The following is a 72,089-nucleotide window of genomic DNA, read 5'->3' on the forward strand; positions in this document are numbered from 1 at the left end:
CGAGGATTCTCTCATCTCACTATTCTTTGCAAGTCTCGTTCTATGTGACTCAACATGAGACTGAAAATAGAATAATCAAATTACGGAAGTTTTCTTAGTTAGGAATGCTTCACAAATGCTGTCCTCGATCCGAGCTCTGTTCTTGACGGTGTGCTTGAATGAACCAATCATCCTCTCAAATGCGTATATCCACTGAAATTGGACTGACCCACATAGTATTGCTTCGTACGATAGGTGGACTACTAAATATTTCATAACATCAAAAACAAATGGAGGGAATATCCTCTTCAGCTTACAAAGTATGATGAGAATGTTCTTGTCCATGACTGTGAGATCATTAATACTAAGTTTCATAGAACATAACACCTTAAAGAACTCACTTAGTTCTGTGATCGGTTTCTAGATGTTGGTTAGAAGTTCTCAGAATGTAACCAAAAGCAAAGACTCCTTGAATACATGATAATTATGACTCTTCAACCCAGCAAACCTACCTTGTGACACGTTTTCACATCTGCTTATGTTAGAGGCGTAACCATCAGGAAACCTCAATCCTCTAATCCACTTACAAATATTTTGCCCCTACTCCCTCGTTAGAACGAAGGACGTCTTTGGTTTAGTCCATCGCTCATTATCAAGTCTCTTTAAGTGCAAATTTGGCCATCTGCAAATGTCCATCAAGTCTAACGTAGCCTTATCATTGTCCTTTGTTCGCACATCATCCATTACTGTGTGCGTGATGTTATCAAACACATTTCTTTCAATATGTATTACATCAAGACAATGTCGAACCAAGTTGTCTTTCCAATAAGGCAACTCCCAAAATATACTCTATTTAATCCAATTATGTCCCCTACCATATCCCAGAGGTCTCAGACCTACCGCATTATTGATGATTTGTGGGATTCTTCTGACACGCTGCCAAACTTACGTACCAACCAACTGATCAAGTGCCGCTTCTTCTTCAATTTTATTTTTTTAAACGAGTCCTTGTTGCACCGAAAAGGAGAATCCATGTCGAGAAATCTTCTATAGAAATCAAACCACAAATTCTTACCCCACATTCGTCAACCAAAATCCTTTTGTATCCTCCATAAAACTGGGACATGCCATTTTGCCTTGAGTCAACCAACCTGACAACATGCCGTATGCAGGAAATTCATTAATGGTCCATATTAACATAGTCTATAGTTGAAAGTTTGTCTTCGTTGAAATATCATACCTTTGTATAATATTCATCCACAACTTCTTTAACTCATCCACCAAGGACTGCAAGAAAACATCTATTTTGGCCTTTGGATTGATGGGACCAGGTATGATGCAAGTTAGGGAACATTTATAGGTCTTTATGCACATATCGGCACTCAGGTTATATGGTGTCACCACTACGGCCCAACAAGAGTACGCGTACCAAAATTGGAATTCAGTGCGAACCTGTCATAGCACAAAGTTAGTCTAACGTTTCTGGGCTCGCTCGCAAATGTAAAATGGATCCGATCAAACTGCTTCCAGGTTTCTCTGTTTAACGGGTGCGTCATGATTCCATTATCTGTCTTGTTGTTACTATGCCAAGTCATGTGAGGGGCCGAACTTATCGATGCATACAATCGTTTTAGCCTAGGGATCAAGGGCAAGTAGTATATTCGTTTTATTGGAACTCTCTTTAACCAGCGTTTACAAATCTGTTCTCTTTCGAATTGAAACCTTAGTGAATTACAGAATCTGCACTAAGTTAAGTCTGCATCTGTCTTGTAATACACCATACAACCATTCAAATAACAGTCAATTTTCAATGAATTTAGACCCTATTTTGAAACTAGCTTCTTTACTTCGTAGTGATTTCGGGGGATGCCAGTGGTCTCAGCAGCCACCAGTTCGTTGCATAGAGTGGCCTACTTATCAAAAGACTCTTGGATATGATTTGACTCCAACTTAATAGTCATCGTTCTAACACATGTAGACAACTCCGAATGAAGGCAACCCTCGAACAACGGTCTCGTAGCAGACAACTCCGAGTTAGGCTCTTATTTATCCTCTTCCAATTCCGTAACATCTGTTGCATCAAACACCATCTTGTTATATCTCTCTTGGTTATCCTCCCAAGTCATTTCTTCCATGTTTATGTCTCTCTCCACCCGAACCCTAGTTTATCGATAGTCGGACCTATTCAAATTTGAGGCAGAACTTTAACTCCTTATTCGTTCACTTTCCTGTGCTCTGTCCACATCCAATACCCATTCTTAAACCCATTACGGTATAGGTGGTGGTTATATCCGACGTTCTAATCACTTAGATAATAATGCACACAAACCTTTTATCCAATGATTGCTTCCTCTCACCAACAAGCTATAACTCAAATGGCATAGTCTTCCCATCTTTACCTAGAGGTCTCGAATTCGAGTCTCACTCCTAACTTAAAAAAAAATGATTGCTTCCTCTCACTAGAACGAAAAAGAAAATATCCTAAAAATCGGGGGGATAATTTATCTAAATCACTTGATGCCTGATCGTACTCGTTGCTAGATCTGAGCAAGAACCTCAGCTGAGCACCCAACACAGAATGTTAAGAAAAACATCACAATTTTCCGTCACTACAAGATTTATATATATTTGTGGGTATTTTTTAGAGGAGATTTTTAAAAATCTCTGCAATTTATTTTATATGTGGCATTTTAATAAACTCCCACCAAATACCTAACAATAAAATCCTACTATTATCAATTACCACAATTAAAATTTCTTCAAAATCCAAGAAACACTAGAAGAGAAAGAAGAGAAGGAAGAGAAGAATGAGAGCTCACCGAAGCCCTAAGCTCACGATAGACATCTCCACCGCCGTCTCCATCGCCGCCATCGCCGCCGCTAAAGTTAATCTCCTTTCTGCTTCTGCCATAAAGCTACTGAGATCAAGCCAAGGCGCTGCCTTCATCAACGCATTTTCAGATCTAATTGCAACGCCCAAGCCTATGAGATCGAGAGAAACCGCTTCTTCGGTTAACTCTCCTTGGGCAATAACGCTCGTGTTCTCCATCGATATTCTATCCTTTCTGTACGCTTTTCTTTTTACTCATTCTTAATTTCTGGTTCTCCTTCTCCTTTTCCTTTTTATTCGTTTTCTTTGTTTTTAATTCTCAGATTTTGAATGATTTGTTATGTGATATAACATTCGATGAGTTCTATTATCTATTGATTGATAACATTATTTCAAATTCTCAAGCACTCCAAGTGTTCGATGAATTGTTTATTCTCTTAATTGAAATCCTGATAAATTGATTTGCTAATTTTTGAATTTTGATTTCGCGACACTCTTTTTCTTTGATACTAATCTATATATTTGAAATCCTGATAAATTGATTTTATTTAGAAACAGCTATGTTGCTTGAACATTAGAATACAGTGAAAATCCATGTGAGCATGAATAACTTTACCTTAAATCCTCTTGTATTTGTCATGAAAAATAGGTACAACCGAGTAACTGAAACTTGTGATTTATCTGCAGGTTTTTTATAACTAGTATGATACTAAATTGCTTGAAATAATCAATTTAAAGTGTGTTCATGAATAGATTCAGTAATAATATTGTAAGAACTAATGAGAAGGTTCTTATTTATAACAATCATTCTTTTTCACCATTTTACATGTGACATTGCACTTATGTCATTTTTCAGGAGAGGAATGAGAGGCTATTTTATAAGCTTCTGATTGATAACATGGAGGAACTACTTCTTGTTGTTTACACTCACCTCCTCCTCTAGCCACGCCTCCTCACTCAGCTCCTATGCATATGGATTCCACCGATTCTTCGGCAGTTCAAGTAATCACTCCAAGCATCACTCTCTTCACTCTGCTGTTACTTAATTTTGCTTTTTTATTTCCACGTTAGTTAGGTGTTTTTAACTTTGAAAATTTGCATCGTTGGATTCTTTATTCTTTTTTTGTTGGTTTGATTTTGAAGGCAAAAGATAAAGAGAAAGAGCAGCTCACAGAGAATATGAACAAATTGCATATTGAAGGATCATCATCATTTGGGAATGGATCACCTAACTTCAGAAGAAAACCGGTCATTATCATAGTTGTAGGAATGACAGGTAAATATTTAATAGTTCTTGCTTAGTTTCTCTCTTGTGCTAAAGTAACAGAAAATGGTGTTAGAAGAACTGAACAATGATTGAGAATTAAAACTAAATTTGTGCTTAGATACTGGGAAAACAACATTTCTTCATACGTTGGTTTGCCACACACAAATGTCGAATATTCGGGGTTATGTGGTCAATCTTGACCCAGCTATCATGACCCTGCCGTTTGCTGCAAACATTGATATTAGAGATACTGTTGTTGATACACCCCGTTCAGAAAATCCCACCACTTTCATGAGCAACATGCTTTATGCTTGTAGTATCCTCTACAAGACCAGGTTACCTCTTATCTTGGCTTTCAACAAGGTTGATGTAGCTCAGCATGAATTTGCCTTGGAGGTATTCTTTATTCTTGAAGAATCTTATTATTGTTTTGTTTACTGATTTGCATCTAAAGTATAAAGATGGAGACATAATGACATTGAGCTGTATCTATAACGATGTTGTGGATACCACTAGAACATATTCAAAAATCACAAAAGATTGGATGTTAACACTTATCAATTTTGGATGTTCATATATATATATATATAGGGGAAGCATTGATTGAATTTCTGAGGGCCCTCAATGATTCCAATAATCAAATTAAAGATTGGAATAGTTTTTTTGTGAGCCCCTGCTATAGTTGGTCTAATGTTGATTGTAGCAACAAACATGTTATATCTCTGTAGGTTCACAATCTGTATATATATTCTTTATGATTTTGTGTTCCCTTTCTTTTTCTTATTTGGTTTTGAGTTTTGACAATGCATTAGTTGCTTCTTGCAGGAACTTGGCATCAAAAGGATTTTCTGGAACACTTTTTCCCTGAATTGCCAAATTGAAATACTTGGTTAGCTTGTATGTTGTTACTGTCATAGATTCACATTTTTTATGAGATTTGATAATTCTGATATTGTACGAATCTAAGAATCAGATTACCATAGCTTATCTCAAGTACATTTTCCTGTATGCTATAAATGTTATTGTTCATATATAAAGTGTTCACCAAGTGTTTGATCAAATGTTAGTGACTTATTGGTACATAAAAGTAACCTGGTGGGATACTCTTTCTACATGTAGGGAGTTGCAGGACAACAAATTTTGCAGGCCCTTTACCTGACTACATCGCCAACTTAATGCGCCTCGAATATCTTAATCTTGCTGACAATAATTTCAGTGGTTCTGTCCCGGCTACTTGGGACCGACTTTCAAGTCTAAAGCATCTGTACTTTTCCAAAGGCCTTTTCCTCCTTAATGTCTAAAAAGGATGCTCCTTCCAATTCACAATAACATCAATACAATCTGTATCAAGATACATAAATTTATGAATGTACTAAACAACAGTTAAAATGAAAGTTATTGTAACCGGAGGTAGTATTAGAATGAGTTTCCCACGTGATGATCTCATTTGTGATCCAGGTTGTTGAAAGGGAATGACTTATCTGGACATATTCCAGATACAATTGCAAACCTTACTGGATTGGCAGAATTGTAAGAACACTATTCTTGATTACATGAAACTTATCCTTATATTGTATACACTATGGCGCTTCTATATATTTTATAAATGTTTTTTATTTCACAGGGATCTTTCATCTAATGGTCTTACTGGAACTATCCCAATGCCACTCTTTTCAATTCCAATATTTAAGTAAATCTCATTACAACTTCATATACAACTTGTTGAGTATTTTCGGACTTTCAATTAATGTCCCTCTAATCTTCATTTTTATTGTATTTTAATTTTCAGTTTTTCGAACACACTTCTTCATTGCTGCTCTAGCTTGGATCAGCCTTGTGCTTCTAAACCTTCACTTCCTGGTTTGTTTGCATAAACTGCTATGTTTTGTCCACATAGCTTTAACTAATGTTTAAGAAAGAAGAAGAGGTGCTTATATTTTTTCCTCTTATATTGCAGGTTCAACCAACAAACCAAAACTTGTAAAGATTGTTGGTTTTGCAAGTTTTGGTTTATTTGCACTGATAATTCTTGGGGCTATCTTTATATATAGATACAATCACATGCACAGACATAAAACTAATGTCTTTTTTTATATTTCAGGTAAGGAAAAAAAAAAGCATTCCCTTCAATGCAAGTTTCTTTTCTCATAGCACACATTAATAACAAGTAAACCACAAATTTATCTACTAATAAAGTTTGAAATGCTGATAATTTCGTCCTGAAAGAATGAAACAAGCACATGATACTTGAAAGGCACTTCTTTGTAAAATTTCACATATCCACGTTATTAGAAATGAAATTTTCACATAGTAAAATTTTGTTAACGAAATTGTCAGCCTATAATATGTCTCTGTTAATTATTAATTAATTAAAATGCAAGAAAACATTTGTACACATATATGTATATAAATGATTTTAGATACCTTCAAAGCATCATAATTCATAAATGTGATGGCATCTAGAAAAGTTATAACAGAAGTTAAGTACCTTATGAAATTTGCAGGTGAAGATGAGAGCCAAATTTCCTTTTGGCAACTGAGAAGATTTTCATGGCGTGAACTGCAACATGTGACTAATAATTTATAAAATACTCTTTAAAGGTTTTCTGGGATTGTATTTATATTTTTATTTTGAGATTTTTATGTAATTAGATGATATTGAAATATTGAAGTTGTTGTTTTATTTTACTTTTTAAAGAAAAACAATAATAGCTATGTAGAAGAATACCATGTGGAATTATGTTTGGAACTATTGACATTGTGAATTTTTTTTTATATATAGAGTTATGCTTTATACTGAGGAATTATGTTATAAAAGATTTAGTTTTTAAATTTTGATATTAAAAAATAATAATTATAAAAGATGAGATTAACGAATGATTTGAAATTAAAAATAAATAAATACTTATAGGGTTTGTGGAGATTTAAAAATCTCACAAAATAGTTTATTTTTATTAAATTAAAAAATTATTTTGTGGGGATTTTAAACCATCACAAAAGTGATTTAAAACTATCATAAAAATCTAATATAAAACCCCCACTAAACACACACAAAACTCTCCACTGAATGAATTGTGAAGGTTTTTAAAAATCTCCACAAAAGACCTCGTGGCACCTCAAATTTTAGGGGTTTTAGAAACCTCCACAAATTATTTGGTGGAGGTTATAAACTTCCACAAATAGGAGAAAAAACCTCCACAAATAAACAAAAATCTTGTAGTGCGTGTAATATTACTTGACCAACTAAAGGGAACAATATGAGTGTTTCAAAACAATACCAGTTCCCCAGCAAGCTCATACAGAGATTCATCAAGTGTTGCCTGTGTATGATAACACTTACAGACACATACATTACCATTCACTCTTTTTACGTTTAATAAAAAAATAATTTTAATACAATGAGGAGAAGGCTAATAGAAGATGGAGGATAAGAGTTCCTCTATACAAAAGCAAAAGAAACAAAAAGATTATCTATAAAGCATGGCTTTCCTACCTCTCAACATGTCCGAGAAAGAAAGCCCTATATAATGATCATGATCTTTACACCAAATAGATGCCAGACATCTAATAACATAAAACTTTCTTGTTAAAATATTTATCATTTAAGGTGTCAGCATTACGCTCCATTCTCCAACGAAATAATTCAAATGGTGGCGTATACTGCACAGTGCCACAAAAACTTTGCCTCTTTCCTGATTCCAAACCCAACAAACATAGCCAATAAGAACTGATTTAAAGTTGCACAACATGCACAACATTCATCAAAAATACTAATCAAATTGTTCCATGAAAACACAGCCATAAGACAATGCAAAAACATGTGAATTTGATTCTGAATTTGTCCCACACATAACACGCACACACATATATAAATTATGAATGCCACAAAGTGCAATATGAGAGGATTAACAAAAGCATAGAGAGAATAAAAAAATATAAAAAAATAAAAATAAAAAAACAGCATCTGCCCTGTTTACTATTTATTTGTTGCAGATAACAAACCAAAAACCAATTCAATAAGAGAGCAAGGAGCTTGATACTATTTAAGAATTGAACGAAACAATTTTTATACAGTGGACTGCAATGATTGAAGAAATAGACAAACTACACATATCAGAAAGCGAAAAATGTCAGGAATGTAACGATTCTACATATGAGCAAATCTATTCAGAAAGGCAAGTGAATCTTACCAATATATAGTAAGCTGCAGTGCGATGCCATCTACGTTCAAAGCATTCCTCAAACAATCTATAATAAACCAAAAAAACTTAAAACATTTACACTACTAGAATACAAAATGGAAAAGCATTGTAACTTCCAGCACTGGACAAATAGTAAGGAGTTTAAACTGGTCATAATATATAAATAGATATCAGATGAATGCAGTAAAATTGTTAAATATTCTTTAAAACATATATATATATATATATATATATATATAAAAGGTGAAGTCGTGGCCAGAATATTAATGGCTAAAGATGGCCAAGAATTGACCTTCAAATAAAATAATGACACCTGGTAGATTTGGTTTCACAACTTTTCAATAGTTCAAAAGGTGATTAAGAGTGTGCAATAATTACTAGAAAGTTATCATGTGGATAGAATTGTCATTTAAAATTACTTTATGTGTTGTTGGATCTTGAACAAAAATATTATTGGGCTATTATACAAAATAAAATCAAAACTGCACAAGCATGAGCTCCAATAATTTTTTTGGCACAATTGTAAAATAAAGTTTATTTCTTCAATAATTTATTCCTTAGTTTGTTTGTATTTTCTAAAAAAATAACCGTAAAAAATATTATAATACCCTAAAAATTTTATTAAGGGAACAAAATTTATATTTTTTTGCCACATATATTTGTAAGATTTATTTTTTATATTTGTTTAAAAAATTGTTGGATTGTGAGAGTGTTTGGTTTTTTTTTAATAATTATATAAAAAAATAATAATGAATTAATATAAATATATTAACATTTGTAAAATACATGTTATAAACATTAAAGTCAGCTATCAGTATAAAATATATGTTAGAATATAAATACATATTTATTATCTATTATATACTACTGATTTTACAACTAAAATATGCCACATGTTACTTTTTCATTGTAATTAAAATCAAATTTTTCTCTCGAAAATTAAAGAATTCTCTCCTCCTCTCTCTCTCTTTCTCTATCTCTCTCATTCCTTCACTCACTCTATCTCTCTTATATATCATTATCAATTACTAATTATAAATTTGACAATTAAAATATACAACATAGAATTCTCTAATTACATTCAAACAAAATTAAAATTTTGAAATTGAATATAGCTATATTATATATTATATTTATATATTACTAACTAATTTAATAACTAAAATGTGTCACATGACACTCTCTTATTAAAATTTAAAGAAAATATTTTCTTCCAAAATTACTAAATCTCCTTCTTACATTCTCTTATCTACCTCTTTTTTTTTTTCTATTTCTCTCTATCCTTCACACTTTATATATAATTTATATTTTATATTAAAAATTTGACAAATCAAAATGTGCCACCAAATATTCTTTTATTGTAATTAAAATAAAAAAATTTTTTAACTTCCAAAATTAGCAAACTCCTACTTCCATTCTTCTTTTTTATCTTTCTCTTTCTTTTCTCTCGTTGTCTATTTTTCTCTACCATTTTATTCTACAAAAATAAAATTAACAACATAATATAATTTAAATAAAAAATTTTATTATATACATATTTTTTATTTAGCTTTAAATTTTTTCTACTTATCTTTCTAATTTATGTTTTCACTTTTTTTTTCAAATATTTATTGTATATAATTTAAAAAAAATACTAATATTGTGATTAAAAGTTAGAATTGATATACATTTTTTTATGCTAATAATATCTAATTATATTTTTATATATATAGAGTAACAAATATTATTTTTAAATAACAAGCATAAAAATTAATTATTTTTAAATGTACAACAAACTTAACACCTAATTAAATATAAGAGTATACAAGTTATAAATTCTTTCAAATTTTAGATAACGAATGTTAAAATTAATTATTATTAAAAAGTTAAACTCTTTCATATGAAATACTAAAAAACTTATTGTTAATTTTGGAAGCTAAAGAAAAATTTTATTTGATTACAATAAAAGAATTGGCGGCATATTTTGATTTGTCAAATTACTAATATAAAATATAAATTATATATAGAGTGCGAATGATAGAGATAAACAAAAAAAAAAAAGAGAAGTAGATAAGAGAATGTAAGAAGGAGGTTTAGTAATTTTGGAAGAAAATATTTTCTCTAAATTTTAATAAGAGAGTGTCATATGACACATTTTAGTTATTAAATTAGTTAGTAATATATAAATATAATATATAATATAACTATATTCAATTTTAAAATTTTAATTTTATTTGAATGTAATTAGAGAATGTCATGTTGTATATTTTGATTGTTAAATTTATAATTAATAATTAATAATGATATATAAGAGAGATAGAGTGAGTGAAAGAATGAGAGAGATAGAGAAAGTGTGAGAGATGAGGGAAGAATTCTTTAATTTTGGAAAGAAAAATTTTATTTTAATTGCAATAAAAAATTGACATGTGACACATTTTGGTTGTAAAATTAGTAGTATATAATAGATATAATACATATGTATTTATATTTTAATATATGTTTTATATTGGTGGCTGACTTTAGTGAATAATTTTAGTGTACATATAACATAACCTTTTATTTAGTGAACCCTTTATTTAGTGAAGTTTTAGTCATGCATGAAATGGTTAATTTCATTAAAAAAACTTTTACTGTAAATTTTACACATAATCAATTCTGCAATTAAATAACAAAAATTTATTGAATAATTAATTTACAAACAGAAAGAGATTTCATTATTTGAACTTAATTTAAAAAAAAAATTGTGATGATTTAGTTTAAATTTTAGTCTTTTTTAAATTTATGTTTTTTTATCTCTCTTACACAATTATATATTGACATGTACTTTTTTTTATATTATACAAAAGATAACTAATAAAATATAATGGCACAAAATATTTACGAAGACACTATTATTAAACATATTATAAAAAATATTGTCAACATATTAAAATAGCAAGAAGATACTTTTTAATTATTAAATTTTATGATATGTTAATTAAGTTATTAAAATTTTATTAATATACTTAATTTTACAAATGTTAATATATTTATATTAATTCATTATTATTTTTTTGTATCATTATTAAAAAAAACGAACACTCCCCAATCCAACAATTTTTTAAACAAATATAAAAAATAAAGCTTACAAATATATCTCGTAAAAAAATACTAATTTTGTTCTCTTAATAAAATTTTTAGGGTATGATAATATTTTCTACGGTTATTTTTTGTAGAGAAATACAAACAAATTAAGAAACAAATTATTAAAGAAATAAACTTTATTTTACAATCTAGCCAAAAAAATTATTGGATCTTATACTTGAGTAGTTTTGATTTTATTTTGTATAATGGCCTAATAATATTTTTGTCTAAAACCCAACAACACATGAGGTAACCTCAAATGACAATTCTATCCATAAGGTAACTTTCTAGTAATTATTGTACACTCACTTAACTTTTTAGAATATTGAAAAGTTGTAAAACCAAACCCACCAAATGTCACTAGGTCAACTCTTAGCCATCTTTAGCCATTAGTATTTTAGCCACCAAAGACTTCACCTATATATAAACCATAAAATATAAAAACAACACTTCTTTTACCAATTCTATTCACTTTTTGTAAGTGTAGCATTGGTCAATCCAAAGTTCACTTTTAACCATAAACAAGTGTAATAGCCCGTGCCATGTACGTGATAAGATTGAAATTATAATTTTAAATTTTTTTGTTAAGATTAATTTAAATTATAATAATTTGATTAATAAAAATGTAATATATTATGTATTGTTTGTTTTTTCTTAATTTAATATTAAATGTATTAACTCTAAAATAGTTATTAATTAGTTTTAGTAATTTACTTTTTTTAATAAATCAAACATATATACTCAATGTGACCATAAATAACCTAGTAATACTTAGATCCACCAACAAATTTTTATATGTTGTTTTACTGTCAAGTAAAAACATATCAAAATTAGCTCAAAATAAATAATAAATTATTAGAGAATTCTAATGCACAAAATTCTCTAATAAACAATAAATAATTTAAACCCACTAAAAAATAACTCAACACTTTTCTTTGATACCTGCAAAACATATACCTGAAATAATATTATATCAATGTTAGTATATAGTTTTACAATTATCGACTGTATTTACTATACGTGACTCCTTCTTAAAAGTTATTCTACATACGTGTGCAGTCGAAAAATAAATTACTGGACTTTATTTTATTTTTCTAAATTACTATAATTATGCATTATTCATTAAATGCTACTTATAATATAATTGTAATATTGTAATATAATTATAATAAATATATTTTTCTAAAATAAATTTAGAAGAGAGAATAGTGCTTTTATTTTGTAAGTGTAGCATTGGTCAATCCAAAGCTCACTTTTAACCATAAATTTGGACTATTGAGTAGTACATCAATGTCCAAAATTAAAAAATGGAATCAGGTGACTTTTAAACTTCTAATATTAGCCATCTATGCATATAAAATACAAATTTGCTCATCTCACTTTCATAATAAATCACTCCTCATCACTAGTCATCACCCCATGTGTGTGTAGAGAGAGAGAGAAGAGAGAGGAGGAGGAGCGGCAAGGATGCATCAAGTCGGAATGAAATTGTTGTGAACAGTGAAGAAAATGAGCAAAAATCATAAAGGAGCGGATATATAATTTGGGAAAAATTTGAAGTATACAAAAAATATCGGTATTTTAGTTGTTTTAACCATAGTTGTCAGAACCGAACTAGTAATCGAACCGGTCAGATTATTGGGTCATTGGTTCAACCGGTGGATCACTGGTTGAACCGATTGACCCAGTCCTATGTAAATAAAAAATAAAATATAATCATAAATTTAAAATTAAAATTTAAAATACATATTTTCACTAACATTTTAAAAATATCTAGCTATTCTAAAACAATATGAAACGGAAACCGTAAGTATTTTGTTAATTTTACTCTATTATAAATATTTTTATTTTGTTTTTATATTAAAATAACTATTATTTTCGAATTTTAATAATTTATTAATTAGTTTATATCTATTATACTATTATATACTATAAGTATTTATTGAAAAATAATATTAATAGATATTATATAATTATAAAAAAATAAGTGAGTTTATAATTATTGTTAAATAAAAATATAATTAATTTAAGAATGAATGCGTTTATAACTAAAATTAAAATAAATTAAATAGAAGTAAATTATTTGCTGAAAGATATATATATATATATTAATTTGCATATAAATTGATAACAAGCTTAACAGCTTGGTGGTTGTGAGTATCATGCTTTTTTTGGATGAGGGGGGTTCGAACCCCAACTTCAACATTTTAGAAAAATTTTGAAATTCAAACGATTCGATTGAACCGGTCAAACTCGGTAAGACCGGTTCGCACCGGTTCATTTCCTTATTCGGTCAAATCATCGGACCGGACCAGTTTAGGATTTGGTTCATCGATTTTTCGGTCAAATCGATCGGTTCGGTTCGGTTTTGTTAACTATGGTTTTAATCGTTTAATCGTTGATTTTAATTAATATATATTATATATATTTTTTATAATTTAAATCAACAATTAAAATAATTGGAACACCAATATTTTTAATACACTTAAAATTTTTCCTATAATTTAACGTCACGTGGTACTCTCAAAGTGTACATGACAATCTCATTCTTACATGATACATATCAAACATTTCCATCCCTGTCTATTTATGCTGCCAAATGAGCTCCATAAATAAATTAACATGCAGAAGCGGTTAGGAAATTAGTTTAATTTTTTAATTTGTTTGTGCGCGCACATATATATATATATATTAATTATAATTATAAATTATGTTATTTTAAATTAAATGATTTATATAATGGTGGTCTCATTTATCGTTATAAATGTTAAATTGGATAATTCATAATTATTTTTTATTTAAAATTAAATGAAAAAATATCAGATATTATATTTTGTTCTTTAGATATATTATCTTTTGGACTTTAGATACTATTTTATTTGGACTTTAGAGTTTAGTAGGTGCCATGCTTAAATATAAATAGTGCCTTCAGGGTTTCGGTCCCTAATATACCAAAAGCCGTCTCAGCAACTCTTTCCCCATAAGTGAAGTTGCAATTCAGTCGCCTAGGAATACAGAAGGCTTTGGTTGAGGAAGATCGAAAGTACCACAAGATCCAAACTCTTCCAATCGTGATTCATGTTTATGAATTAAAGTACGCTTCCGTACTCAAGTATTTTATTTCTTAATGATTTAACATGGATAATCTTTGGGCTAAGGAATTCGGAGGAAATTCCAACAAGTGGTATCAGAGCCATCTATGATTAAATCATTAAAAAATTATAAATTTATTTTATTTCAATTTAAATCTTAATTTAAATCTATGAAATTAAATTTAAATATGTGTTATTTTTGGATTGTGTAGCACATGTTAATAAAATTAAAAGAATTTAATTACCATAAAGTTTTTTTTGTATGCACTGTAATTTAATATGTGAATATGAATCCAGATTTAAAAAAAAAAAATTCTTCGTTTGTTTATCTTTTTTATACCATTCTATATGGATTCATTCCTTTAGTAAATTCATTATTTTTTTTTTGTTTTACGTGAATTGAATCATAATAATTGATTCTAATCTTAATTGATCAAAATTTTGTTTGACATATCAATTTGTTGAATAGTTATAATTATGTCTTTTTTTAAGGTCTGAAAAGACACCATTAAGATTTAATTCCTTTTGCGATTTAAATATTTTTTTAATTGTTACATAAGAAAACTAGTAACAATTTAGATTATTATACCCACCTATTTTATAAAGATTTAGTTTTGGAATAAATTGATTGAATATTATGCTACCAAAGTAGCCTTTTTGTGAAAATTGATTTATTTAAAACATTAGGAATATGGTGATATGTAATTCATACGAATATTGGTCAGTCCAAAGGAATGTCTATATTTGGCCGAATTACATACACATATTGATGGTAAATACATATTTGGGTAGCTAATTAAGAATAAAGTAATGCTTATTATTTATGCGCACAATAATCGGCCCAAAGGAAGTTTAGTGTTTGGCCAAATAATAAGCATTGTACACTTTTGTTTATTTTCTATTAATTATGTGATTAATAATTAGCCCAAAGGAAGGTTATTGTTTGGCCAATTAATAGAAAATATATGCGGTAATAAATAGGTTGCAAAGTTTAAGTTTCCATATGCGCATTCAGTCGGTCCAAAGAAAGGCTTAATGTGTGACAAAAATTTTGACAACATTTGATTATTGCAACGAGAGTATCACGTACAGTTAATTTTTCTATCCAAAGATTGAACATTAATGTTGTTCTAGATATCTCAATATGAATTTTTTTTCCATTATTTAACTAATGTTTACTGCATGTTTTGTGTTCTAATAAAGAAACTATGGCTTCAGCTACCAATGTTTCTTTATAAATTAGCAGTATTCCTATGCTCAATGGTTTAAACTTTAAGGTTTGGAAGGATACCGTGGAAATTGTCCTCGATTGTATGGATCTGGATATAGTTCTTTGAGAGGAGAAATCCACTTCCATTCCAGAAAATCTCAATGAGGTTAAAATAGAGAAGTGAGAGATATCTAATTGAATGAACATTATGATCATGAAGCGCTCAATTTCTGAGACATTTCGGTGCTCAATTACTGAGGATAAAGATACAAAACAGTTCTTGAAAGATGTTGAAAAATTATTTGCTAAGAATAAAAAGGTGGATGCAAGTAGCCTTTTGAGCAAACTTGTCTCCATGAGGTATAAAGGTAAAGAAAATTTCTATCGAACAAATTTGAAATGAAAGATCTTGGTGATGCCTCTTTTGTATTATTGGATTATCACAAAAAATTATATCGAAAAGATTTTAAGTAGATATGGTATGAAAAGATGTAGACCAATGGACACACCCGTAACTAAAGGAGACAAGTTCAGTCTCAAGCAATGCCCTAAAATTGATCTTGAGAGGACAGCAATGCATGATAAACTTTATGCATCAGCACTAGGGAGCTTAATGTATGCTCAAATCTGCGCACGTCTCGATATATCATTTATAGTACTAGTGGGAGTATTGGGTAGATACTTGAGCAATCTAGGCATAGATCATTGGATAGCTGTTAAAAGCGTAATGCGTTATCTAAAGAGAACAAAGGATTACATGCTTACTTATCGGAGATCAGAAAAATTTGGAGATCATTGGGTACTCTGATTCCAATTTCATGGCATATGGTTGCGAAACTTTGTCACTGGGCTTCGTATAGTAGATGACATTGAAAGGTCATTAAAAATATTTTGTGACAATAAGTCAACAGTACTATCTTCCAACAACAATAAGAGCTTAACAAAATCGAAGCATACAGACATCAAGTTCTTAGTTGTCAAGGAGAAAGTTTAAGAAAAATAAAGTTTCATAGAACATATAGGAACAAAGTATATGATAGCAGACCCATTAACCAAGGGATTGATCTCTAAAGTCTTTCATGAGCACACTGCTCGGATGGGTGTCAATATTTGTGATGCCTTGGTTTAGTGAGAGTTTATTTTATGCTATATGTCCTATCATAGATAATTGAATTATTTTCTGCAGAATTAAGTTGATGGTTTATTTCATGTTATGTGAAATGTTCATTTTGCAACATTTGTTTTGTGTTTGATCTCAATAAAGTTTTAAAGTTGGACCAACTGGAAATAGACATGCATGAGATCACTTGGCATGTAATTTTCATATTACTCATCCAAATTTGATCTATGTCGTCAAGTATATTAGCTTGGTGACAGAGACGGATTCAGGGGGGCAAGTAGTGGCCTTGGCCCCCAACAAATTTTAAAAGCTCATATACTATTATAATAGATATCTTGTATAGAATAAAATTTAATAATGTAGTGATAGTAAAAAGAGTTATTATTCTTGTTAATAAGCTATAGTTTAAATGGCATAATCTCTTCATACTCAATTAAGAGGTCGTAGATTCGAGTCTCTCTATTTTTGATAAAAAAAAGAGTTATTATTCTTTATGTATTAGGGTTTAAATTTTTCTACATATATTTATATTATTTATATTTTTTATTTAATTCGAATTTTTTTTACATTTTTTTAAAGATTAATTTTAACATTTATAATCATATAAAAATACTTTAATATTATTTATAATAATATTTTTTTTTCTAATTTTATTTAGTTGTTTTCTTAATTCTTTTTTAATTAATTTTTATCCTATTATTATCTAAAAATACTTTAATATATTTTAAATTCACGTAACAAAATTGTTAGTGCAATTAACTTATATTATTTTATGTCATATTTTTTAATGATATAAAACATAAAAATATAACTTACCGTCACATAAATACTTAATAAAGTAAATTAATTAACAAAATATTTAAAAATATATAATTTTATATTTTATTAGATATAAAACCATAAAAAAATTATAAAAAAATTATAAAAATTGAGATAATTCTTTTATTTGACAAATATTTATTAAATTTTTAAATTAAAAAATTAATTATAGTTATATCTATTATTAAATATATAGCATTATATTTGATTATACAATATTTTAATTTTCGGCCCCTCCACTCTTAGATTTCTAGATTCGTCCCTGCATGGTGATTGTCATGGTTCAATCACGACATTAATGTGATAAAAGTTGCGATAGTTCCATATCTAATGTATGAGATGGACCAGATTGTTAAAGTAATAACGGAAATAGCATTCAGATGCACACATAAAGTTTATAAGATGTGATTATGTCAAGAAAGAATATATGTATAGCCCAAGTGGGAGATTGTTAGAAAATTATTTTAATTTCCTAATTTGTTTGTGGGCAATACATATATTAATTATAATCACAAATTATGATATTTCAAATTAAATGACTTATATAATGGTGGTAGAATAAAACTATATATTATCTTTTGTTCTTTAGATATATTATCTTTTGAATTTTAGATACTATTTTATTTGGGCTTTAGGGTTTAATGAGTGCCATGCTCAAATATAAATAGTGCCTTTATGATTTCGGTCTCCAATATACCAAAAAAGCCACCTCAACAACTCTTTCTCCATCAGAAAAGTTGCAATTCAACCGCCTAAGAATACAGAAGATTTTGGTTGAGGAAGATCAAAAGAACCACAAAATCTAAACTCTTCCAATCGTGATTCATGTTTATGAATTAAGATACGCTTTCGTACTCAAGTATTTTATTTCTTAATGATTTAACTTGGATAATCTTTGGGTTAAAAAATTTTGAGAAAATTCCAACAGAAGCATGTACAAATGAAGCATTTAATTGTGTACAATACCAGTTCTGCTTCTTTTTTTTTTTTTTTTCCCCTTCACATGCCAAACAGAAATGCATCCAGCATGAAAAAGGATATAGTATAAACTATAAAGTTTTCTCAGTAGGATTTATCCAAGTCAATAATTGTCCAATAGTATACAATTTCAACATAAGAACACATACAGCACAAGTGAGTAGTCGATGCATTTCTCTAAGTTAAATTGTAAACCGACATAGCACCAAACTCAGAAGAGACACATGTCGCCATGTAATACAAGCATTTTGAGTATAATTCTGACATAACAATTTATCATTTAATTAAGTAATTTAGTAGCAGATTAATTAAGTACCAAGCAGCAGCAAAGCAGAAGCAAAATATAATATCATTGCAGAAAATTATAATTAAAAATATCTCAAATTATTATTGAAAATAAAACAAAATTATAATGAAACAAGCAACTTTATCATCATCAAATAACACTACAAGAAAAAATAATATTTGTAATAAAAAAATTGTTACAAAAAATTAAAATTTTGAAACAAAAGGATTTTGTAACAAAAAAAAGGGGCCATTGTAGTATGTTCCGTTACAAAAAGTTTTTGTAACAAAAAACAGAACTGTTACAATTTAAAATGATATTTTGTAACAAATTTTTCTGATACAAAAAATCAGAAGTCGTTACAAAAGTGATAACAAATTTTGATCTTCAAAGTATTTTTGGTGACAATCTATTTTTTTCTATCATAAAATTTTGTTACAAAATGTAACTTAATTTTGTAACATTTTTTTTCTTTAGTTACAAAAGCAAAATAATTATTTTGTAACAATTTTTTTTAATACAAATTGCATACATAATTTACTAAATTATTTTTTTAATTAACTAATATATTAACTATTTTACTAAGCAAGTCTATATTTATATAATATGTAAAAACATACATAATTCAAACATGTCTCATTTAGCTAAAATTGCTTTAAAACAAAATAACATTAGTGAGTACATTGATTAGTTCTACAAGTTATATGTCTTGCACTAGTTCAACCAAAAGTTAAAAGTTCTAACATAGATTAGTGTCTCTATAAATCAAAATATTCTTGAATCCTTTAAGTAGCATGTTGTCACTATTTTTGCACTCCTGTAAATGAGAAAAATCAAAATAAAAATTAGAAACAAGATATAACACTAATTACAATTTTTTTCATTCACTTTTATTCAAAAATAATAGTAAACCTAATTTGGCAAAACAGACTTTCACCAATTTGAATCAACAACCAAGAATATTATGACAACAAGCTACAAAGTAATTACTTAACCAACTATGTCTTTAAAATGTCTCCTCATAACATACCTCCAATACTTCATCAAATTCAACTAGGCTCTTTCTTATGCTGAAGAACTTTTTCTGCATTGATTTGCAACCCCAAGAGTTGTACATATGTGACAATTCCCCTGTGTATCATGAAAGAAGAATTGTAATTATATGAGAAGATGAGTAAAAAAGCACAGGTTCAGACATCTTCCCTCTTTCCAAAATCAAATATATCCTAATGATAATGTTAATAAGTAGATTATAACCTGCTTCACAATGGCATCACCCTTAATTAGGATATCCTCTCATTTGTAATCTTTGATATAAGTTTGATAGCCCATTATTCCGTATCAAAATTGAACTTTTGAAACATCTCGTCGTGTAAGTTGTAACAAGGATAATGTGAAAATTGTTGACATCTTTTAATTAGTAAAGTAGACTCATCTCCACCACAAGAAACCTAGATGTAAACAAACAAAATAAGCAGCAGAAAACATTTAAAAATTTAGACATAAGATTCAGTCCTTATCTTTTGCAGACAAAAGGGATACAAATTCAAACCTATACCTCATTGAAACATTCTATTCATAAAAACAATATTTGTATTTGTTTCCATAAAGAGATCAGGCACCCAAAGTGCGTAAAATAGATCTCTCGCACGATGCTCTTCCTATAAACGTAACATTATTAACACAGTTAGAAATGGAAGTTATAGAACATGGATAAAGTATTACCTTTCCTCTTGCCTCCCCTTTGATCAATACCATTGGATGTCCCATTTGTTCTATGTATGTAGCTGCCAGTGGCACAGATATTGTGAATAGAAACGCCAATTCTCCCTGCTGATTTGCTAATGACAGCACACTCCTTCAAAGTATCATATATTCCCTCTATACTATCATCTTTCATATATATGAGGAAGCAACTACTCAACTGTCAAGCATATAAAGATAGCCAATTAAATCAGGTCTCCAATGATCAGTTCACCAACAGTGGGAAAAAATAAAAAACAGGCTCACAAAAAGACAGGGAAAACCTTACTTGGCGTTGGCTCCTTTTTGCATGGGTAAGTGAGGCACAGATTTTTCTTAAGCTGGGTGTACTTCCACCAATTCTTTGTTTGCTTCCAACAATGGATGCTATGCTCTAACTATTTCTAACACTATGAAAAAGCTGCTATAGGAAAAACATAAGACGAATTAAAACAAGAAAAAAGAACAGTTGTAGAGGAAGAACAACCGAGATGAACCAGAAACCAGCAACCAAACGATGCACAGCAACTAGGGAACGACAACGCCGAGAACTACCGGGGAGGAAGAACGGCCGAAATGAACTAGACCAGTAGAGGCAGAGGACCAGGGACCAGAGGAGCAGAACAAGCAGAAACAAAACAAGACAAAACAGAAGCAGTTTCAGTAATTCAACAGAACAACCAGCAAGGCAGCAACAATGAAATAAACAAGTCAACAACCAACAGCAATCCATCAAATAGCTTACCATACTAAAGTTCGAAACTGAATCAAGGAATAGCTTACCATACTAAAGAGGTGCGACTAAATCGAGCAGCCACAATAACAACACTTGTTGCAACAATGGAACGGCTCAGAGCAAGGGGGCAGCAGCGGAATGATGGCTCCGACGGTGGCGTACGACGGAGCAACTCACGATAAACAATCCTTGGCACAAACAATCTCAGCAACAACTCTTATGGTAACCAGGATTTTGACCGACAATGAGAAACAACCAGAAAAGGGCTAAAGCTTACCAAAGAGATGGCGGCTCCAACGGTGGCAAAACAGCGATGGAGCACAGCTCCTTGAATGGCAGCAGAAGAGGCTCACAGCGGCGGTGACAAGTCGCGATGAGGGTGACGATGGCAGGCTCGCAGCAGTCGCGACGCCTCTTCCTCTTTCCAGTTGGTTCTCCCTCGGCGTGGCACTCATCCTTTCGATGGCGATGCACACCTGCGACTCCATGGATGGCGACGGAGCTTCGACAGCACAACCCTCAACTCGTGATAGTGGCGGCGACGGTTGGACAGAACTCCCCTTCCTCGCGCAGCTCTCTCTCTCTCTCGACGTCACCTCCCTCTCGCGCGAACTCTCCTCTCGGTGGAACTGACGGCGATGACGACCCAATAGTGACGGTGACGGATCGGTGGCCCCAGTGGCGACGACGAGGCTCGGCGGCGGTGACGTGTGATGGCGGTGCGGACATCTCCTCTCCCGACGCTCTCTTCCTCTCTCTCGAATCCCCCTCTGCTCTCATCCCTTTCCTTATTTCTATTTCTTTCTTTCTATTTCAGAGTGTGTATTGTGCTGCTGAAGGGGAAAGGTGAAGGTAGTGTTGAGGTTTGGGGGAAGGTTGCAAGGCGGTTAGGGTTAGGTTAAAGGGGTTAGGATTTGTTTGTTTAAAAATGATTTAGAAATTTAGGGTAAAATCAAATTGGGAATTAAGGTTAGGATTTTTGATTTGGGGATAGAATATTTATTTGAAACCTAAATAAATTTTAAAAATTGCTTTTAAGAATATTATTACTTATTAATTTACTAGTTGACTCTTAATTAAGTATTCTAATTTAAAATATCAATAATTTTAAATTTAAATAAAATTTTTAGTTTAATTATCAAAATTTAGTTTAGTTACTTTTAATAAAATAGTTTATAAAAATAAAATTTTTAATGAATAAATAAATTAAAATTAATTTATAATAATATCTTTAATAATAATTATGTAAAAATATTATTTAATTATAAATTTTGAAATTACTTTTAAATAAATATTCTGATTTTAAGAATTAGAGATAATTAAATTAATTATTTTTAAAATATCATTTTATTATTAATTTATAAATTATTTTTAAATAAACACTAATTAAAATAAAATTGGAGATACTTAAATTAATTTTTTTTCATAAAATTTAAAGTATTGAATTTAAAAATCTCAAATATTTAAATCAAATAATATAAATTTTTTATATTTTTTTAACTACTAAAACTTTAAATTATAACTAAAAAAAATTCTGTTTAAATGACTTATTATTTAATTTTTAAAATAATTTTAAACTTAAAATATCATTAATTTGACTTAAATATTTTTAGTAAAATAAATTTTTGAATATAAAATCTTAAATAAATATAATAAATCATAAATAACTCATTATGTTAATTTTCAAAAATTTAAAGTCTTACATTTAATATGTTAAAATAAATTTTTTTTTTAGTTGCAAAGAAATCTTTGAATTTTGTGACAAATAAATAACTTGTTACAAAATATTTAGACCTTTTGAAACAAATAGATATTTTGTTACAAAATATTTTGAATTTTTGCAACAAAAATAACAATTCGATACGAAAGCCAACATAATTTGTAACAAAAGAAATCACATTGTTATAAAATATTGAAATATTTTGTAACAAATTTTCTTGTTGTTACAAAATATTCTTATTTTGTAACAATAACTAATTATTGTTACCAAAAAATAATAATTTATAATAATTTTAAATTTGATACAAATTTTTTTGTTACAAATACTCTATTTTCTTGTAGTGCAAGCACATATCTCATGATGATCATCATAAAACAAGGGCAGCAACATATCAAACATTTATATTATAATCAAATAACAAAGGCGGCAACACATCAACAAATTTTTTTATGCTTAAGACATCCATGATCTGTCAACAGAAGCCATTTTAACAATGTATAATGAATTATTATCAGATCCAGCAAAATGTATAATAAATTGACTAGACAATAAACTAATGGAATGATAGGAATGTTAGTCCAAATCTGTGATACTAAAAATGCAAGCGACTAAAGTTCTTTCAAATGAACAATATTTAACTTTTTTCTTGGTCTAAACTAAGATTTGAACTATTGAAATTACAATTTTACTTAATATAAAATTGACAAGAGTGAACCGAAAATAGATCTCAAATATGTAAGCAGACATAATAGTGATATAGTAGCTAAATACATGCATTAAAGATAAGAAATAGGGTTTACCAGCTCTCAAAACCAGCTTGGCCCTACACGAGGAAGGGTTTTTTTCGAGCGACAGAAAGGAGTGGCCTTGAACAACAAACCTTCTCCAATGCTCCGACTGAAGGGAGCGGTGGCAGAAGGGGTTAGAGGTTTGCAGCGACGAAAGGGAACAAAGATGGAGGGGGCATCGACGAAAGGTCTTGCGAGGGACAATGAGCGCCGAGTAAGTCACCACCAGAGAGAGTCACCGCCAAAGGAGGGTTAGGGGTTTATGGTAGGAGCAGCGATGGTGGGAGTGTTAGAAGAGGGAGCGCCAATGGAGGCACTGCGAGCGTTGGCAATGTTCTTTGGAGTGTTAGGGTTTTGATATTTATTTTTCAATGAAGCACAAAAGGGTCGAAGAAGGCGAAAGAGTTTCGAAGCAATATAACTCATCATATTTGAACGAAAGCTTTTTTTTTTTGGAACCTTTTGGCCACACTTTTGAAGCGTGCTAAAAGAATTACCGGAAACTGCCACACTTTTAAAAGTTCACTATAACGAAACTATGTCGCCACGCATCAAAAGCGTGACTGTTTCTTTCTATGGCCACGCTTTTGAAGCGTGACAAAAAAACATGATGAAATCTCTAATCATTTGTCACCCTCGTAAAAGTGTGGCCATTGACTCCTTTTGCCACGCTTTTGAAGCATGACAAGAAAAAACATGGCCAAATCTCTAATCAATTGCCATCCTTATGAAAGCGTGACCATTGATCCTTTTTAGCCACGCTTTTAAAACTTGGCAAGAAAAAAGTGTGGCCACAGAACTTTTTTCTTAGCTTACCATTCCAGTCGCTGCCATATTTTCTAATTCTACTAATATCTTCGACTGTCGCTGTTGCTGCTACTGCTACCATGCTAAACGTCTGTCCTTCAGTTTCGCAATGATCTCTCCTTCTCCTCTCCTTCCCTTGGATTTCTAGCTTGTCCCTCTGAAGCTTCGAATGCACAACTCCGAGTTTCTGCGTCAACTCCAACTCTTAGGTTAGTTGATTCTAAAACCTAGATTCTTCTTCTTATTTATTCTGTTGCCTGAACCGTGATTACCTTTTTGAAAGTTCTATTGTTAGATTACAATAGATATGTTTGCTGCTTCACCTCGTTTCAAATTGGAATTCTTTAGACTCCATTAAAATCAAGGAGAGGATATGGAGCTTGAGAGGAGGTGTACGTAGCAACAATAACAAGAACATGTTTTGCAATTAGGATTTTGGAGAGAAGGCCTATTTTTGTTTTTTTTTTGTTTTTATTCGGTAACAGTTACCAACAAAGCTCTGCTACAACGGACACTAACCTCCGGGTATATAACAACGTTACAAAAATATTAGTCAATTTGATAGTAGGATAACATTGATATATATAAATTAAAAATGTTAAAAATATAAATAAAATTTTTAAATATTAGAGACAATTTTAAAATTTATTTAAATTTTGAGGACAAAAATAATATTTACTCTAAAAAAAATAACACGTTCAGTTTGGTATTGTGTTTTGGATTATGGGTGTATGTGGAATTTTCAATTGACTCTCATTCAATTCATCCTTTCACCAAATATGCTTAAATTCAATAAGCAAATCTGAATATTAATTTAAGACAATTATTAGTAAAAATTTTAATTTTAATTATTTTTGTGTATTTTTTTTATTTGTTTTATGTTGATATCTTTTTTAGAGTTCATCAAATATCGAATTCTATATTTTTTTGATATAAAAATTTTGTATATCATAAAATTATTTTTTTCAAAAATTTATACTAAAAAACTATATAAATAATTATATTTTTAATATTATTAATATGTTAAGTATATACTAATATTAGTAACTAATATAAAATATATATTAAAATTAAATTAAATATCATATATAATTATATAAATATATTAATAATTGATTTTAGTTTAATATATATTATAAGTTAATTGGTAATGTAACTTTTTTTTTATTTTATATTATAGTTTTTATTAATTTTTTCATTATAAAACAAATTTAAATAAAAAAAATGAAAGTAATTAAAAAAACACATATAAAAAGAAGTAGCATTATTAGAAAGAGATTTTTTGTTGTTGAAAAGTCTATATTGTGCAATATGTATAAATTATACTAATCCAGCATATAATTTTTATATGCGTATTTATTATAACAGGGCTTCTTTTTAATCAAAGGGCAATTGTATTAAAAAATTTAAATTGATTGAAAAAACCACATAAATAATTATATTTTTAATATTTGTTTTTATCTAAGAATTTTTTTAAAATAACGATAATTAAATTTTAAATTTTTAAATTTTAAATATTTTAATACTATATATCATATAAAAAATATTAAATAATTTAATGTATTTAACTAAATTATTTAATGTAATATATATCTAGATATTAACTATTACTTTTGTATAAAAATACATCGTATAAATTATCAATTTGTTACTATTTTACATACAGAAAAATAGTAATGGACTAGACTTGAACGTAATGTCCTTATTATTATAAGGTCAAATATGGCAACGTAAGAAAGTCCATCCTCTGCCAAGTGCACGCAACGTAGACTTGAACGTAATGTCCTTATTATTATTGTTGCGGGTCAAATATTGAATCATGGAAAAAAGGATCCCAGCTATTACACAACTAAGGTTGAATTGAAACTCCAAGAATTAACGTGGTTCACTTCTGCATATTTTCCGGTTGAACCAGAGAAACCTGCATAAACCTGTTCAGAAAGAACACTTCCAAAATCAATTCGATAGGCTAAATCAACGTGATTGTTTCCGTTAGTGTAAGAAGCAACAACCCTTAGCCTTTTAAGTGAAGGATCATAGGTTATTGTTACATTCAATGGTTCTCCACTTCGAAAATTCCACCGAGAAGTAGCGGAGGATTTGATGGAATTAACGTTAATTCCAATGTGTCTATAGTTTGGATCCCCAATATCAAGATTAGGGTATGTATCAAATTCGACTGCGACAATTGAAGTGGTTGATGAAGAATTGGTTTGATTGCTGAAGAGTCCGAGAAACCCCCCGCCGGAGCGTGGTGGTAGGTCGGAGATGGGAGCGATGAAGAAGGTGATGCCATCGGCGGGAGTAGCGGTGGAGTTAGGTTGAGAGATATTCAAGACAAATGAAGTGGAAATGGTTGCCACCCTTCCGGACATGTGTAAAACTATCGGGAAGGTGGAGAACGTACGACCGACGCTGCCGGATTGGGGGATGCCGTTTCGCTCTTTGGTGAGTTCCAAGGCGAAGTTGGGGGAAAAGACGGCATTGCCTTGCATGAGGAGGTCGGTGTCGGAGTCGAACCGATCGTATGTGAAGGTGGTGGAGTAGGTTACAGAGGTCACTACATTGAGACAGTAGAATGTTATGAAGGTGAGAACAAGTGGAAGAGTAGATGAGTGGTGTTTCTTTGGGATAGCCATAATTATGTAAATAGAATAATAATGATGATGGGTTTTCTTTGTTAAATACCCAAGGAAGCTAGTTGGTTCTTAAATAGATGATGACCGATCTCTCTTTTATTTGCACGTAACGTTTTATGTATTATTCTTGACATTAATTTTTGAATATGATTGGTAGCTTATATCTGGATATAAGATTAAAATTAGAGAGGTGAGGCTGATGATACGTCATGTCGGCTGAAGGGAGTCGCCGTTTCATATGTATTGAGGGTTCAGGTTGATGATACGTATGGAGAAGGACTTCTTGTAGGATCTTGATTATTCTTATGGTCCAGCACGGTGGCGTTTGATGCTAATAAAAATAGTGATATACAAAAAAGTAATCGGATGGATCGGATAAAATATTGATTCGAAAAAAGGTGGAAATTGACATAATTTTGATGCGTTAGTAATTTTTAGTTGGTGCTGTTTTGACAATAATTGATATTAATATAAGTGAGAATATTGTTTTTCTTTAGAAAAGAACTCTTATAATAAATTTGTTCTGTATAAAAAAGTTATTAATAATGATACAATAAAATATATATGTGAAAATATTTTTTATATACGTTGATGTGAATAAGTGAATTGAAGGAAAGATCGCAGAGATATTTATTTTATAATCAGATAAAGTTAAACTGGTCACTTTTCTATTTTATCATTTTATTTTATGCATATTATTTGAATAGAGTCAAATGCTTTAATTTAGACAGATGAGTTGAGATTTTGTTTTTCATAGTGATCCTACCACTCCACGAATTCCTGACCCAAATAAGCAGCTCCTTTGAAGAATTCGAGAAACTAATATTTTTACTCCTCAATACCTAGAATATCGATAAGTTTATTTTTTAAAAAATTAACTTTAAATTTATAAAAGATAAATTTTTTCTGATAAAATTATCAAAATTTTAAAAAATTATTTTAAATTTTTAAATTGTTCTTTTACCTATTTTAATCCATCTCTAATCTCTTTTGCTACCAATTTTTAAATTCTCAATCTTTTATCACTATCATTTAAATCCATTACCATCCAAATCTCATTCCTAATTATTACCATTATGATCACTGTCGTCGTCATCATCACCATTGTCGTCGCCATAACTATACTTCCACCACCACTATAACTCGTACTTGGACAGTTCCAAAATCTCTAAACCAAGATTTCTCTTTTTTTTATAGTCTATCATCACTATTATCAGAAATTTAACTTCTCAAAATCTTCCATGGTTGCATTATCTCTAGATTTTTAAACTCAAAAATTTTCTAAAACCCCACTTGAAAAACCAAAACAGAAAGAAAAGAAAAAAAAAAGCAGCAACATTTAAATGGTGATAGCTCATCTCACACCCGACAATAGCTCCTCCCTTCTGTGTTTCCTCCTTTTCACTGCGTAGCATCTTCTCTCTCTCTCTCTCTCTCTCTCTCTCTGTGCGTGTGTATGTGTGAGAGACAGTATTGATTCCCTCCGTCGTCTTCATACTTACTCCTCACCATCGCGCCTTTTTTCTTTTTCTTCCCTTTTTTCGATTTGGTCTTTCTCACTTTTGGATCTTTCAATAGCGGCAATGACAGCTATGGTTCCCGCAACTGTTGCCTCCTCTCTTTCCTTTACCTCAATCTATCTTTCATGGAGTTTTTGGAAAAAAAGGTTTGCAATTCGCTCTCACATGAAGCAAAGAAGATTTGTGATCTATATGAGAAAGAGGATGGGTTCGTTTGTTGGTAGTGATTGGAGGGAAATAAAATAGTATAATAGTGGTAGTAAAGAGAATGAGGTGGCAATGGCAGCAATGATTGTGGTAGTTGGGGATGAGTGGTGGTGAGAAAGAATTTGGGTGATGGTGGGGTTTGGAATTAGTGTGGTGGTATTGTGGAGTAAAATTTGAATTTAAGGTTAGGTTAGATTAGAGGGTAGTTTAGGAATTTTAAATAATTTTTTAAGGTTCGGTAGTTTTGTCCGCAAAATTTCATCTTTCATGCACTACAAGAAAAACGTTAAATACCGTCAGATTTAGAATTGGATGTTAGCAATAAATTCGTCGGATAAAAAGATTATCGTTGGATTCGATTTTTCGACAGTAAATTTTCCGGCAATAATTGGAGGAAAAAAATAAAAAAATGGCGCGATCATTATCGTCGAATTATTCGAATTAGTGCAATGCTGCATTTTGGTCATTCGCAAAGCATTACTGCGGTTTTATCCGCCGGTAAATCATCCAATGGTAATTTTGCCCTAAATTCAAACAGCGAACCTTCTCCCCTCTCATTTTTGAACTACTCTTTCTCTCTCTCTCTCTCTAACCTTCTCCTCTCTCTCTCTCTCTCTCTCTCTCTCTCACAAACCACCTCTGGTAGCCCCTCTACCAGCGTCGGCCACTACCAACAACGTTCAAAGACTGTGTGGACATCTTGCGTTGCTTTGGTCATTCTATCGCTACCGTTTTTGTCACTCCTGTCACTGTTGCCGCCACCACTGTCAAACTGCTGTCGCCACTGCTCCCTGTGTTGTTGGAGCTGCCTCCTACCTCCTTTTCAGGTATGTTGTCCTCCTCCTTCTTCCTATTTTTTTTTTAATTTATTTTTAAAAAATCCTAATAATGCAACCCTGCTGGTTGGTCACTGCCGCCACCACTTTGTTGTCTATGCTGCCACCACTTCATCGGAGCTGCCTCCTTCCTCCCTCCAGTTATACTGTTCTCCTCATTCTTCTTATTATTTTTTTTTCAGATTTAGTTCATGTATTAGTTTAGATTTAGGATTTTTTTTATTCTGTTTTGATTTAAGAATTTTAACCATGTTTGATATCATGTTATTAATATGCCTTTTGCTTTGGAGTACATGTATATGCTGGAATTCCTGTGTTATTTGAAACTAACATGAAACTATGTTAACTAAACTCAATAAATTCAATAATTTTAAACTTTAGGCATAAATGAAACTATTATTCTATGGAATTTGGGTGTGGTGATTGTAATGAAAACATGTCTTGATCCACCAGAATTTTTGTCCTTAGTTATTGTTCCTGAAATGTAATTTTGGCATTCATTATTTATATTTTTTTATTTTTTATTGTGTTGTAGTTGCTATACATCAGAATCAAGCTTAGAGATTGTGGAGGTTGGGTTAGAACGATGAAGCAAGTCGTAGGAATGGTGGTTTCCAATAAGATGCAGAAGTCCGTGGTGGTGGCAATGGACATCCTATTCCACCACAAAGTGTACACTTGTTACATCAAACAAACTCCTAAATTTATGCCACACGACGAGCACAATCAACGTAACATTGGTGATCGAGTTAGTAACAACTTTCAACTTACCCATCTAATTTGCAGTCCTTCTTTATTTCTTAAAATATTGAACTTAATTATTAGTATTGTCTTTGTAACTTTATATTTTAGTATTTTTACTTTAGACATGGTTTATGATAGGATATTATGATGGCATTTGATCTATATAGCTTATTTCTCTTAGTGGAATAAGCTAAGGTTTGGTAGTTGTATTATTCTTATTACATGATGCTTAAATGTTAATATACCCTCTAGATTTTTCAAGAAAACTTAGTAAGCGATCTCTTTTGCTGTTGTTCTTTTAGGTTTGACTGGATCCTTTAGGCCTTTGAGCAAGCACAAACATTGAATTGTTGCTGAAATTCTCAAGAAAGCACGCATATATACTCTTCCCATTGCACCAATATCCGAGAATGTGCCCTCCAGCACTGAAGCACCTGCTCCCTAAATTAGTGTAAGGTGTTGAAAGAATCTTAGTTGTTAAATCTACAGCAATTTTACTGTTGACGTAAATGGAACTAGAAATAAAGTAGAGTAGAGTCAGCTAGTTGTTTGATATTTTATTCAAGTATAGTAGAAATGGTTTATATGCATACTTTTTACAGCTTGAATTTGATTATGTTGTTTTGTTATTGTTAGTAAGAAAGCTTGAAATGTAACCTTTGCTTCTATCATTGGTGCACAGAATTGTGATCATCAACAATGGCGCCAAAGGACTTAGAGCTCTTAAACGTGAATCACACTTTGTCACAATTCCGCACAACTAACCAGCAAGTGCACTGGGTCGTCCAAGTAATAAACCTTACGTGAGTAAGGGTCGATCCCACGGAGATTGTCAGCTTGAAGCAAGCTATGGTCATCCTGTAAATCTCAGTCAGGCAGATTCAAATGATGATGGAGGATTGATAATTAAAAGATGAATAAAACATAAAATAAAGATAGAGATACTTATGTAATTCATTGGTGAATTTCAGATAAGCGTATGAAGATGCTTTGTTCCCCTTGAACCTCTGCTTTCCTATTGCCTTCTTCCAATCATTCATACTCCTTTCTATGGCAAGCTTTATGTTGGGCATCACTGTTGTCAATGGCTACATCCCGTCCTCTCAGTGAAAATGGTCCTGATGCTCTGTCACAATATCGGCTAATCAGCTGTCGGTTCTCGATCATGTCGGAATAGGATCCATTGATCCTTTTGCGTCTGTCACACGCCCCACAATCGCGAGTTTGAAGCTCGTCACAGTCATCCCTTCCCAGATCCTACTCGGAATACCACAGACAAGGTTTAGACTTTCCGAATCTCAGGAATGGCCGCCAATAATTCTAGCCTATACCACGAAGGTTCCAATTTTAGATTAGAAACCCAAGAGATACGCATTCAAGCCATTGCTAGTAGAACAGAGGTGGTTGTCAGTCACATGTTCATAGGTGAGAATGATGATGAGTGTCACGGATCATCACATTCATCAAGTTGAAGAACGAATGAATATCTTGGAGAAGAAATAGACTTGAGTTGAAGAGAAAAACAATAGTACTTCGTATTAATTCATGAAGAACAGCAGAGCTCCACCCCTTAATCTATGGTGTGTAGAAACTCCACCGTTGAAAATACATAAGAACAAGGTTCAGGCATGGCCGTGAGGCCAGCCCCCAAACGTGAAAAGATCTATGAAAGTATATGAAAAGTGTGTAAAAGAGATGAAAATACAATAGCAAAAGGTCCTATTTATAGAAAACTAGTAGCCCAGGGTTACAGAAATAGGTAATTAATGCAGAAATCTTCTTCCGGGCCCACTTGGTGTGTGCTTGGGCTGAGCATTGAAGTATTTTCGTGTAGAGACTTTTTTTGGAGTTAAACTCCAGCTTTTGTGCCAGTTTGGGCGTTTAACTCCAGCTTTTGTGCCAGTTTCGGAGTTAAACGCCAGAATTCTTGAGCTGACTTGGAACGCCGGTTTGGGCCATCAAATCTCGGGCAAAGTATGGACTATTATATATTTCTTGAAAACCCAGGATGTCTACTTTCCAACGCAATTGAGAGCGCACCAATTGGGCTTCTGTAGCTTAAGAAAATCCACTTTGAGTGCAGGGAGGTCAGAATCCAACAGCATCTGCAGTCCTTTTTCAGCCTCTGAATCAGATTTTTGCTCAGGTCCCTCAATTTCAGCCAGAAAATACCTGAAATCACAGAAAAACACACAAACTCATAGTAAAGTCCAGAAGAGTGATTTTTATTTAAAAACTAATAAAAATATAATAAAAACTAATTAAAATATACTAAAAACATACTAAAAACAATGCCAAAAAGCGTATAAATTATCCGCTCATCACAACACCAAACTTAAATTGTTGCTTGTCCCCAAGCAACTGAAAATCAAATAGGATAAAAAAAGAAGAGAATATTCAATGAATTCCAAAATCATCTATGAAGATCAGTATTAATTAGATGAGCGGGGCTTTTAGCTTTTTGCTTCTGAACATTTTTGGCATCTCACTTTATCCCTTGAAGTTCAGAATGATTGGCATCTATAGGAACTCAGAATCCAGATAGTGTTATTGATTCTCCTAGTTAAGTATGTTGATTCTTGAACACAGCTACTTTATGAGTCTTGGCCGTGGCCCTAAGCACTTTGTTTTCCAGTATTACCATCGGATACATAAATGCCACAGACACATAACTGAGTGAACCTTTTCAAATTGTGACTCAGCTTTGCTAGAGCCCCCAATTAGAGGTGTCCAGGGTTCTTAAGCACACTATTCTTTTTGCTTTGGACCTCAACTTTAACCGCTCAGTCTCAAGTTTTCACTTGACACCTTCACGCCACAAGCACATGGTTAGGGACAGCTTGGTTTAGCCACTTAGGCCAAGATTTTATTCCTGTCGGCCCTCCTATCCACTGATGCTCAAAGCCTTGGATCCTTTTTATCACCCTTGCCTTTTGGTTTAAAGGGGTATTTGGATTTTTCTGCTTGCTTTTTTTTTTTGCAAGCTTTTCACTGCTTTTTCTTGCTTCAAGAATCAATTTTATGATTTTTCAGATCATCAGATAACATTTCTCCTTTTCCTTTCATTCTTTCAAGAGCCAACAATTTTAACATTCATAAACAATCAAATTCAAAAATATGCACTGTTCAAGCATTCATTCAGAAAGACAATAGTATTGCCGCCACATCAAAATAATTAAACTATTTTAAAATTTGAAATTCATGCACTTCTTTTTCTTTTTCAATTAAAAACATTTTTCATTTAAGAAAGGTGATGGATTTATTTTCATAGCTTTAAGGCATAGACACTTAGACACTAATGATCATGTAATAAAGACACAAACATAAATAAACATAGAGCACAATTTTCGAAAAACAGAAAATAAAGAACAAGGAAATTAAAGAACGGGTCCACCTTAGTGATGGCGGCTTGTTCTTCCTCTTGAAGATCTTATGGAGTGCTTGAGCTCCTCAATGTCTCTTCCTTGCCTTTGTTGCTCCTCTCTCATGATTCTTTGATCTTCTCTAATTTCATGAAGGAGGATGGAATGCTCTTGGTGCTCCACCCTTAGTTGTCCCATGTTGGAACTTAATTCTCCTAGGGAGGTGTTGATTTGCTCCCAATAGTTTTGTGGAAGAAAATGCATCCCTTGAGGTATCTCATGGATTTCATGATGAGGAAATTCCTCATGCTCTTGTCCATGAGTGGGATCTCTTGTTTGCTCCATCTTTTTCTTAGTGATGGGCTTGTCCTCATCAATGAGGATGTCTTCCTCTATGTCAATTCCAGCCGAATTGCAGAGGTGACAAATGAGATGAGGGAAGGCTAACCTTGCCATAGTGGAGGACTTGTCTGCCACCTTGTAGAGTTCTTGGGATATAACCTCATGAACTTCCACTTCTTCTCCAATCATGATGCTATGTATCATGATAGCCCGGTCTATAGTAGCTTCGGACCGGTTGCTAGTGGGAATGATTGAGCGTTGGATGAACTCCAACCATCCCCTAGCCACGGGCTTGAGGTCATGCCTTCTTAGTTGAACCGGCTTCCCTCTTGAATCTCTCTTCCATTGAGCGCCCTCTTCACAGATGTCCATGAGGACTTGGTCCAACCTTTGATCAAAGTTGACCCTTCTAGTGTAGGGGTGTGCATCTCCTTGCATCATGGGCAAGTTGAATGCCAACCTTACATTTTCTGGATTAAAATCTAAGTATTTTCCTCAGACCATTGTAAGCCAATTCTTAGGGTCCGGGTTCACACTTTGATCATGGTTCTTGGTGATCCATGCATTGGCATAGAATTCTTGAGCCATTAAGATTCTGACTTGTTGAATGGGGTTGGTGAGAACTTCCCAACCTCTTCTTCGGATCTCATGTCGGATCTCTGGATATTCGCCCTTTTTGAGCTTAAAAGGGACCTCGGGGATCACTTTCTTCTTGGCGACAACTTCATAGAAGTGGTCTTGATGCACCCTTGAGAGGAATCTCTCCATCTCCCATGACTCGGAGGTGGAAGCTTTTGCCTTCCCTTTCCTCTTTCTAGAGGTTTCTCCGGCCTTTGGTGCCATAAATGGTTATGGAAAAACAAAAAGCTTTAGCTTTTACCACACCAAACTTAGAAGGTTGCTCGTCCTCGAGCAAAAGAAGAAAGAAGAGAGTAGAAGAAGAAGAAATAGAGGAGATAGAGTGGGCTTTGTGTTTCGGCCAAGGGGGAGAAGTGGTGTTTAGGTTGTGTGAAAATAAAGGAGTGAAGATGGATTTATATAGGGGTGAGAGGGGTGTGTATGGTTCGGCTATAGAGGGTGGGTTTGGGAGGGAAAGTGGCTTGAATTTGAATGGTGAGGTAGGTGGGGTTTTATGAAGGATGGATGTAAGTGGTGATGAGAATGGTGGGATTTGATAGGTGAGGGGTTTTTGGGGAAGAGGTATTGAGGTGATTGGTGAATGGGTGAAGAAGAGAGAGAGTGGTGGGGTAGGTGGGGATCCTGTGGGATCCATAGATCCTGAGGTGTTAAGGATATCTCATCCCTGCACCAAGTGGCGTGCAAAACGCCCTTTTCTGCCAATCCTGGCGTTAAACGCCAGTCTGGTGCCCTTTTCTGGCGTTAAATGCCCAGAATGGTGCCAGACTTGGCGTTTAACGCCCATTCTGCTACCTTTACTGGCGTTTACACGCCAGTAACTGTCTCCTCCAGGGTGTTCTATTTTTCATTCTGTTTTTCACTTTGTTTTTTGCTTTTTCAATTGTTTTTGTGACTTCACATGATCATCAACCTACAGAAAACATAAAATAACAATAGAAATTTAAAGTAAAAATTGGGTTACCTCCCAACAAGCACTTCTTTAATGTCAATAGCTTGATAGTGGCTCTCATAGAGCCTCACAGATGTTCAGAGCAATGTTAGAACCTCCCAACACCAAACTTAGAGTTTGAATGTGGGGGTTCAACACCAAACTTAAAGTTTGGTTGTGGCCTCCCAACACCAAACTTAGAGTTTGACTGTGGGGGCTCTGTTTGACTCTGTATTGAGAGAAGCTCTTCGTGCTTCCTCTCCATGGTGACAGAGGGATATCCTTGAGCTTTAAACACAAGGGAGTCTCCATTCACTTGAATGATCAATTCTCCTCTGTCAACATCAATCACAGCTTTTGCTGTGGCTAGGAAGGGTCTGCCAAGGATGATGGATTCATCCATACACTTTCCAGTCTCTAGGACTATGAAATCAGCAGGGATGTAATGGTCTTCAACCTTTACCAAGACATCCTCTACAAGTCCATAAGCTTGTTTCTTTGAATTGTCTTCCATCTCTAGTTAGATTCTTGCAGCTTGTACCTCAATGATCCCTAGCTTCTCCATTACAGAGAGAGGCATAAAGTTTATGCTTGACCCTAGGTCACACAGAGCCTTTTCAAAGGTCATGGTGCCTATGGTACAAGGGATTGAGAACTTTCCAGGGTCCTGTTTCTTTTGAGGTAATCTCTGCCTAGTCAAGTCATCCAGTTCTTTGATGAGCAATGGAGGTTCATTCTTCCAAGTCTCATTACCAAATAACTTGGCATTTAGCTTCATGATTGCTCCAAGGTACTTAGTAACTTGCTCTTCAGTAACATCTTCATCCTCTTCAGAGGAAGAATATTCATCAGAGCTCATGAATGGCAGAAGTAGATTTAATGGAATCTCTATGGTCTCAGTATGAGCCTCAGATTCCCATGGTTCCTCATTAGGGAATTCCATGGAGGTCAGTGGGCGTCCATTGAGGTCTTCATCAGTGGGAATCACTGCCTCTTCCTCCTCTCCATGTTCGGCCATGTGAGATGTGGTTATGGCCTTGCACTCTCTTTTTGGATTTTCTTCTGTATTGCTTGGGAGAGTGCTAGGAGGGAGTTCAGTAATTTTCTTACTCAGCTGACCCAATTGTGCCTCTAAATTTCTAATGGAGGACCTTGTTTCAGTCATGAAACTTTGAGTGGTTTTGATTAGATCAGAGACAATGGTTGCTAAGTCAGAGTGGCTTTGCTTAGCATTCTCTGTCTGTTGCTGAGAAGATGATGGAAAAGGCTTGCTATTGCTAAACCTGTTTCTTCCACCATTGTTGTTGTTGAAACCTTGTTGAGGTCTCTGTTGATCCTTCCATGAGAGATTTGGATGATTTCTCCATGAAGGTTTATAGGTGTTTCCATAGGATTCTCCCATGTAATTCACCTCTTCCATTGCTGGGTTCTCAGGATCATAAGCTTCTTCTTCAGAGGACGCTTCCTTAGTACTGCCTGTTGCTGCTTGCATTTCAGACAGACTCTGAGAAATCATATTGACTTGTTGGGTCAATATTTTATTCTGAGCTAGTATGGCATTCAGAGTATCAATCTCAAGAACTCCTTTCTTCTGAGTTGTCCCATTATTCTCAGGATTCCTTTCAGAGGTGTACATGAATTGGTTATTTGCAACCATTTCAATGAGTTCTTGAGCTTCTACAGGCGTCTTCTTCAGATGAAGAGATCCTCCAGCAGAGCTGTCCAATGACATCTTGGATAGTTCAGACAGACCATCATAGAAGATTCCTATGACGCTCCATTCTGAAAGCATGTCAGAAGGGCACCTTCTGATCAATTGCTTGTATCTCTCCCAAGCTTCATAGAGGGATTCACCATCCTTCTGTCTAAAGGTTTGGACTTCCACTCTAAGCTTACTCAATTTTTGAGGTGGAAAGAACTTTGCCAAGAAGGAATTGACTAGCTTTTCCCAAGAGTTCAGGCTTTCCTGAGGTTGTGAATCCAACCATGTTCTAGCTCTGTCTCTTACAGCAAAAGGAAAAAGCATAAGTTTGTAGACTTCAGGGTCAACCCCATTGGTCTTGACAGTGCCACAGATTTACAAGAACTCAGCTAAGAACTGATGAGGATCTTCCAATGGAAGTCCATGAAACTTGCAATTCTGTTGCATTAGAGAAACTAATTGAGGCTTAAGCTCAAAGTTGTTTGCTCCAATGGCAGGGATAGAGATGCTTCTCCCATAGAAATCAGGAGTAGGTGCAGTGAAGTCACCAAGCACCTTCCTTGCATTGTTGGCATTGTTGTTGTTTTCGGCTGCCATGGTTTCTTCTTCTTTGAAGAGTTCTGTTAAGCCCTCTAAAGAGAATTGTTCTTTAGCTTCTCTTAGCTTTCTCTTCAAGGTCCTTTCAGGTTCAGGATCAGCTTGAACAAGTATGCCTTTATCTTTGTTCCTGCTCATATGAAAGAGAAGAGAACAAGAAAGTAGGGAATCCTCTATGTCACAGTATAGAGATTCCTTGAGGTGTCAGAGGAAAAGAAGAATAGAAGGAGGACGTGGAGAAGAGGGAATTCGAACTTATCAAGATGGACAGAGTTCGAATTGCACCTTGATGAGGAGTCTTAGTCCTTTAAATAGAAAGATGTGAAAAGAGGGGAAGAATTTTTGAAAACAATTTAAAAAGATTTTGAAATAATTAAAAAGAAATTTGAAAATTTGATTGAGATTTTCGAAAACTAAGATTGGGAAAGAAATAAAGTGATTTTTTAAAAAAAAAAATTTGAAATTAGAAAAAGATATGATTGAAAAAAATTAATTTTGAAAAAGATGTGATTGAAAAGATATGTTTGAAAAGATATGATTGAAAATCAATTTAGAAAAAGAAAATTTTTAAAATTAAAGTTGATTACTTGACTATCAAGAAATTAAAAGATATGATTTTAAAATTTAAAGTTTGATCCTTTCTTAATAGGCAAGTAACAACTTGAAAATTTTGAAGTAAATCTTTAATTGAAGCAAGGATTTTTGAAAATAGCAAAAATAAATATAAAATGGAAAGAAATTGATTTTGAAAGAGATATGATTGAAAAGATATGATTTGAAAAAGATTTGATTTTGAAAAATTATGAAAACTTGAAAAAATGTGAATTAAAAACAAAATCTTCCCTCTAGTGTCATCCTGGCGTTAAACGGCCAGAATGGTGCCCATTCTGGCGTTTAACGCCCAAATCTCTACCTTTTTGGGCGTTAAACGCCCAGCCAGGTACCCTGGCTGGCGTTTAAACGCCAGTTTTCCTTCTTCAATGGGTGTTTTGAACGCCCAGCTTTTTCTGTTTGATTCCTCTGCTGAATGTTCTGAATCTTCAATTCTATGTATTATTGACTTGAAAAGACACAATTTTGAAAATATTTTTGAATTTTTAATGATGAGAAACAATAAGAATGCAACTAAGATAAAATAAACAATGCATGCAGGACACCAAACTTAAAAATTTTGATATAAGAGACACTGACAAATTGAGAATGCATATGAGAAACAACAAAACACACAAAACAAGAGAATTTAAAGATTAGAGCACTGAAATCATCGAGAACAACTTGAAGATCAATGAAGAACATGCATGAATTCGAAAAATGCAAGAAGAACAGAAACATGCAATTGACACCAAACTTAAAAATTAATACTAGACTCAAACAAGAAACATAAAATATTTTTGATTTTTATGATTTAAATTTTTTTTGTGATTTTCAAAACTTATATGGAAAAGAACTCATAAAAAGTGTACACAACTTGTTACATCAAACAAACTCCTAAATTTATGGCACACGACGAGCACAATCAACGTAACATTGGTGATCGAGTTAGTAACAACTTTCAACTTACCCATCTAATTTGCAGTCCTTCTTTATTTCTTAAAATATTGAACTTAATTATTAGTATTGTCTTTGTAACTTTATATTTTAGTATTTTTACTTTAGACATGGTTTATGATAGGATATTATGATGGCATTTGATCTATATAGCTTATTTCTCTTAGTGGAATAAGCTAAGGTTTGGCAGTTGTATTATTCTTATTACATGATGGTTAAATGTTAATATACCCTCTAGATTTTTCAAGAAAACTTAGTAAGCGATCTCTTTTGTTGTTGTTCTTTCAGGTTTGACTGGATCCTTTAGGCCTTTGAGCAAGCGCAAACATTGAATTGTTGCTGAAATTCTCAAGAAAGCACACATATATACTTTTCCCACTGCACCAATATCCGAGAATGTGCCCTCCAGCACTGAAGCACCTGCTCCTTAAATTAGTGTAAGGTGTTGAAAGAATCTTAGTTGTTAAATCTACAGCAATTTTACTGTTGACGTAAATGGAACTGGAAATAAAGTAGAGTAGAGTCAGCTAGTTGTTTGATATTTTATTCAAGTATAGTAGAAATGGTTTATATGCATACTTTTTACAGCTTGAATTTGATTATGTTGTTTTGTTATTGTTAGTAAGAAAGCTTGAAATGTAACCTTTGCTTCTATCATTGGTGCACGAAATTGTGATCATCAACAATGGCGCCAAAGGACTTGGAGCTCTTAAACGTGAATCACACTTTGTCACAATTCCACACAACTAACCAGCAAGTGCACTGGGTCGTCCAAGTAATAAACCTTACGTGAGTAAGGGTCGATCCCACGGAGATTGTCGGCTTGAAGCAAGCTATGGTCATCTTGTAAATCTCAGTCAGGCAGATTCAAATGGTGATGGAGGATTGATAATTAAAAGATGAATAAAACATAAAATAAAGATAGAGATACTTATGTAATTCATTGGCGGATTTCAGATAAGCGTATGAAGATGCTTTGTTCCCCTTGAACCTCTGCTTTCCTATTGCCTTCTTCCAGTCATTCATACTCCTTTCCATGGCAAGTTTTATGTTGGGCATCACCGTTGTCAATGGCTAAATCCCGTCCTCTCAGTGAAAATGGTCCTGATGCTCTGTCACAACATCGGCTAATCAGCTGTCGGTTCTCGATCATGTCGGAATAGGATCCATTGATCCTTTTGCGTCTGTCACACGCCCCACAATCGTGAGTTTGAAGCTCGTCACAGTCATCCCTTCCCAGATCCTACTCGGAATACCACAGACAAGGTTTAGACTTTCCGGATCTCAGGAATGGCCGCCAATAATTCTAGCCTATACCACGAAGGTTCCAATCTTAGATTAGAAACCCAAGAGATACGCATTCAAGCCATGCTAGTAGAACAGAGGCGGTTGTCAGTCACATGTTTATAGGTGAGAATGATGATGAGTGTCACGGATCATCACAATCATCAAGTTGAAGAACGAATGAATATCTTGGAGAAGAAATAGACTTGAGTTGAAGAGAAAAACAATAGTACCTCGTATTAATTCATGAAGAACAGCAGAGCTCCACACCTTAATCTATGGCGTGTAGAAACTCCACTGTTGAAAATACATAAGAATAAGGTTCAGGCATGGCCGTGAGGCCAGCCCCCAAATGTGAAAAGATCTATGAAAGTACATGAAAAGTGTGTAAAAGAGATGAAAATACAATAGCAAAAGGTCCTATTTATAGAAAACTAGTAGCCTAAGGTTACAGAAATAGGTAATTAATGCAGAAATCTTCTTCCGGGCCCACTTGGTGTGTGCTTGGGTTGAGCATTGAAGCATTTTTGTGTAGAGACTTTTCTTGGAGTTAAACGCCAGCTTTTGTGCCAGTTTGGGCGTTTAACTCCAGCTTTTGTGCCAGTTTCGGAGTTAAACGCCAGAATTCTTGAGTTAACTTGGAACGCCGGTTTGGGCCATCAAATCTTGGGCAAAGTAAGACTATTATATATTGCTGGAAAGCCCAGGATGTCTACTTTCCAACGCAATTGAGAGCGCACCAATTGGGCTTCTGTAACTCCAGAAAATCCACTTTGAGTGCAGGGAGGTCAGAATCCAACAGCATCTGCAGTCCTTTTTCAGCCTCTGAATAAGATTTTTGCTCAGGTCCCTCAATTTCAGCCAGAAAATACCTGAAATCATAGAAAAATACACAAACTCATAGTAAAGTCCAGAAGAGTGATTTTTATTTAAAAATTAATAAAAATATAATAAAAACTAATTAAAATATACTAAAAACATACTAAAAACAATGCCAAAAAGCGTATAAATTATCTGCTCATCAATCATCGTCTTAGAAGAAATCCAAAACCTCCTTTATTCTCCAATTTGACATTTTGATACCATCTCTAAATTTCTTATGGCAGGAGAAATTTATTGTGCTACGTTCTAAGGTTGATTAGCTTGTTACTTGATGGTTTGAAAACCAATCTTCTCCAATCTCATTTTCACATAAGTATTGCTAGAATTTAAGTTGCTAACTTAGTGTGAATGTTTGATCTTTATTACCCTCAAGTTTCGAAATCAGCTGTTTAATATGCATGAATTACTTTTTTCTGTTTATAATTATTTTTTGAGTTAATTAGTTTATTGTTGTTAATTGTCTAATTTATTATTGAGGACATTAAACATTTTGTTGACTTATTGTTTATTGTTGTTAATTTTCTAAGTTTGTTATTATCTGAGTTAATTAGTATTTTATTTTCTGATTTATTAGTTTAGAAATTATTGAATTTAAACATTTAAAATTATATATTAATTTTTAAAAATTTGACAATAAAAATTCGGTAGATGAAAAAATCTGCTGATAAATAATTACCGGCGAGGTTTATACCGTCGGATTTATTTTGACGGTAAACATATTATTACTACCAGATTTTTTTAATAAATCTGACTATATTCAACATTTTTCTTGTAATGATGAATATAAGGTTAATTTTATTTTTTCATGAATAAATTTTTCAACGTCTTAAACTTTTATAGATAAAAATAATATTTTACCTGAAGAATCCTGAAAAAACTCAACAAGAGTAGGCCCAATAAAAAAATACCCCAAAAGGTTGTAGGGTAAATTGGGCCAACTCATCCTACAAGAGCCTAACGATCTAGGACCGGCTACCCATTACTTGTTTGGGGAGCAGAGGAATATATTATTTTAGCGAGTAATACTATGTTTATATTAAAATAAGTCACTAGTATAAAATAAAACTTAATATATAAATATATAATAATAAAAATGAGTTAAACATTACATATGACTATAAGAAACATCATTAAAATCGACGACCATAATTGTTACTTTTTAACGTGTCAATTTTTCAAAAAGCTAATAAAATCGACAACTTGCTAAATTGTCAATAAATTTTTAATAAAATCGATAACCATTGTGTCGATAATATGAGTTTAAGACTTTTACATATTTAATAAAAGCGACATCTTTATTATCTAAACTCAACGACTTATCTATCGATATTTTGATTTATTAAAATTGACAATGTTACTATCGATTTTTAAATTAAAAAGTGACAATATTGCGGTCAATTTTTTTGTCCATTTTAAATTGAAAAAGCGACACAGCGTTATCGATTTTAATAAACCATATTTTTTTATTAGTTTCTTCATTTGAAAATAATAAATAGTTAATGCAAATAACTTTTAAATATAGAAATAAAATTTGAATACATCTCATTAATTGGGAGTATAATTTTCGGTAAAAGTTTCTTCACCTTTTCTACTGTATAGATGAAAATTTTTCTCAAGACACTGCAGAACTCACTGCTGTAAATTAGCAAGCAAGAGTTTAATAGACATAAATACTATAGGAAGAGCTTCAAGTATACTGGGAACACCGATGTTCTAATTGTTTTAACCGTTAATCTGAATTATAAAAAATATATATAATATATATTAATTAAAATCAACGGTTAAAATAACTGGAACACCAGTGTTTTTCGATAGGAAAAGTATGAGGAGCCAATGGAATATTTATACAATGTGTACAATGGAAGTTTAGAGAGTATTAGAGATATAATCATTAGTGTTAACTAGATCCGAAAGGTCAAGAGTTCGAGCCTTAGTAAACCCCAAAATCAGTTTAAGCTTTTGGGAAGATGTTTATTATCGCTAGTACTCGGATGATTATTCTAGATAGTATGGGAGATGTTCATTTTGTAACTCAATAGCGCCCATTGTGTCCCATTGTACACATTGTACAAATAGTCTATTTTCTCCCTAGCGGGATCCTTTCCGATATACTTGAAATTTTTCCAATACTATAGTAGTATGTGACAAAAATATGATTCTACGTAAAAAGCTAGCACCAAATGAATCTTACAGCCACGGATCATCTCCAATCATCATCATGTCATCTTCATTATCAGCGCAAACAACCTGCCACTTATTTTCGAATAAGAAAGCCTTCTCCATCTGCAGAACAAGTAGTAGAAAGTGTGAGATTTCAGAAGCTAAAAATATAGAAATATCCTATAAGTACTTATAAAATATGAAAAAGGGTAAGCATCTATGAAACAGGTAAGGCTCTAAAACTCCCGTATTGATTGCAATTGTGTGCACAGGAGTCTAGGATGTTTTTCGATTCAGTTAGTAGTAAAGCTGAAAAGATTAACAAATATACATACATTTTAAATGAACAAAACTCAACAAAACAACACAACATAAAAAAATTTAGAATTAATATTATGAGCAATATTCATGAAGACTAATTAAATGGTGAATGCTATCATATTCTCTCTAAAATAAAGGGTAAATTACTCTCTGTGATATATATAGTGCCTATAATTATAATTAAGTTGAATGTTAAATGTTAATCATAATAATTAGGTATATATTCTCTACTTTTCTTTTTATCTCTTGTGATTATTTAAATTTAGTTTAGCACCACCAGTCTATGGTGGTGGTGGTGACTGTCACCACTGGAAAAATTTCTTTGCGGTGAACTCACAAATCCATCAACAAGGTGCAAGTACGTATTCAGCTCGTTATACGTGGCAATATTTGTGCTACCAAGGTACGGAGAATCTCTACTACATAGGCACAACTCCTTCTCAACCTCAGCGTACACCCACTGTGTCTCCTCTACCCTCTTCTGTATGGTGATAACATCCTCGGAGTTCACTATCCGCAAAACTTTTGTCCCATGAAAGTGATTAAATTCTTGTGTATAATTGTCACCTCATCTTGCAAATTCTATTGATCTCCACCTCATCGACAACAATGTCTTAAATCTCACGAGGATCCGAATCTACCATCCCTTGAAACTTGTATTTAATATCATCAACAACAATGTCTTTAACTGTGTTTATGACTTGAGGATCTAAAGAATCTTTTCAAATGTTTTTATGACTTCTATCATTACGGACTATAAGTTCTTCTCTACCTTCAAGTGCATCAATTGCATTCGTAAAGATCTCTTCCACGTCATAAAACTCATCTGGTAAATCACTTTCAATATATATATTACAAGGGAGTAATTTACCCTTTATTTTAAAGAGGGTATGATAGAATTCACCTAATTAAATACTACACAGAACAAAATATGAGTTTTCCTGGGATCCAAAGAAGGCTTCATTAGGTAATAGTAAGTGGATAGTGTTTGATGCATCACATAGTTGCCGGTATACTTCGATGATCTAGAAAGATAAATTACAACAATAACCAATGGTAAGAGAATACACACGCCAACAATCCAAAGAAGAAGTATGCCACCAGATGTACAGAGGGAGTGCTATGCCCATTTGAAATCCCTACAATGAAATATCATTTTTTCGCCAATATGTAAGCAGAAAGACAACAAGCCACTAAGCACTTTTCCATAATATTCAGTTTATTTACCTGTCTGCCATCAAGATGACCATATTTTTCATAGTTTTCACGTGCTACAGGATCTGTCAGAGCTTGACAAGCCTTAGCAATGAACTCAACAAAATACTTGCAAGCCTCTGAAATAAAAGAATAAAAAAATTACCAATTACAAGCGAACTTACAGGAGGTCCAACTTCTTGCAAACATGAAAGTTTGCAACTATATAAGAAGCATGCAATAAACTAAAACACCTTCAATCTGGATCTGGATTTTTATCAGGATGGTATTGAATAGAAAGTCTCCTATTTTTTTTCTTTATTTCAGAATCTGGTGCTCCAGGCTCTAACCCAAGAATGCTAAATGGATCAAAAACTTAAATCTACATAAATTTACCCCCGAGAAAGTTTAGAATCCATGACCTATATATTTGAACACTCAACCAATAAGAAAAGTGTTATACAATGAATATAAGATCCCTCAATACCGAACATGAATCTCATGAAGTAGAATACTTATATATAATTGCTTACCTCTCCACTCATAGACTTTATGTAGTAAACCAGAATAATCATGACCACCCGAAGCAGCAACAATGTGAAATTACTACATGTTGAGACACTCGAAATTTGCAACATTAAATCAAATTCACAACTAAATAAAAAAGCCAACAAGAAGAACAACACAGGGAGAAAAAATTATCTCACCGTCATGAATATTGATTTACGGTACTTCTCAAATTTTGAACATTCAGAACAATGACAGTGAATGCTCTTTGATTTTTTGGTGGCAGCACAGCATAACTTGGTAATTGTATAGGGCACAATGGGGATGGCCATTATGGTCAATATGGAAATTTGGGAACGGTGCATTGCTTACTACACTCAGCAATCTCTTACAATGTTACTAGACCTGCTTGAATCCAGTTACATTTCATCACTCAATCGTGAAACACTATAATCTTCCATCAGATAATCCTGCAGAATTCTACATTGTTAAACAAAACGCATGGAATGAAAAAACCCAATCACTGATTCTACAAGGCTATTGAAAATGGAAGAAATTTTCTATAAGAAAACTAGAAAACAAAAATTCAAAAATACACTCCAGAATTCTCTATGCTAAGCTAGATTCCACATTAATAAAAACAAAATAAACAATAAATTAGTAAATAAATTCACCAAATAGATGTCAAATCAAATAGAAATCCTACCAAACCAAAGTGACCAACAGAAAAGATAAAAATTCAATAAGTAAATTGAATCTCCAAATCAAGAAGAACTGATTATGCTAATTAGGTTTTAGTAATATTGATGCGATTGTTATTTGTAACACCCTAACTACCAAAGCTCACACTTCCGGCTGCGCGACTCTGATAGTTCGGACATTACGACGACTTTATATTATTTAATACTAAAATATGAGTCTGTTTAAAACTTTAAATCGCAATACCGATCCAAAAATACTTTCATCCGATATCATACATCCATAAATACCATACAACTTACAAAACTCATAAAGAGTACATCCATATATATACATACATATATATAAGTAATATTACAACCATAATCCAATACAATTTCTATCCCTCTTACAGATTATATCAAGATAAAGGCGAGGGTACAATAAACCATAGCTAAAACAATACAGAGCATCACAACAATTAAATAAGCTCTTCGTAACTTCTGCGCCCATATCCTGAAAGGGAAAAAATGTAGGGGGGGTGAGAACATCATCCTCGAAAGGGTTCTCAGTAGAGGGTTTTTGGGAATTACTGTAATAGGATACGTGAAGATAACCGCACCAGTGATTCATAACCGTCTTATGCCTCTTTTCAAAAACAACGGTTTACAATAGAAGTAAAGTCGGAAATCTTTTCTGAAAGAGGAACCATTCAATTCTCAAAAACTCAAAAGCCTTTCCAAACGGTTTATCTATACTGAAACAAAATAGGCTTTCATATTTTTATTCCAAATCAGAAACATAAAACCGAAATCAACCATCAGTTCATCTCATTCCAACCACGGCCCTAGGCCCAAACAATCCAACAATCAACCAATCACCACAGTCCAACAGAGTCCCAGTAGCAAACACAAATAAGAAGTTCAAGCACAAACAAACAGTTATTACAAGTAGAACAGTTAGCAATTAATCACATAGGCAAACCAAGTATAATATGCACACCCAACCAATGTCACACAAATGCATATGATGCATGCCTGTCCCTAGTGGCTGATGATATCATCTGTCGGTTACCAAGCCAACCCGACGTGTCCGGTAGCTAACCCGGACACAGTCTCTCTGTTGCGCTTTATTATCATTAGAGGGTATCTGCGCCCTGTCGCCATTAGAGGGTATCGGTGCCCTGTCACCCTTACAACCAGAGAGAAAACACAAGCATACTCGCATACAACATTCATCTCAGCCATCCGGCTTAAATTCACAATTCATTCAATTGCATACATGCATTTATACTCAACCATGGATCACCATCCATCTCAGCCATCCGGCTCACGGTTCAATCCAGAACCAGCCAATTTATCAATAAATACAGCCCTTCGGCTTAAGTTCATAATTCATAATCAGTCATACGGCTCACAACTCATTCGGCAATCAGCCATAGTTCAATAGCATACACGGCCATTCCGGCTCACAACAAAACAACACTTCCACCATTCAACATCATCAAATTCATAAAACCGGCATTTAAGCCATAAATCACTTTTCTCAAGCCATTTCACTTTGAAATAAAATTTCAACTCTTTTTAGCCTTGGCTTTAAAGATCTCATTTCTCAAATCATCTCAGGCTCATAAGCCAAATTTACTCAAAGTGAGTTCCCTTTTTAAAACAAAGCCACTCTCGACATTCTCTTTCCAAAACTTCCAAAACCATGGAAAGTTAAAGATTCTTTTTGGGAACATTCAAAATCACCCATCCAACAATGAGATTTTATAACAAAAGTTTCTTGCCAGAGTCCCAAGTCTTTAGGGAAGGTCAACTTATATAAATTCCTTAAAATTCATTGAAACTTTTAAAATCATAGATTCCCGGTTCAAGTAAATAAAACTGAATTTATTATGAAACCGATCATACAAAATCACAAGTTCCAACCCGGTCCAAAAATCAACTCATTTGAAACGGAACCGGTTCATTTGAATCAAACCACTTTCAGGTTTCTTTTTGAAACCCATTTTTCTAGCTCTTCCAAAATGCCTCAAACTTGATTACTCAATCAAAAGTCTAAATTCCTTTAAAATCACTAAAAGCTCCTTTTTATATTGAAATCAATATTAGAGCATCATTCTTTCCTTCAGTGATTCAAACTGTACAAATAGTTCGTTTCTAAATAAGCCGAACTCAACGCATAAAGTTCATTAAATAAATTAAGCTTGAAAACATAAATATTCTCTTAATAAATCAATTAATACAATTTCTCAAATCCAACCCTTTTTAAATAACTTTACAAAAAAGAGTAGGATTTTGTAGAAATTTCGGCAGTACCTCCCCTAAAACTTGGACTTTTGCCACCCGGTTCGGGTCCCAACTAAACCGATTCTCATTCCTTTTTAACAGCCCAAAACCAGAAATCAATTCAAAAGCAAACTAAATCCAACAGTCGCCTCAGTGGCATATCTCAAGGAAACTATTTCAGAAATCAACTCAATATCAATCAATTTAACTCATTTCCAAAGCTTTAAAGAATCAGTTCAGCAACAAATCATTTATCAAAACCAAATCAGTGAAAGCAAACCAGGATGAATTCCAAAGAGTATTCTATCTTTCACATCATCAAAACAATTGACTCAATTCAAACCAATCCTCAACGGATTAAACTCAGATTTCAAATATCTAAAGAATCAGCTTCAAAACATTACATTTCACAAAGCCGCACAACAACTCAGCCAAACCAACATCCATAAACATTCGAGTCAATCAAATAATACATAAGGCCGACACAATCACCAAATACACATTTTCTCACATCAGTATCCATATGTAATAATTCCAACATATAGAAATATAGTTTTTGGAAAGCGCCCCTACCTCAAAACGCAATTCCATAACCCAAACGCCTCACAGAGTCCTTTCCGTCTCATCCCGAAATCACCGGCAGCTTGAACCACAGCCTTGCTCACTTTTGCAGTAACCACATCAACTCTAATCGCAATACGTAACAAACGGGATTAACTCTCATAACAACGAATGCTATAACACTTCAACGTTTAATAGGACAGCGACTAAAGGGGTTACTGGAATGTAAACGCTTACCACAAATAAGAAGTGACTGAACCATGAAGCGGCAGTCCCGGTGGTGGTTCCGGCAACAGCAACACTCTTCCAGTGGCTCCAACTCGCAGCAACTCCAACCACAGAAGGATGAATACTAAAAATGAAACAGCCACTTTTATGGCAACTCCAAATCGATGGTAGTAACCCTGGCGGGCAGCAAGGCACCAAGAACAGCCATTAAACAGAGAGCAGAACAAAGCAGAACAGGGCAAGAGCAGCAGCAGTTGCGGGCTCTTACCAGGCAAGACGGTGCCAGCCCTAGCCTCTCTCATTTCGCGACGAGCTCCAGCCCGTTCCAGCAGTGATGGCAGCGGCTCTAGAAGCCTCAGCAGGGCACGGCAGAGGTAGCAATACAGCGACAAAACCCAGCCTCCATCCCTTCTCACTCATCGAACACGCTCTCTGTTCTCCGTGGTACTCATTCGGCGGCAGTGGACTGCGAGGAGGTCAACGGCGGCGAGGCAAGGTTCGGTGATGACACAGCTGATAGTGGCGGGAGGCACGAACGTCGGCGGCTTCTTCAGTGGCACCAGGGAGCGACGGCGTTGCACGAAGCTTCTCCAGCGACGACAACGGCGCGGTGGCGGTGCGACAGAGGCTCCCTCCTCCTCTGCCCCTCGCACGACTCTTCCTTCTACCCTGAACGGCGCCGATGGCGCCCTCCTTTCCCGGCGACAAGGGCAATGGCGACAAGCTCTCGCTCCCCTCTCACTCGCGAGTCACCCCTCTTCTTCGGCGCTGGTGGCATCAGCGGGATGGATCCGATGGCAGGACACGGTAGCGTGGCAGCAAGGCGTGGTGGCGACGCCGTTCCTCCCTCTGGATCTCCCTCTTCTCAGACCCCTTTCTCTCTGGTTCTATTCTCCACGAAAGCAACAGGCGTGGTTTTCCCCCCTCTCTTCCCCTTCCCTGACTCTGCCTTCCCCTTTCTTTGCTTCGTTTGTTTCTTTCTTTTTTTTTCCTTTTGCCTCTGCGTGTGGGTGTCTAGGGTAGAGGGGCAGCAGCTGCTGCTGCTGAGTGTGGGTGGAGGGAACCGGGTCGGGTAACGGGTCACTAGGTTAGGGTTTCATTTTTGAAAATTAGGGTTAGGGTTACTTTTGTAATTTTAAATAAAAGTAAGGGTAATATAGAAATTGAAACCCAATTTAAATCCAACGCTAATTATATATAGAAAATACTATTTGCTCACCAATTTCACAAATTATTTTCAATAAAATATCCAAATCAAATAATTAGGAGTAATATAATTAAATCCTTTATTTTCCAAAGTAGCAGTATTAATATTGAAAATATTTTTAATTCAAATCATATAGAAATCCTTATTATTTCACAACTACCAACTTTATACTCTGAATATAGAAAATAATCCAATAATTGTGAATTTGGATAATAACCATAACTTATCTCAAATCCCATAAATCAAAACTTGCCTTAATTATCTTTAATAAAATGATTTCTAAAATTAAGGCTATAAATAATTATATGATTTGAGACTTGATCATAAAAAGACTTTTCAAAGGTTCTGGGTCTTACATTCTACCCACCTTATAAAAATTTTTGCCCTCGAAAATTGATACAAAATGAAAGAAATTCCATAACAGTTCACCCTTGAACATATTTAAGGAAGAAGCAAAAATATCTCAAAATATAATCATATATACGGTTTCCAAATACTTTGATTGTCATAAGCATAAGGGTGTAAAGGTAGGAGTGTGATTGCAAAGCAAACGTTACAAGGTAGGCTCGATGCAAAAGATAACATGGGTCAATCATGTGATAGTAGGGCAAAGCATCAAAGGCTATAAAACAGGATGGAGTTAAAACGATGTGCTCAATATCCGCACACTAATCTCATATCGACCTCAAGGTTTCAACTTTCTAACTCCATCAAGCACTTTACAATCCCATACTCGATCACAAGCCTTACAACCGCAAACCCGTCAACAAGGAACAAAACACCCACAACTCATAACGTTGCACACCTACCGCTTCAACTTCCGTATACACATATCACGCCTTAAAGAACTAACGCATCGCGTTACTACGTCTACAAGTCGCACGTGATATCAAAATAATTCTCGAGTCTACTCAGAAGGATACAAGACTTTAGAAAAGAGAGTCAAATGTCAAGGATAATACTCAAAGATTTGGGAGAATGTATCTAGGTCCAGATAAACAAGGACTCTCAAGCAATGAGGTTTGCTAGACTCAACTCAATTGGCAACTTCAAAGATGACCCTTGGATCGAAGAAGTTCAATAGGATCAATAAGAAGAAAATCATTGCATCAGTTTGAACAAATTCAAGCTGAGTCGAAGAAGTATGAGGTTCACAAAAGAGAATATCTCAAACCCAAGGCAAAGCTCACAAAACTCAAGAGCATAATTAAAAGTACTTCTGAATACATTGTTCTTAAAAGAATCGAAAACTTGCAGGAAAATCACTTCGTAGTTTAAAAGAAAAGTTAAGCAACAAGCCTCCTTCAAGAGAAAAATAAAAGCATAAACGTGGTTTTGCTTTTAATACGTTTTCATGTTGAAGTAGATCATGTAGAGTTTTAAGAACAAAATGCACACAGGTTTGGCTAAGAGCAAAAATATTTCCTCAACTATTTTAGAAAGATAGTTAGGTGCACAATCTTAACCAAAAGTAGTTCAGAAGACTCGGAAGAAAATCAAATGCTTGTTCAAAAATTCTCAAAGTCCATATTCAAACAAGCGTGTATAACATTTATAGCAAGGACGAAAGAGGAAGTTAAACTCTTTTTAGAAAAGAAATTCCGAGGTAAAAATTTACTTACAATCTGGTAAGAAAATAAGTGGTGCGTTACAAACAAACCGGTTTCCACTAAACAAGGAAGCTTTTCAAAACTTCATTTAAAATAGCGCATGCCAATTTTTAAATTAACTTCATCAAAATTGAACAATGGTTCCAATCTCAATCAAGCAACAGAAAGTAAATTCCGTTTAATATTTCTTCAAAGAGAATTCAAAACTTCTTTAAAAGATTCAAAACAAGACTCCAAAAGTGTTCTTGAAATCACCATCTCAGAAGAATATTCAAGAAAATTAGCATTGTACTTAAAAGGAGTCAAGCCATGCAAGAAAGAATCTTAAATCAATGTAGTTCAAGCAAGATCCAATAGGTATGAGAAATCAAACAAGCTTTCAATTGATCCAAAAGAATACAAAAGTTATAGGAAAAGGCAACTCAATCATTAGTAGTTTTTCAAGAATAAATCTTTGACTAAAAACTCTGGTAGAGATAATGAGAGGATAAACGATGCACTATTTTGAAACGAATTAAATTGACCCACATAAGGATGAGATTCACAAGAGAGGACAAACCAAGATCAATGGTAATGTTCACAAGATGTAAAAGATTAGTTAAAAACAGGGTCACGTATGACATTCATAGAGGTGAAAAGCTTAAGAAGGAACGAGTCCGTTCATAAGAAGAAAGCTATGAGTCCAACATTTTCAAAAGAACAACAATGGCATAAACCATGTAGTATGCTAAATCAGGGTCAAATCAAAATAAATTAAGTAAGGTTTATCAAATGAAACTCAACTGGGATAAAAGCGAGAAATCCCCTTTCTTTCCAGAATTTTGAAAAATACCCCAAATACACAATCAAATGAAGATGTGCGTTGGCACTATAGTAAAATTACTAGAAAGTCAAATTGTATTTGAAGTAAATGCAGTTCCGCAAACCAGTAAAAGTACAGGTGATGTATTAGAAATAAATAGTTGTTAAAATGTATAAGAAATCTCCAAAGTTCCACATATAGATAAGTGTATATCTAGTCAACAGCAATTTTTATAAAAATCTCAAAATTAGCTGTAATCACTGTCAAATAAGAGGAAAACTGAATCAACAAGTTCTCTAAGAATGAACTCGGAACCCAGAGTTAAAAGTCACATCACATTAAGACAAGTTCAAGACTATATCAAAGAATACTTGAATCAAGAAGAACTCAAACAGAGGAAGATAGATGCAACAAGGATCTTAAACCAGCATATGCACTTAAGGTCAAACAAGAATGCATATGGATAGAGGAATAGAGTTGAAAAATCAAACTACTTTTCAAAAAGGACTTGCAAACAAGAACTTCAAGTTAGGATATAAAAGAACAGGTCGACTCGAACAAAATTCAAGACACACAACTGAATAGCCTCGAGAAATAGTTTCCAACTTTTCCAAAACCCGCGATTCGCTTTACTTAAAACTCGGATTTCATCTATGATAAGCCATCAGTGCTTTTATATACATAATTCACTAGTATTAAGCCGGCCAAACTTAATACCAAGAATTATGCAATGCAAGACTAACAGCGTTAATCAATAGACTGTCATGTGCATAAAGCTCTAATTCTCGTCATTCGACAAGACCTAATACATGACAAACACTCAGAGTATGCAACTAAAGCATAGTCGGTCCATTCCTCAGGCTTTACAGGAAGGACTACTCTGATACCATAACGTAACAGCCTAACTACCAAAGCTCACACTTCCGGTTGCGCGACTCTGATAGTTCGGACATTACGACGACTTTATATTATTTAATACTAAAATATGAGCCTGTTTAAAACTTTAAATCGCAATACCGATCCAAAAATACTTTCATCCGATATCATACATCCATAAATACCATACAACTTACAAAACTCATAAAGAGTACATCCATATATATACATACATATATATAAGTAATATTACAACCATAATCCAATACAATTTCTATCCCTCTTACAGATTATATCAAGATAAAGGCGAGGGTACAATAAACCATAGCTAAAACAATACAGAGCATCACAACAATTAAATAAGCTCTTCGTAACTTCTGCGCCCATATCCTGAAAGGGAAAAAATGTAGGGGGGGTGAGAACATCATCCTCGAAAGGGTTCTCAGTAGAGGGTTTTTGGGAATTACTGTAATAGGATACGTGAAGATAACCGCACCAGTGATTCATAACCGTCTTATGCCTCTTTTCAAAAACAACGGTTTACAATAGAAGTAAAGTCAGAAATCTTTTCTGAAAGAGGAACCATTCAATTCTCAAAAACTCAAAAGCCTTTCAAAACGGTTTATCTATACTGAAACAAAATAGGCTTTCATATTTTATTCCAAATCAGAAACATAAAACCGAAATCAACCATCGGTTCATCTCATTCCAACCACGGCCCTAGGCCCAAACAATCCAACAATCAACCAATCACCACAGTCCAACAGAGTCCCAGTAGCAAACACAAATAAGAAGTTCAAGCACAAACAAACAGTTATTACAAGTAGAACAGTTAGCAATTAATCACATAGGCAAACCAAGTATAATATGCACACCCAACCAATGTCACACAAATGCATATGATGCATGCCTGTCCCTAGTGGCTGATGATATCATCTGTCGGTTACCAAGCCAACCCGACGTGTCCGGTAGCTAACCCGGACACAGTCTCTCTGTTGCGCTTTATTATCATTAGAGGGTATCTGCGTCCTGTCGCCATTAGAGGGTATCTGCGCCCTGTCGCCATTAGAGGGTATCGGTGCCCTGTCACCCTTACAACCAGAGAGAAAACACAAGCATACTCGCATACAACATTCATCTCAGCCATCCGGCTTAAATTCACAATTCATTCAATTGCATACATGCATTTATACTCAACCATGGATCACCATCCATCTCAGCCATCCGGCTCACGGTTCAATCCAGAACCAGCCAATTTATCAATAAATACAGCCCTTCGGCCTAAGTTCATAATTCATAATCAGTCATACGACTCACAACTCATTCGGCAATCAGCCATATTTCAATAGCATACACGGCCATTCCGGCTCACAACAAAACAACACTTCCACCATTCAACATCATCAAATTCATAAAACCGGCATTTAAGCCATAAATCACTTTTCTCAAGCCATTTCACTTTGAAATAAAATTTCAACTCTTTTTAGCCTTGGCTTTAAAGATCTCATTTCTCAAATCATCTCAGGCTCATAAGCCAAATTTACTCAAAGTGAGTTCCCTTTTTAAAACAAAGCCACTCTCGACATTCTCTTTCCAAAACTTCCAAAACCATGGAAAGTTAAAGATTCTTTTTGGGAACATTCAAAATCACCCATCCAACAATGGGATTTTATAACAAAAGTTTCTTGCCAGAGTCCCAAGTCTTTAGGGAAGGTCAACTTATATAAATTCCTTAAAATTCATTGAAACTTTTAAAATCATAGATTCCCGGTTCAAGTAAATAAAACTGAATTTATTATGAAACCGATCATACAAAATCACAAGTTCCAACCCGGTCCAAAAATCAACTCATTTGAAACGGAACCGGTTCATTTGAATCAAACCACTTTCAGGTTTCTTTTTGAAACCCATTTTTCTAGCTCTTCCAAAATGCCTCAAACTTGATTACTCAATCAAAAGTCTAAATTCCTTTAAAATCACTAAAAGCTCCTTTTTATATTGAAATCAATATTAGAGCATCATTCTTTCCTTCAGTGATTCAAACTGTACAAATAGTTCGTTTCTAAATAAGCCGAACTCAACGCATAAAGTTCATTAAATAAATTAAGCTTGAAAACATAAATATTCTCTTAATAAATCAATTAATACAATTTCTCAAATCCAACCCTTTTTAAATAACTTTACAAACAAGAGTAGGATTTTGTAGAAATTTCGGCAGCACCTCCCCTAAAACTTGGACTTTTGCCACCCGGTTCGGGTCCCAACTAAACCGATTCTCATTCCTTTTTAACAGCCCAAAACCAGAAATCAATTCAAAAGCAAACTAAATCCAACAGTCGCCTCAGTGGCATATCTCAAGGAAACTATTTCAGAAATCAACTCAATATCAATCAATTTAACTCATTTCCAAAGCTTTAAAGAATCCGTTCAGCAACAAATCATTTATCAAAACCAAATCAGTGAAAGCAAACCAGGCTGAATTCCAAAGAGTATTCTATCTTTCACATCATCAAAACAATTGACTCAATTCAAACCAATCCTCAACGGATTAAACTCAGATTTCAAATATTTAAAGAATCAGCTTCAAAACATTACATTTCACAAAGCTGCACAACAACTCAGCCAAACCAACATCCATAAACATTCGAGTCAATCAAATAATACATAAGGCCGACACAATCACCAAATACACATTTTCTCACATCAGTATCCATATGTAATAATTCCAACATATAGAAATATAGTTTTTGGAAAGCGCCCCTACCTCAAAACGCAATTCCATAACCCAAACGCCTCACAGAGTCCTTTCCGTCTCATCCCGAAATCACCGGCAGCTTGAACCACAGCCTTGCTCACTTTTGCAGTAACCACATCAACTCTAATTGCAATACGTAACAAACGGGATTAACTCTCATAACAACGAATGCTATAACACCTCAACGTTTAATAGGACAGCGACTAAAGGGGTTACTGGAATGTAAACGCTTACCGCAAATAAGAAGTGACTGAACCATGAAGCGGCAGTCCCGGTGGTGGTTCCGGCAACAGCAACACTCTTCCAGTGGCTCCAACTCGCAGCAACTCCAACCACAGAAGGATGAATACTAAAAATGAAACAGCCACTTTTATGGCAACTCCAAATCGATGGTAGTAACCCTGGCGGGCAGCAAGGCACCAAGAACAGCCATTAAACAGAGAGCAGAACAAAGCAGAACAGGGCAAGAGCAGCAGCAGTTGCGGGCTCTTACCAGGCAAGACGGTGCCAGCCCTAGCCTCTCTCATTTCACGACGAGCTCCAGCCCGTTCCAGCAGTGATGGCAGCGGCTCTAGAAGCCTCAGCAGGGCACGACAGAGGTAGCAATACAGCGACAAAACCCAGCCTCCACCCCTTCTCACTCATCGAGCACGCTCTCTGTTCTCCGTGGTACTCATTCGGCGGCAGTGGACTGCGAGGAGGTCAATGGCGGCGAGGCAAGGTTCGGTGATGACACAGCTGACAGTGGCGGGAGGCACGAACGTCGGCGGCTTCTTCAGTGGCACCAGGGAGCGACGGCGTTGCACGAAGCTTCTCCAGCGACGACAACGGCGCGGTGGCGGTGCGACAGAGGCTCCCTCCTCCTCTGCCCCTCGCACGACTCTTCCTTCTACCCTGAACGGCGCCGATGGCGCCCTCCTTTCCCGGCGACAAGGGCAATGGCGACAAGCTCTCGCTCCCCTCTCACTCGCGAGTCACCCCTCTTCTTCGGCGCTGGTGGCATCAGCGGGATGGATCCGATGGCAGGACACGGTAGCGTGGCAGCAAGGCGTGGTGGCGACGCCGTTCCTCCCTCCGGATCTCCCTCTTCTCAGACCCCTTTCTCTCTGGTTCTATTCTCCACGAAAGCAACAGGCATGGTTTTCCCCCCTCTCTTCCCCTTCCCTGACTCTGCCTTCCCCTTTCTTTGCTTCGTTTGTTTCTTTCTTTTTTTTTTCCTTTTGCCTCTGCGTGTGGGTGTCTAGGGTAGAGGGGCAGCAGCTGCTGCTGCTGAGTGTGGGTGGAGGGAACCGGGTCGGGTAACGGGTCACTAGGTTAGGGTTTCATTTTTGAAAATTAGGGTTAGGGTTACTTTTGTAATTTTAAATAAAAGTAAGGGTAATATAGTAATTGAAACCCAATTTAAATCCAACGCTAATTATATAGAGAAAATACTATTTGCTCACCAATTTCACAAATTATTTTCAATAAAATATCCAAATCAAATAATTAGGAGTAATATAATTAAATCCTTTATTTTCCAAAGTAGCAGTATTAATATTGAAAATATTTTTAATTCAAATCATATAGAAATCCTTATTATTTCACAACTACCAACTTTATACTCTGAATATAGAAAATAATCCAATAATTGTGAATTTGGATAATAACCATAACTTATCTCAAATCCCATAAATCAAAACTTGCCTTAATTATCTTTAATAAAATGATTTCTAAAATTAAGGCTATAAATAATTATATGATTTGAGACTTGATCATAAAAAGACTTTTCAAAGGTTCTGGGTCTTACATTATTAACAAACATAAATTCAGAATTTCATGATGAAAATAATAGATACAAAAACTACAAAAATAAATTTAATAATCAGAGAGAGATAGAAAGGAACTTACAAGAAGCTGACGGTTGATGAGCGGATAATTTATACGCTTTTTGGCATTGTTTTTACATAGTTTTCAGTATGATTTAGTTAGTTTTTTAGTATATTTTTATTAGTTTTTAATTAAAATTCACATTTCTGGACTTTACTATGAGTTTGTGTGTTTTTTTGTGATTTCAAGTAATTTCTGGCTGAAATTGAGGGACTTGAGCAAAAATCAGATTCAGAGGTTGAAGAAGGACTGCAGATGCTGTTGGATTCTGACCTCCCTGAACTCAAAGTGGATTTTATGGAGCTACAGAACTCCAAATGACGCGCTCTCAATTGCGTTGGAAAGTAGACATCCAGGGATTTCCAGCAATATATAATAGTCTATACTTTGCCCAAGTTTAGATGATGTAAACTGGCGTTGAACGCCAGTTCCATGCTGCATTCTAGAGTCAAACGCCAGAAACAGGTTGCAAAGTGGAGTTAAACGCCAGAAACAGGTTACAAACTGACGTTCAACTCCAAGAAAGACCTCTACACGTGTAAAGCTCAATGCTCAGCCCAAGCACACACCAAGTGGGCCCCGGAAGTGGATTTCTGCATCATTTACTTATCTCTGCAAACCCTAGTAACTAGTTTAGTATAAATAGGACTTTTTACTATTGTATTTGCATCTCTGGACGTTTAGTTCTTAGATCATGGGGGCTGGCCATTCGGCCATGCCTGAACCTTCATCACTTATGTATTTTCTACAATAGAGTTTCTACACACCATAGATTAAGGTGTAGAGCTCTGCTGTTCCTCAAAGATTAATGCAAAGTACTACTGTTTTTCTATTCAATTCAACTTATTCCGCTTCTAAGATATTCATTCGCACTTCAATATGATGGATGTGATGATCGTGACAGTCATCATCATTCTCAACTTATGAACGCGTGTGTAACAGCCCAGACCACCCGCTAGCACGATATTGTTCGCTTTGGCACACAAGGCCTCACGGTTTTGCCTTTGACGATAGGGATGATAGCCGAAGCCCCCCACACTCACTCGTCAAAACGCGTCATGCTAGGGAGAGGTATCCACACCCTTATAAGGCATGCTTTGTTCCCCTCTCCAACTGATGTGGGCCTTACAATCCACCCCCCTAAGGGAGCCCAGCGCCCTCGCTGGCATATCGATCCGGGTTCTGGCTCTGATACCATCTGTAACAGCCCAGACCACCCGCTAGCACGATATTGTCCGCTTTGGCAGACAAGGCCTCACGGTTTTGCCTTTGACGATAGGGATGATAGCCGAAGCCCCCCACACTCACTCGTCAAAATGCGTCATGCTAGGGAGAGGTATCCACACCCTTATAAGGCATGCTTCGTTCCCCTCTCCAACCGATGTGGGCCTTACAGCGTGCCTGACAACCACTTCCGTTCTACCTTAGATTGAATGGATATCTCTTGGATATCTAATACAGGAGACCGAGTCCGAGTTATTAGTGTCTTTGTGGTATAAGTTAGAACCCATGGACGGCCATTCTTGAGAATCCAGAAAGTCTAAACCTTGTCTGTGGTATTCCGAGTAGGATTCAAGGATTGAATGACTGTGACGAGCTTCAAACTCGCGAGTGCTGGGCATAGTGACAGACGCAAAAGGATCAATGGATCCTATTCCAGTATGATCGAGAATCGACGGATGATTAGCCATGCAGTGACAGTGCATTGGACCATTTTCACAGAGAGGATGGGATGTAGCCATTCACAACGGTGATGCCCTACATAAAGCTTGCCATGGAAAGGAGTATGAATGATTGGATGAAGACAGCAAAAAAGCAGAGGTTCAGAGGAACAAAAGCATCTCTATACGCTTATCCGAAATTCTCACTAATGAATTACATAAGTATCTCTATCCTTATTCATACTTTATTTATCTTTTAATTATTAAAACTCTATATCCATTTGAATCCGCCTGACTGAGATTTACAAGGTGACCATAGCTTGCTTCAAGCCAACAATCTCCGTGGGATCGACCCTTACTCACGTAAGGTTTATTACTTGGACGACCCAGTGCACTTGCTGGTTAGTTGTACGAAGTTGTGAAACAGAATTAAGAACATGAACATGCGTATTAAGTTTTTAGCGCTGTTACCAAAGAAGGAATGATCACGATTTCACACACCAAGTTTTTGGCGCTGTTACCGGGGATTGTTCGAGTTTGGACAACTGACAGTTCATCTTGTTGCTCAGATTAGGTAATTTTATTTTATTTTTAAGCTTTTTATTTCTTATTTTCGAAAATAATACAAAAAAAATTTCATTTTCGTTTTTTCCAAAATAATTTGCGAAAATCCAAAGAAAAATTATAAAATCATAAAATCAAAAATAATTTTTGTGTTTCTCGTTTGAGTCTTGAGTCAAATTTTAAGTTTGGTGTCAATTGCATGTTTTTAAAATTTGTGCATTTTTCGAAAACTCATGCATGTGTTCTTCATGATCTTCAAGTTGTTCTTGACAAGTCTTCTTGTTTGATCTTTAAAATTTCTTGTTTTATGTTTTTTCTAGTTTTTCATATGCATTTTTAATTTGTTAGTGTCTAAAGTTTGAAAATTCCTAAGTTTGGTGTCTTGCATGTTTTCTTTTATTGAAAATTTTTCAAAAATACATACTTGATGTTCATTGTGATCTTCAAAGTGTTCTTGGTGTTCATCTTTGCATTCAAAGTGTTGCATATTTTTCTTGTTTTGATTCATAATTTTCATGTTTTGAATCTTTTTGATGTTTTTCTCTTTCATCATTAAAAATCCAAAAATAAAAAAAATATCTTTCCCTTTTTCTTCTCATAAAATTCGAACACTTGAGTTGACTTTTTCAAAATTTTTAAAATCTAGTTGTTTCTTATAAGTCAAATCAAGTTTTCAATTTAAAAATTCTATCTTTTTCAAATCTTTTTCAAAAATCAAATCTTTCTCATTTTTCTTTCATAATTTTCGAAAATCTTATTAGCATTTAATGTGATTGATTCTAAAATTTTAAGTTTGTTACTTGCCTAGTAAGAAAGGTTCAATCTTTAAAATTTTAAATCATATTTTTTAGTTTCTTGTTAGTCAAGTAATCAACTTTAATTTCAAAATCAAATCTTTTTAAATTTCTTTTTCAAAATCTTTTTCAAAATAAGTTTCAATCACATCTTTTCAAAATCAATTTCAAAATCCTTTCTAACTTCTTTTCTAACCTCTTTTCTTTTCAAAAATTAAGATTCAAATCTTTTTCAAACTAATCCTATCTTTTGTTTGATTCTTATCTTTTTTTCAAAACTACCTAACTAATTCTATCTCTAATTTTCAAAAATCACATCCTTCTTTTTCAAAATTCAATTTTAATTAACTAATTATTTTAAATTTCAATTTAAATTAATTTTATTTTTCTTTCTAATTTTCGAATTCTAACTTTGATTTTAAATTAAAAACAAAAATACTTTCATTTTAATTTATTTAATTTTCGAAATTCTCTCCCCCTCATCTCTTTCTAATTATTTTATTTATTTACTAACACTTCTCTTCATCTCAAAATTCGAACCCTCTCTTCCCCTTGGTGTTCGAATTTCTCTTCTTCTATTCTTTTCTTCTTCTACTCACATAAAGGAATCTCTATACTGTGACATAGAGGATTCCATATTTTCTTTTCTGTTTTCTTCTTTTTCATATGAGCAGGAACAAGGATAAGAACATTCTTGTTGAAGCTGATCCTGAACCTAAAAGGACTCTGAAGAGGAAGCCAAGGGAAGCTAAAGCACAACTCTCTGGAGAAAATCTGACAGAAATTTTTGAAAAAGAAGGAGACATGGCCGAAAATAATAACAATGCAAGGAAGATACTTGGTGACTTTACTGCACCTAATTCCAATTTACACGGAAGAAGCATCTCAATCCCTGCCATTGGAGCAAACAATTTTGAGCTGAAACCTCAACTAGTTTCTCTGATGCAACAGAATTGCAAGTTTTATGGACTTCTATCCGAAGATCCCTTTCAGTTCTTAACTGAATTCTTGCAGATCTGTGATACTGTTAAGACCAATGGGGTTGATCCCGAGGTCTACAGGCTTATGCTTTTCCCGTTTGCTGTAAGAGACAGAGCTAGAGTATGGTTGGACTCTCAACCTAAAGATAGCCTGAACTCTTGGGATAAGCTGGTCAAGGCTTTCTTAGCCAAGTTCTTTCCTCCTCAAAAGCTTAGTAAGCTTAGAGTGGATGTCCAAACCTTTAGACAGAAGGAAGGTGAATCCCTCTATGAAGCTTGGGAGAGATACAAGGAACTGACCAAAAAGTGTCCTTCTGACATGCTTTCAGAATGGACCATCCTGGATATATTCTATGATGGTCTGTCTGAGCTATCAAAGATGTCACTGGACCATTCTACAGGTGGATCCATTCACCTAAAGAAAATGCCTGCAGAAGCTCAAGAACTCATTGACATGGTTGCAAATAACCAGTTCATGTACACTTCTGAAAGGAATCCTGTAAGTAATGGGACGCCTCAAAGGAAAGGGGTTCTTGAAATTGATACTCTGAATGCCATATTGGCTCAGAATAAAATATTGACTCAGCAAGTCAATATGATCTCTCAGAGTCTGAATAGATTGAAGGAATCATCCAACAGTACTATAGAGGCATCTTCTGAAGAAGAAGCTTATGATCCTGAGAACCCTGCAATAGCAGAGGTGAATTACATGGGGGAACCCTATGGAAACACCTATAATCCCTCATGGAGAAATCATCCAAATTTCTCATGGAAGGATCAACAAAAGCCTCAACAAGGCTTTAATAATGGTGGAAGAAACAGGTTTAGCAATAGCAAGCCTTTTCCATCATCCACTCAGCAACAGACAGAGAATTCTGAGCAGAATCCATCTAACTTAGCAAATATAGTCTCTGATCTATCTAAGGCCACTTTAAGTTTCATGAATGAAACAAGGTCCTCCATTAGAAATCTGGAGGCACAAGTGGGCCAGCTGAGTAAAAGGGTCATTGAAACTCCTCCTAGTACTCTCCCAAGCAATACAGAAGAGAATCCAAAAAGAGAGTACAAAGCCATTGATTTCACCATCATGGTCGAACCTACAAGGGAGGGAGAGGACGTAAATACTAGTGAGGAAGACCTCCTGGGACGTCTAGTGACCAATAAGGAGTTTTCCTCTGAGGAACCAAAGGAATCTGAGGCTCATTTAGAGACCATAGAGATTCCTTTGAACCTCCTTATGCCATTCATGAGCTCTGATGAGTATTCTTCTTCTGAAGAGAATGAGGATGTTACTGAAGAGCAAGTTGCCAAGTACCTTGGTGCAATCATGAAGCTGAATGCCAAATTATTTGGTAATGAGACTTGGGAAGATGAACCTCCCTCGCTCATCAATAAACTGAGTGATCTGGATCAACTGACATTGCCTCAGAAGAAACAGGATCCTGGAAAGTTCTTAAAACCTTGTACCATAGGCATCATGACCTTTGAGAAGGCTCTATGTGACCTTGGGTCAGGGATAAACCTCATGCCACTCTCTGTAATGGAGAAACTGGGAATCTTTGAGGTGCAAGCTGCCAGAATCTCGTTAGAGATGGCAGACAACTCAAGAAAACAGGCTTATGGACAAGTAGAGGACGTGCTAGTAAAGGTTGAAGGCCTTTACATCCCTGCTGATTTCATAATCCTAGACACTGGGAAGGATGAGGATGAATCCATCATCCTTGGAAGACCCTTCCTAGCCACAGCAAGAGCTGTGATTGATGTGGACAGAGGAGAATTAATCCTTCAACTGAATGAGGACAACCTTGTGTTTAAAACTCAAGGATCTCCTTCTGTAACCATGGAGAGGAAGCATGAAAAGCTTCTCTCACTGCAGAGTCAACCAAAGCCCCCACAGTCAAACTCTAAGTTTGGTGTTGGGAGGCCACAACCAAACTCTAAGTTTGGTGTTGAACCCCCACAACCAAACTTTAAGTTTGGTGTTGGGAGGTCCCAACCTTGCTCTGATTATCTGTGAGGCTCCATGAGAGCTCACTGTCAAGCTATTGACATTAAAGAAGCGCTTGTTGGGAGGCAAACCAATGTTATTTAACCACTTTTATTTTATTTTCTCTTTGTTATTTCATGTTTTATTAGGTTGATGATCATGTGGAGTCACAAAAACTACTGAAAAATTGAAAACAGAATGAAAAATAGCATTGAAAACAGAACACCCTGGAGGAAGGGCTTACTGGCATTTAAACGCCAGTAAGGAGCATCTGGCTGGCGTTTAACGCCAGAACAGAGCATGAAACTAGCGTTAAATGCCAGAAACAAGCAGCAGTCTGGCGTTTAAATGCTAGGATTGCACCAAGAGGAAAGCTTGCGTTAAACGCCAGAAACAAGCATCAGACTGGCGTTTAACGCCAGAAACATGCACCATACTGGCGTTCAACGCCAGTAACATGCTATAGACTGGCGTTGAATGCCCAAAACAAGCAAGAAAGTGGCGTTTAACGCCAGAAACATGCTGCAGTCTGGCGTTAAACGCCAGGATTGCATATATAGGGTGTTTTACACGTCTAAAAGGTGTAGGGATGAGAAATCCTCAAACACCTCAGGATCTGTGGACCCCACAGGATCCCCACCTACCTCTTCTCTCCTCTTCACACCTTCCCACAACATTCTTCCTCAATTAACCTCCACCACACCTCCATCTCCTCCACTTTCTTCTTCTTCTACTCACTTGTTCCTTCTTTTGCTCGAGGACGAGCAAACATTTTAAGTTTGGTGTGGAAAAAGCATTGATTTTTTTGTTTTTCCATAACCACTAATGCCTCAAGGGATGCACTTCCCTCCACAAAACTATTGGAAGCAAATCAACACCTCCCTAGGAGAGTTAAGTTCCAACATGGAACAACTAAAGATGGAGCACCAAGAGCATTCCATCATTCTCCATGAAATTAGAGAAGATCAAATAGCTATGAGGGAGGAACAAAGACAAGGAAGAGACATAGAGGAGCTCAAAAGCACCATTGGTTCTTCAAGAAGAGGAAGACGCCACCCTCACTAAGGTGGACTCATTCCTTAAATCTCCTTGTTTATTTATTTTCCTGTTTTTCAATTTTTGAGCTTTATGTTTTAATTATGTTTGTGTCTTTACTATATGATCACTAGTGTCTAAGTGTCTATGCCTTAAAGTTATGAATATGAATCCATCACCTCTTTTGAATGAAAAATGTTTTAATTACAAAAGAACAAGAAGTACATGGTTTCAAATTCATCCTTGAAACTAGTTTAATTATTTTGATGTGGTGACAATACTTTTTGTTTTCTGAATGAATGATTGAACAGTGCATATGTCTTTTGAAGTTGATGTTTATGAATGTTAAATATGTTGGCTCTTGAAGAATGATGAACAGGAGACATGTTATTTAATAATCTGAAAAATCATAAAAATGATTCTTGAAGCAAGAAAAAGCAGTGAATACAAAAGCTTGCAGAAAAAAATAAAAGAAAAAAAAATAGCGAAAAAAATAGAAGAAAATATCTAAAAAAAAAAAGCAAGCAGAAAAAGCCAAAAGCTCTTAAAACCAAAGGGCAAGAGCAAAAAGCCAGTAGCCCTTAAAACCAAAAGGCAAGGGTAATAAAAAGGATCCAAGGCTTTGAGCATCAGTGGATAGGAGGGCCTAAAGGAATAAAATCCTGGTCTAAGCGGCTAAACCAAGCTGTCCCTAACCATGTGCTTGTGGCGTGAAGGTGTCAAGTGAAAACTTGAGACTGAGCGGTTAAAGTCAAGGTCCAAAGCAAAAACAGAGTGTGCTTAAGAACCCTGGACACCTCTAATTGGGGACTCTAGCAAAGCTGAGTCATAATCTGAAAAGGTTCACCCAGTTATGTGTCTGTGGCATTTATGTATCCGGTGGTAATACTGGAAAACAAAGTGCTTAGGGCCACGGCCAAGACTCATAAAGTAGCTGTGTTCAAGAATCAACATACTGAACTAGGAGAATCAATAACACTATCTGAACTCTGAGTTCCTATAGATGCCAATCATTCTGAACCTCAATGGATAAAGTGAGATGCCAAAACTATTCAAGAGACAAAAAGCTACAAGTCCCGCTCATCTGATTGGAGCTAAGTTTCATTGATATTTTGGAATCTATAGTATATTCTCTTCTTTTTATCCTATTTGATTTTCAGTTGCTTGGGGACAAGCAACAATTTAAGTTTGGTGTTGTGATGAGCGGATAATTTATACGCTTTTTGGCATTGTTTTTACATAGTTTTCAGTATGATTTAGTTAGTTTTTTAGTATATTTTTATTAGTTTTTAATTAAAATTCACATTTCTGGACTTTACTATGAGTTTGTGTGTTTTTTTGTGATTTCAAGTAATTTCTGGCTGAAATTGAGGGACTTGAGCAAAAATCAGATTCAGAGGTTGAAGAAGGACTGCAGATGCTGTTGGATTCTGACCTCCCTGAACTCAAAGTGGATTTTATGGAGCTACAGAACTCCAAATGACGCGCTCTCAATTGCGTTGGAAAGTAGACATCCAGGGCTTTCTAGAAATATATAATAGTCTATACTTTGCCCAAGTTTAGATGATGTAAACTGGCGTTGAACGCCAGTTCCATGCTGCATTCTAGAGTCAAACGCCAGAAACAGGTTGCAAAATGGAGTTAAACGCCAGAAACAGGTTACAAACTGGCGTTCAACTCCAAGAAAGACCTCTACATGTGTAAAGCTCAATGCTCAGCCCAAGCACACACCAAGTGGGCCCCGAAAGTGGATTTCTGCATCATTTACTTATCTCTGCAAACCCTAGTAACTAGTTTAGTATAAATAGGACTTTTTACTATTGTATTTGCATCTCTGGACGTTTAGTTCTTAGATCATGGGGGCTGGCCATTCGGCCATGCCTGAACCTTCATCACTTATGTATTTTCTACGGTAGAGTTTCTACACACCATACATTAAGGTGTGGAGCTCTGCTGTTCCTCAAAGATTAATGTAAAGTACTACTGTTTTTCTATTCAATTCAACTTATTCCGCTTCTAAGATATTCATTCGCACTTTAATATAATGGATGTGATGATCGTGACAGTCATCATCATTCTCAACTTATGAACGCGTGCCTGACAACCACTTCCGTTCTACCTTAGATTGAATGGATATCTCTTGGATATCTAATACAGGGGACCGAGTCCGAGTTATTAGTGTCTTCGTGGTATAAGTTAGAACCCATGGACGGCCATTCTTGAGAATCTGGAAAGTCTAAACCTTGTCTGTGGTATTCTGAGTAGGATTCAAGGATTGAATGACTGTGACGAGCTTCAAACTCGCGAGTGCTGGGCATAGTGACAGACGCAAAAGGATCAATGGATCCTATTCCAGTATGATCGAGAATCGACGGATGATTAGCCATGCAGTGACAGAGCATTGGACCATTTTCACAGAGAGGATGGGATGTAGCAATTGACAACGGTGATACCCTACATAAAGCTTGCCATGGAAAGGAGTATGAATGATTGGATGAAGACAGCAGGAAAGCAGAGGTTCAGAGGAACAAAAGCATTTCTATACGCTTATCCGAAATTCTCACTAATGAATTACATAAGTATCTCTATCCTAGTTCATACTTTATTTATCTTTTAATTATTAAAACTCTATATCCATTTGAATCCGCCTGACTGAGATTTACAAGGTGACCATAGCTTGCTTCAAGCCAACAATTTCCTTAGGATCGACCCTTACTCACGTAAGGTTTATTACTTGGACGACCCAGTGCACTTGCTAGTTAGTTGTACGAAGTTGTGAAATAGAATTAAGAACATGAACGTGCGTATTAAGTTTTTAGCGCCGTTACCAAGGAAGGAATGATCACAATTTCGCACACCAACGGTGACCGGCTCTGGCGCTCTGGCGACGGGCTCAACAGCGACGGTCTTGTGTTCCACTAATGAGCGGATAATTTATTCTCTAATTCTGCTAGTTGCAGCTTTCTTTGAGCACCAGATTCTTCAAAATTCATATTGCATTCCCTTACATCCCAGAAAGCCTTGTGTTCCACTGATGAGCGGATAATTTATACGCTTTTTGGCATTGTTTTTAGTATGTTTTTAGTATATTTTAGTTAGTTTTTATTATGTTTTTTAGTTTTTAAATAAAAATCACTCTTCTGGACTTTACTATGAGTTTGTGTGTTTTTCTGTGATTTCAGGTATTTTCTGGATGAAATTGAGGGACTTGAGCAAAAATCTGATTCAGAGGCTGAAAAAAGACTGCAGATGCTGTTGGATTCTGACCTCCCTGCACTCGAAGTGGTTTTTCTGGAGCTACAAAAGCCCAATTGGCACACTCTTATTTGCGTTGGAAATTAGACATCCTAGGCTTTCCAGTAATATATAATAGTCCATACTTTGCTCGAGATTTGATGGCTCAAACAGGCGTTCCAAGTCAGCTTAAGAATTCTGGCGTTTAACGCCGGAACTGGCACAAAAGCTGGAGTTAAACGCCCAAACTGGCACAAAAGCTGGCGTTTAACTCCAAGAAAAGTCTCTACACATGGAAGCTTCAATGCTCAGCCCAAACACACACCAAGTGGGCCCGGAAGAAGATTTCTGCATTAATTACTGATTTCTGTAAACCCTAGGCTACTAGTTCTCTATAAATAGGACCTTATACTATTGTATTTTCATCTTTGGACGTTTAGTCCCTAGACCTTGGAGGCTGGCCATTCGGCCATGCTTACACCATTATCACTTTTGTATTTTCAACAGTGGAGTTTCTACACACCATAGATTAAGGTGTAGAGCTCTGCTGTTCTTCATGAATTAATACAAAGTACTATTATTTTTCTATTCAACTCAAGTCTATTTCTTCTCCAAGATATTCATTTGCACCCAAGAACATGATGAATGTGATGATTATGTGACACTCATCACCATTCTCACCTATGAACGCGTGACTGATAACCACTTCCGTTCTACATGCAAACAAGCTTGAATGTGTATCTCTTGGGTTTCTAATCTAAGATTGGAACCTTCGTGGTATAGGCTAGAATTATTGGCGGCCATTCCTGAGATCCGGAACGTTTAAACCTTGTCTGTGGTATTCTGAGTAGGATCTGGGAAGGGATGGCTGTGACGAGCTTCAAACTCGCGATTGTTGGGCGTGTGACAGACGCAAAAGGATCAATGGATCCTATTCCAACATGATCGAGAACCGACAGATGATTAGCCATACGGTGACAGCGCATTTGGAACATTTTCACTGAGAGGACGAGAAGTAGCCATTGACAACAGTGATGCCCAACATAAAGCTTTCCATGGAAAGGAGTATGAATGATTGGAAGAAGGCAATAGGAAAGCAGAGGTTCAGGAGGAACAAAGCATCTTCATACGCTTATCTGAAATTCCAACCAAAGAATTACATAAGTATCTCTATCTTTAGTTTACGTTTTATTTATCTTTTAATTATCAATTCTCCATCATCATCTGAATTAGCCTGACTGAGATTTACAAGGTGACCATAGCTTGCTTCAAGCCGACAGTCTCCGTGGGATCGACCCTTACTCACGTAAGGTATTACTTGGACGACCCAGTGCACTTGCTGGTTAGTTGTGCGGAATTGTGACAAAGTGTGATTCACGTTTAAGAGCTCCAAGTCCTTTGGCGCCATTGTTGATGATCACAATTTCATGCACCAAGTTTTTTGGCGCCGTTGTCGGGGAATGTTCGAGTTTGGACAACTGACGGTTCATCTTGTTGCTTAGATTAGGTACTTTTCTTTTTATTTTTCAGAATTTTTAAGAATGAATTCTAGAGTTTCAAGGTGATGCTCTTATCATCACAAAAGCTGATTGATTCTCATCAATTTAGCTGCTGAATGTAATGTCCTGCTGAAACTTGGCCAACCATGTCTAATCTTTTTAGACTGAAGCTTTAGACTAACATTGCATGATTCCTGGAATTCTTATTAAAAGTTTTGAATCCCTTTATTTTCCTTTCCATATAAGTTTCGAAAATCACAAAAAAATTTATAAAATCATAAAAATAAAAAATATTTTATGTTTCTTGTTTGAGTCTAGTGTCAATTTTTAAGTTTGGTGTCAATTGCATTCTTCTTGTATTTTTCAAAAATATGCAATATGTTCTTCATTAATATTCAAGTTGTTCTTGATGATTTCATTGCTCTGATCTTTAAATTCCTTTGTTTTGTGTGTTTAGTTGTTTCTCATATGCATTCTCAATTTGTTAGTGTCTCTTATATGAAAATTTTTAAGTTTGGTGTCCTGCATGCATTGTTTGTTTGATTCGAGTTTCCTAAGATTAATTATATTTTGATTGTTTCTCATCATTGAAAAATTCAAAAAAATTCTCAAAACTATGTCTTTTCAAGTCAATAATACAGAGAATTGAAGATTAAGAACATTCAGCAGATGAATCAAACAGAAAAAGCTGGGCGTTCAAAACGCCCAGTGAAGAAGGAAAACTGGCGTTTTTCTATGGATAAAAGATCCAATTGATAGAGGAAGCGCCGTAAAGATCAATTGGCGAGGTTTTAGGCTGAGACAATAAGAACTGCTTACAACTTATATCATGATACTTGGCTGGGTGTTTAACGCCAAAAAAGGTAGCATTTTGGGCGTTAAAAGCCAGAATGGATGCCATTCTGGGCGTTTAACGCCAGGATGACACTAGAGGGAAGATTTTGTTTTTAATTCAAATCTTTTTCAAATTTTCATAATTTTTCAAAATAAAATCTTTTTCAAATCATATCTTTTCAATCATATCTCTTCAAAATCAATTTCTTTCCATTTTTTTATTATTTTCGAAAATCCTTGTTATAATTAATGATTTACTTCAAAATTTTCTAGTTGTTACTTGCCTATTAAGAAAGGATCAAAAGTTTTAATTCTAGAATCATATCTTCTAATTTCTTGTTAGTCAAGTAATCAACTTTAATTTTAAAACTTTCTCTTTTTAGTTTGATTTTCAATCATATCTTCTCAATAATATCTTTTCAATCACATCTTTTTCAAAATTAACTCTCAATCATATCTTTTTTATTTCTAATTTTAAAATCTTTTTCAAAAATCACTTAATTTCTTTCCCAATCTTAATTTTTGAAAATCTC

The 72,089-nt window shown here is 34.5% G+C and overlaps 2 protein-coding genes and 2 non-coding genes across 4 annotated transcripts; 2 read left to right on the forward strand and 2 right to left on the reverse strand.

The window, feature by feature from the left end:
- The first annotated feature begins 3,781 nt into the window (after positions 1–3,781).
- Positions 3,782–4,517, forward strand: LOC140182393 (GPN-loop GTPase QQT2-like). Its single transcript, XM_072228584.1, has 3 exons — positions 3,782–3,811; positions 3,953–4,085; positions 4,195–4,517. The coding sequence occupies exons 1-3, from the start codon at positions 3,782–3,784 to the stop codon at positions 4,515–4,517; spliced, it is 486 nt and encodes a 161-aa protein (XP_072084685.1).
- A 22,003-nt stretch (positions 4,518–26,520) lies between these two features.
- On the reverse strand, positions 26,521–27,318 carry LOC112778973 (lectin). Its single transcript, XM_025823232.1, has one exon. The coding sequence runs from the start codon at positions 27,316–27,318 to the stop codon at positions 26,521–26,523; it is 798 nt and encodes a 265-aa protein (XP_025679017.1).
- A 10,364-nt stretch (positions 27,319–37,682) lies between these two features.
- On the forward strand, positions 37,683–37,790 carry LOC112781829 (small nucleolar RNA R71). Its single transcript, XR_003192581.1, has one exon. It is a non-coding gene; the product is annotated as a small nucleolar RNA R71 (small nucleolar RNA).
- A 25,394-nt stretch (positions 37,791–63,184) lies between these two features.
- On the reverse strand, positions 63,185–63,292 carry LOC112781216 (small nucleolar RNA R71). The gene has a single exon (XR_003192006.1). It is a non-coding gene; the product is annotated as a small nucleolar RNA R71 (small nucleolar RNA).
- Positions 63,293–72,089: the final 8,797 nt, after the last annotated feature.

This window comes from Arachis hypogaea, chromosome 19 (assembly GCF_003086295.3).
Source record: "Arachis hypogaea cultivar Tifrunner chromosome 19, arahy.Tifrunner.gnm2.J5K5, whole genome shotgun sequence".
NCBI lineage: Eukaryota > Viridiplantae > Streptophyta > Magnoliopsida > Fabales > Fabaceae > Arachis > Arachis hypogaea.

Excerpts from the sequence above, each read along its gene's own strand:
- LOC140182393 (XM_072228584.1), top strand. The coding sequence starts at position 3,782 with ATGGATTCCACCGATTCTTCGGCAGTTCAA. Across the intron at positions 3,812-3,952 it reads CCGATTCTTCGGCAGTTCAA|GCAAAAGATAAAGAGAAAGA; the intron begins GTAATCACTCCA and ends TTGATTTTGAAG. Across the intron at positions 4,086-4,194 it reads CATAGTTGTAGGAATGACAG|ATACTGGGAAAACAACATTT; the intron begins GTAAATATTTAA and ends ATTTGTGCTTAG.
- LOC112778973 (XM_025823232.1), bottom strand. The coding sequence starts at position 27,318 with ATGGCTATCCCAAAGAAACACCACTCATCTACTCTTCCACTTGTTCTC.